Source organism: Coffea arabica, chromosome 5e (assembly GCF_036785885.1).
Source record: "Coffea arabica cultivar ET-39 chromosome 5e, Coffea Arabica ET-39 HiFi, whole genome shotgun sequence".
In the NCBI taxonomy this organism is placed as follows: Eukaryota; Viridiplantae; Streptophyta; class Magnoliopsida; order Gentianales; family Rubiaceae; genus Coffea; species Coffea arabica.
Genome location: NC_092318.1, coordinates 33,247,202 through 33,319,290, shown reverse-complemented (window position 1 = coordinate 33,319,290; position 72,089 = coordinate 33,247,202). Strand labels below are relative to the sequence as shown.

The window sequence follows — 72,089 nt, the reverse complement described above, 5'->3', positions numbered from 1 at the left end:
TTTTCTTTTTATTTTTTCCCCTCCCCCAACATTCATAAAAATATTTCAATAAGGAGAAAATATCTTTCTATATCTGATAACAATTTTGATCTGGTAAAGTTTGAAAATTACTTGATTCTTAGGCAGGCCCTACAACGTGAATTCGAAAAATCATCTGAAAGCGCTCGTGCAAAACATCTAAGGGATTTCATTGCTCAAAGGAAAAGGGGATATTAAGAGAGAAAATGTGTATACATATGCAAAGGAATTTTGTAGAATTGCTTTTAAATTTTTCAAACATTGGCAATAATGAAGCTTTTGTTCAGACAATTATTTGTTTTGTATGATACTCGTGTACATTTCATTCTTTATTGAGCTCATTAAGAGATTTCATGATGAATTTTAAGAAATAAGACCGAATTGAGAGTTTTTTCAACCTCCGGCCTGAAAATTCGCAAGTATATGCTTTCTAAAATCCTTGTGTACACTAGATTGGTGATCCGAGCTATACAATAAGAGTGCTCAAAAATTAAAAGAGGTCACTCAGAAGGCCCATGAGATACCTTTCTCCTTCACTTAACCCCAAAATAAAATCAGTCACATTGATTGATAAATTGCAAATTGGGGCAACTTTTGCTTGAAAATGTCTGCGGTGTGTAATCCGATTCAATCACATCTAAGTGAAAGCAAAAATGTGCATTATTCTTGTTTGTTTTGAAAATTTGGAATGATACTTCGAGCATTCTTTTCTCTACCTATACACATTTTATCATTTGCTCTCCCATTTGAGCCTTTAAAAGAATAATTTCATTTCAAATAAGTGCCTTGATGATCACTACCCTTCATTGGGAAATTTTCAAATATCAAAAAGGGGAATGGATTTTCAAAGAGCATTTCGTTACTTTGGTTGTCGTGAGGTGTAAGAATGATACTTTGGCCATCGTTTCTACAACCTAAACACCATTTATCCATTGCATCCTCATTTGAGCTAAAATTGGTGGTTCTTTTCGAGTGCACATATGGTCGCACCCCACATTGGGGAAGGAGATTGGGAAATTTTGAAAAAAAAAAGAGAAGGAAAAGGGGAAAGGGAACCGCGAATTGGGGAAGTTTGATTCCACTTGGGTTCCAATTTTGGAAAAAAAAAAGAAAAGGAAGAGTTTTGTCCGCGTGGATCGCCTATGCTTCACAAATATGGATGAACAAGGGTCTTCCTCAGTCAGTTAATTCAGATACATGCAAGAAATTTCGCATTAATGAAAGTTTCCTTTCAGAGTTATTGTAAGGAACGGAATAAAAGTCAGGCCCTTTTCTTTTCCAATCAAACATTCTATCCCTAGTTATCCCTTTTGAGCCTTCATAATAAATTATTTCGTTTGGCAATCCCTGAGAATCGCAAACCCCACACTGGGGCAAGTTTGAGTTGAAAAGGAAAAGTTTCAAGAAGGAGAAAGTGATAATGCAACAAAATCAAAAGGAAAAGAGAAAAAAGAACCTCAGTTCAAAAATAAATTGGGGCAAATTTTGTGAAAGTTCAAAAGAATGGCAGAATGCCGAAAAATCAAAAGAAGAAAGAAAATGAAAGAGAAAAAGCCTCAATTGAGCATAAACTGGGGCAAATTCTGATTTAACCCTAAAATAGGGTTGGCGCAACAATGCGATCTCAGATTCTTCAAATCACTTTTGAAATCCGTTTTCAAGCCTTAACTTTTCTAAGCACCCCACCTGACCCCATTACAAAAGCCGAAAGTCCTGACTTCTGTTCTTTGCAATAGCCCTGTCAAGAAAATTTCTGATGCCGGAAAATTTTAACTGTATTTCTGAATTGCTTGGGTATGGGGTTGACGCTACTCACCATGTGAAAATCCGCAAGGTCGGGAAAAGAGAAAAGGCAAAAGCAAAGCAAGAAAAGTAAATGCAAAAAATGCAGAAAATTCGACGCTGAAGTCCCTGGTGAATGATAAGAAAAATGCAAACAAAGTCTGAGATCTTTGAGTTCCAAAGTAGGGGCAATTTTGGAAAAATGCGATCTTCGGTGCAATGTCCTTAAAGTCTTATTTCTTTAACTATCGTTTTCAAGCCACATTACAAGCCCATAAAAGTCCATCGTTGACTTATTCCTTCATGACAACCCAAAGTGAGGATTATGCTCATAAGAAATCCATCGATCACTCATGATCATAAGAGTATAACCAGTTTTCGCATGTTTAGCTATCGTTTCTACCCATTTATGGCAAGCTTAAAGCTTATATGTTGACTCAATTTTCTTAAGAAATAAGGGTGACAAACTATTTGCTTTCACTAAGATGTGATGTTGAATGCATTACAATTTTGGGCACAAGAACCAGACAAATTTTGACCTCTCATTTCCCTCAACCCCCTCAAAAATAAAAAACAAGACCACTGGATTGCTCCTGAAAAATGAGCCAATAAGAAGTGGTGACCCGCTACTCTAAGCACAAATGCTAAAAGTGAGGAAGAAATCTTTTGTGATTTAGCATTATTTTGAGAAATTCATCATGAAATTTTCTGTATGAGTCATGCAAGACGTTCAATTTTCTTCACATTATATAGAAAACACAGTTTCTTACTTTGTTCAAATAAGTGGAGAGGCATCCAAACCAATTTTTGCAATCAAATGGGCCCATACTGGGGTAAAATTTTTATTTGCAAGATTTCGCAAAATAAGCCCACACTGGGGCAAATTTTTTATAGTTCATTTGAGGATTTCGTCAAAGAGTCAGTCAAGACTTTCAAATCAATCACGCTACTCTTTCCATGAGTAGTAGTTGCATTAATTTTTAAAAATAATTCAAGTGCATGTCATACTTTGGCAAGCCCCCTGTGCAGGTATTCATAGTTGAAATCAACGAAAGAGCTTCTGAGTTGTGGAAGGCCGATGCCGAAGAAAGAGAAGAAAGAAGGGAAAAAGGCCCTACACTGGGGCAAATTATTTCGACAAGTCTCTCGCAGTCAGGAAAAATCAAAAAAATCAAAAAATCAAAAAATCAAAAAAATCAAAAAAATCAAAAAAATCAAATCAAGTTCATAACGGCAGGCTCGGGTTTGATCCCACTGTCCGATTGTCAAGACATTTTCATCGCTACTGGAACGTGGGTTAGTCCCGCCAGTAAGCATTTTCATTTACATCGCTATTGGAACGTGGGTCAGTCCCGCCAGTAAGCATTTCATTTTTTACATCGCTACTGGAACGTGGGTCAGTCCCGCCAGTAAACATTTTCATTTACATCGCCATTGGAGCGTGAGGTTAGTCCCGCCAGTGTGCATTTCATTTACATCGCTACTGGAGCGTGGGTTAGTCGCACCAGTAAGCATTTTCATTTACATCGCCACTGGAGCGTGAGGTTAGTCCCGCCAGTGAGCAGTTCATTTTCACAGCCACTGGACCGTGAGGTGAGTCCCGCCAGTGAGCATTTCATTTTGTACCGCCACTAGCCGTTGGGTCAGTCCCACTAGTGCGCTTTTCATTTTACCCTGCCACTAAACATGGGTTAGTCCCACTAGTGTGCATTTTGTTTTCTTCGCCGCTAAACATGGGTCAGTCCCACTAGTGCGCGTTTCATTTTCATTGCCGTTAAACATGGGTCAGTCCCACTAACGTGCATTTCATATTCCATTGCCACTAAACATGGGTTCGTCCCACTAGTGTGCATTTTGTTTTCTTCGCCGCTAAACATGGGTCAGTCCCACTAGCGCGCGTTTCATTTTCATCGCCGTCAAACATGGGTCTATCCCATTTACATTTCTGTCCGGGTCTATCCCGTGGGTCTATCCCATTTACATTTCTGTCTGGGTCTATCCCATTTACTTTTCTGTCCGGGTCTATCCCGTGGGTCTATCCCATTTAATTTCTCGTTCGGGTCAGTTTCATGTTTAAATTCTTGTTCGGGTCAGTCCCATGTTTAATTTCTCGTTCGGGTCAGTCCCATGTTTAATTTCCTGTTCAGGTCAGTCCCATGTTCAATTTCCTGTTCGGGTCAATCCCATGGTAAATTCTCATTCGGGTCAGTCCCATGTTTAATTTCTTGTTCGGGTCAGTCTCATGTTTAAATTCTTGTTCGGGTCAGTCCCATGTTTAAATTCTTGTTCGGGTCAGTCCCATGTTTAATTTCTCGTTCGGGTCAGTCCCATGTTTAATTTCCTGTTCGGGTCAGTCCCATGTTCAATTTCCTGTTCGGGTCAATCCCATGGTAAATTCTCGTTCGGGTCAGTCCCATGTTTAATTTCTCGTTCGGGTCAGTTCCATGTTTAAATTCTCGTTCGGGTCAGTCCCATGTTTAATTTCTCGTTCGGGTCAGTCCCATGTTTAAATTCTCATTCAGGTCAATCCCATGTTTAAATTCTCGTTCGGGTCAGTCCCATGTTTAATTTCTCGTTCGGGTCAGTCCCATGTTTAATTTCCTGTTCGGGTCAGTGCCATGTTCAATTTCCTGTTCGGGTCAGTCCCATGGTAAATTCTCGTTCGGGTCAGTCCCATGGCAAATTCCTGTTCGGGTCAGTCCCATGTTTAAATTCTCGTTCGAGTCAGTCCCATGGTAAATTCTCATTCGGGTCAGTCCCATGTTTAATTTCTTGTTCGGGTCAGTCCCATGTTTAAATTCTCGTTCGGGCCAGTCCCATGTTAAAATTTCTTGTTCGGGTCAGTCCCATGTTTTAATTTCTCGTTCGGGTCAGTCCCAAGTTTAAATTTTCTGTTCGGGTCAGTCCCATGTTTAATGTTCTATTCGGGTCAGTCCCATGTTTAAATTCTGGTTCGGGCCAGTCCCATATTTAAATTCTTGTTCGGGTCAGTCCCGTTTTAAATTTTTGTTTGGATCAGTTCATTTTAAAATTTTGGGGTCAGTCATCATTTCAAAAGCGTCAGTCGTTCGAATAGCTTGCATTCGAACTACGTTTGACCTGATTCCCATAGTGGGATACGTAGGAAACTCTACTTGGGTTCGGTCACATTTTCTGCAATATTATTGCATCATTTTGTCCAATAATTTCAGCCAAGTGTTGGCTTGTTTATTTTGGCTCAGATACAACTAGAAGAGACAGGTAAACAATTTGGTGTCTACGTCTTTCTCTTGAGTTTCTTTGAAACTCTAGACAAAGAGGGGCAAGCTGTAGACACCAAATTTTTGTCAATTTTTAATATTTTCTTGAATTTTTTCTATTTAATCAATTATTTATTTTCTTACATTTTAATGTGTATTTTTCTCATTTTTGTAGATTTGTTTTTGGAAAAGAAAAAAAACAACAACAAAACAAAAGAGAAAAATCAAGAAATCAAAAATCATTTCATCATTTTCCCTACCAAAACAACTATTAACCCATTCCACACTCAATTGCCAGGCACCTTTCTTTTCATTAGCTAAGAAACCATCATTTTGGGCAATCCAACACACAAAACTCCCCACCTTTTACTTCCTCAATCTCCTCTCTCGGCTCTCTCCCAGAGGACACAACAGGGAAGGCAAAAAGAAAATCTCCATCCTTCTCGGCTCTCTCCCTCACAGAGCAACAAAAAAAAAACACACAGAAAAAAAGGGAGGCTCTCGACCCTCTCTCTTGGATGGACCGAAAAGAAAAAGAAAAAAAAGGAGAGAAACACTCCACCATTTTGGCTACAAGTCTCTCTCGGCTCTACCCCAGGGGACTGGACAGACAAGCAAAAACAAGACCAACACTCCAATTTTTTCTCCGGAAAAAAAATCCCTCTCGGCTCACTTGGGCAGAGGAGAGAAACACAAAAAAAAAGAAGCAAGGCACTCTTCCTCTTCCCAACTCCCTCTCGGTTTTTTTTTTCCTTCTTTCTTTGCTCCCAACAGACAAAGTCACAACAAGAAGCACTCTCCTCTCCCCAACATACTCACAGGCATCAGAAAAAATTCAGCCAAGGCAATTCCATTTTCATTGAGGTATTTTTCAGTTTTTTTTTAAGCATATTAGATACATTTTGGTTTTAATTTATCTTGCTTTTGCTGGTTTTTATTGTTGATGTTGTATTGCTGAAATTTGGGAAATAGCATGAACTAGATTGAGGAAAAGGAAATGTTTTTTATGCATGCATGTTAACCGTTTGAAAAAATACCAAAATGAAAAGAAAGAATCTTAGGGGACTGTTTTGATTTATTTTAGTCCTTTTATGTTGTTTTCTTGTCAAAATAAAATTATATTTGTATTTGTAGGAGTTGTAAGGAGGGTTTTGGCATAATTTTTACGATTTTTGGTGAAGATGTGAGGGTTTTAAAAAATAAAAATTGAACTGATTTCTTGGCATTTTGGTCACTTTTGGGTCATTTTCTGTAAAAACTAAGTCCAAAAATGGAATCTACGCGGAAAATCGAGTGAGGGAGTGTATTTTGGGGAAATTCGGTGACCGGTCGCCGGCGACCGCCGCCGCCGGCGGTGGCGCCACCGGCGGTCGCCATGGCCGCCAGCTGAAGCTGCCTCAGCTGGCCGAAGAAGAAGGAAAAAGAAACGGCTGAAGGTGGAGGAAGAAGAAAGAAAGAAAAGAAAAAAAAGAAGAAAAGAAAGGAAAGAAAAGAAGAAAAACAAATGGTTTGGGCTAATGTTTTATTTCGGTTGGGCCAAGAGCTAGTTTTGGGTTGGGTTTTGAAAATGGGTTTTGGTTTATTTTCCTTTGGGTTTCGGTTGGGCTTAGGTAGTTTTTGGCCCAGAAATATATAAATGATGGCCTAAGGGCCTGTTTCCTTAAGAAGATCTGCTAGCGAATTTGCACTTTAGCCCCTGATCTTTGGAGTAGTTTCACTGCGGCCCAGAACATTTTAAATTTCTTTCATGTAGGTCCTTAAATTAATTGCACTTTGGTCCCTGAATTTTATCTTTCATTTAATTTTAACCCCTGCACTTTGGAAAATATAATTTTTGTCCCCCAAAAGTTTTCAATTTTTGCAATTCAGTCCTTGGCAAATTTTGGCTCTCTTTATTATGATTGTTTCTTTTCTTCAATAACTAATTATGTTACTTTTGAACATATTCAACTTGTAATTTTTAGATGTTTTAAATTTCTTTATGTTTGACATATTAGTGTGAGTTTAGTACTTTTATTATTATTGTTTTTTTCAATTAAATTGGTGCCATGATTCTTTTGTTCATTGTGAGTATAAATAGGACAATTTGACTCAATTTAGTCATCACTTCAAACGGGAGGTACCCCTATTTTTATTATTTCAATGTCAATTACGTGCTCTTATGTGCTCCTATGTGTTTATATTTTTATATACTTTATTTATTTGATTTAAATATTCATTCAAATTTTCTTATATATGCTTTAGTTAATTTTTACAATGATTCAAGAGGCATTTAAATACCTCAAAAATATAACAGATAGGATAATTAGATTTGTTTTATTATATTTTTCCCTTCTAGATTGTAGTTAGGCGCTCCCCGATGTAATAGATAGGTTGCGTGTTTATGTGGTTTATGTGTTATGTGTTTTATCCGCTTTTCTTAGGATTTTGGCATCTAGATATTATGTTTACGTGTTATGTGCTACGTGCTCTTATGTGTTTATTTGTTTTAATTTATGTTTTATTTGTTTCACTATGAATTGTTAATGCATGACGTCACCACACTAGTCCAACGCTAGTTGTGGTTTCTCCCTCCGCTTACTTGCTAGTCCAACGCTAGTAAGGACTTTTAGAAATGGGCTAGTCTAACGCTAGACCCTTTAGGTCATCTTGCGCTAGATTCATCTTTGTATGCTATTCACTACATTTTTATGCATATTTTCATTTTTAGGATCTTTTCTCATTTGCATGATATTCCCTATTATATTATCCCCTACCCGCTATAGGTGCTAATCATGTCATTTAGAATTGCATCTCATTTAAGCTAGTTCATTTGCTTGTTCATGTTAGGATAATTATTTTTCAAACATGGGAAATGGGTGATTATAACTTTCTAGTTTAAGTACCCTATTAATCCATGTATAAGAAAATTATGTCACGAGTTTTGCCTCCCGTACCCTTTGTGTTGCATTCTCCTTTTCTTTGATCACTTATATATATGTATATAATTTAATTTCTTTTCTTTTATTTTAATTTCATCATTTGCATATTCGTGACACTTTCAAGGAATCATTTTGGGCTTCGCAATTAATGCGATTGGTTCAATTAAACCCCTTGAATGAACATTTTGTCCCTTTCGATATATTTAGATTTGCATCCATATAGGAAACATCCAAATATGATAAAATTAAGGGTTAGATTAGGAAAATTTTGACTAAACCTCGCAACTAGCTTAGACTAGGTTGAAAGGGTGCCTTAGGTTTGAGTCAATTGAACATTTGCCTTCCCTTTCTTCAACCGTGACTCCCAAACCCATTTTCTCTTGTTTTCAAAGACCTGGAGTTGTCAAAAAGGGTTTTATTTTATTTTACTTTATTTTTGGGTGACTTGGTACACCAAAACTCCATACCAAGTGGCGACTCCTATTTTTTCTTAAAAACCCTTTTAGACTAAATTTTGGACCCAAATTGTCGCATTCTTTTAAGTCCCATTCTAGGTCCTTTTTCATTTATTATTAATAAATCACATCTTTCTTTATAAACACTTTCTTTTTTTATCGCGAAAAATGGGGCGCGACAGGTATATAAGGATTGGGTTTGGGTTCAAGTTGTAGTCTTGTATAGGGTTTTCCTTTCATAATAAAGAACAGTTTTCTCTCTGTGTACGTAGGCTCAATGATAGAGTCGAACCATGTTAAATCTTGTGTGTCATTTATCTCTTACACTTGTGATTTGTTTGTTATTAAATTGTTGTTTATTTGATATTTCAATAGTTATATATTTACTGCTTGGATCCGAACACGTTAAAATCCAGAACTTCAAACACCTTTATTATTTGGTTTTCCCCTCATAAAAGTTGCCAGACTTTTCCATAAAACAAGTTTCAAGTTTGAATCTTTCATCAAATTAAATATAACTACAGCTTACGCCATTTTTAGAACCTTACTTTACTCAATAATTTGACAAGTTATTATTGACTTTCATTTTTTGTTCAAGTAGTCAAATTTTTATGAGGATAAAATTAAGAAAAAAAAGATGATAAAGAGTAATATAGAAGCAAACCTTTTTTCCTTTTAAGGCCTTTGGTCAAATTATGCTTCCAAAAAATAATAATAATATAAAGCACATAATTGAAAAAAAATCAAGGGATTTCTATTAATGCTGAAGGAAACACTGAATGTGGGTGGATAGGAGATTATTGGAAAAAACATTATTTAGAATAAAACTATATCATTTTTTGTAATGTGATAATGCAGCTAGTTGTCGTCTTTGTGACTTGTGCTCAACTAAAAATGGTGGGAAATCTAATTGCTAGAAAAGTCCTCCATTTCTTGGAAAAAATTTAGTGGACACAAAGTTAGGAATTGTAGGATTAGATAATATAGATTTTGGGGGTCTGGGTCAGGAAATATAGGCTCTGTTTGGATTAACTGTTTTTAGGGGTATTTTTCAAAAACTTTACTGTAACCGTGTAATGAAAAACTTTTACTGCAAATGTTTTGGATTGTTTTTAGAAGTATTTTTAAAATATATTTTGGGATATTTTTATAATTTAAAACTTTTTTGGGGTACTTTTTTAAATTTTACACCGCCCACTACCACCCCCATCATCCTCCCCTCTCTTTCCTCCTCCTCTCTCTTTCCTCTCCCTTCTCCCCCCTCCCCTCCTTTCCCCCAACCCCAAACCCCTCTCCCACACATGGGTGGTGGTTGCGACTCTAGCCATCACTCTAGCCGCGACCTTCTGGTCGCTACGAGAAAGGTTGCGACCAGAAGCCATGAGTTACAACATCTGGCCATGACCCTCTGGTCGCAATTATATTTGGTTGCGACCAAGAAGGTTGCGGTCAGTGGAGGGGGGAATTGAAGGGAGGGGAAAGGGAAGGGAGAAGGAAAGAAGGGAACAAAGGAAAAGGAGAGAGAGGAGGAGGACGAGAAGGAGAGAGGGAGCAAAGATAGGGGGAGAGAGAAGGAGGGAGGGTCGTGGGTATGGGTGGTGGCGGTAAAGTGGTAGCGGTGGTGGAGAGTGATGTGTGGTAGTATTTTTTTTTGTATATTTGGAGTTGTTTTTGATATATTATATTGATGTGATATTTTTGGAGTTGTTTTTGTTTGTATATTATTGTAACATTATATATGAAAAACTTATTTTTTAAAAATTGAGAAATCCAAATAGAATTGTTTTAATTACCTGTGTTACAAGTTTGTGGCTCAGATTATCTAGGATAAGTATTTTCCCAATGCGCGTTCATTGGTCTCCATGAACAACATATTTTGCTTCTACCATTTATGTCATTGCTTTCCAACATGAGTACGATGATGTAAAAGATATTGTATATCGTTGTGAATATTTAAAGCGGATGATTATCTGAACTGGAATATGATTTTGGGAGGTGACAAGTGACAACTTTCTATTCTTCATTAAATTTTGGGGGACAAACAAAATATTAGTAGTATTTATATAATGTGAAAATGACCTGTTTCATCCTTCACATTTTGCAAAAATATTCTTTTCGTCCCTCACTTTTAAAATGAAGCAAATTTGTCCCTAACATTTAAAAATTAAAGCGATTACATCACTGAACCTAATTTTCAATCTGAATCAAATCATCCAATAACCCAGTAATAAATTTCGGAGATAGAATTGATAGATCACTCTGTCAACTTCATCATATTCACATGACATTTATTAAACCCAAAAAAATAAAAATTATAACATAAAAGGTCATTCTTTGCGTTGGAATAGTAGGGTTTTCTTTTAAGTAAATCTTTTCATGCACCGTTAGTATATCCGCTTGCAAGTCTAGATGTGTATCATAAATACAAAATTTGGTGTTTAAATTTAAATTGAAATGATATGGCAGGTACATAAAACCATAATTTGTATATAATGACAATGTAAGAAAGATTAATCTTTCTTTTTTATGTTATAATTTTTTCTTTTTTCTTTTTGAGTTTCATTAAATTCCACATGAATATCAAGTTGAATTAACCAAGTGACCTACCAATTACACCCCTAAAATTTGTAATTAGGTTGATAGGTGGTTTCATTCAGATTGAAATTTGGGTTTAGGGATGTAAGAACTTCAATTTTTAAATGTCAAGAACGAAATTGTTTCGTTTTAAAAGTGAGGGACGAAAAGAATATTTTTGTGAAATATGAGAAATGAAACCAATCATTTTCCCTTATATAACTCATAGCTATAACTTATATTCCACAAAAATAGCAGAATAGTTAAATTTTTGGTGACTTCTTGTTTTCCCCTAGTGAAACTATCATCATCATTATAAAAGTATCATGAGTTTTGATACCTTTTGAGTGTATAAGCATTCTTGTGATCTTACTTTCTGTTATCTCAATTATGCACTTATTCATTGATGACTAAAGTTTCATATTAATGCTCTTATAAATATATGATGATTAAAATTCATTATACCATATCATATTAATTTAGAAGAAAATAAAAGTTAATGAGAAGACAAAAGGTTAATTGATGATTAAATTCAACATACTAGATCATGTTGACTAAGAGGAAAAAATCTCCTCAAAGTCAAGTGAAATCTTGTCTTGTTGTTCATTATACTTAAAATATCCTTTTGAACTATAATTATATTCATTGATTGTACTTGATTGTGGCAACAGTTACAAAAGTCTCCTTTGTAAAATTCATATTATCGTGCCAATTGAACCAAAAAAATTCCTCAATCTAAATTTTTCGCCTACCATTTGGTTTAATGATCAATAAAACGTAGCAATTGCAAAAAGAAAAAAAGAAAAAGCAATCTTTACTTGGAGTTATGGTGATAATCAATTCAATTAAATTTTCAATCTAAATTCGCCCGTTGATTTCTTTATTACTTCCAATTCATCCACCTATTTCCACTATTCTACAACTCCTCATGCAATTGTTACTGAAATAAGAAAACATTTGCAATAAATCAAGATTGCACTTAATCATTGATAGATCCAGTCACGCCCATAAAATGGCATAAATCAAGATTTAGTGAAGATTAAAGCTACAAAAAAAAGCTTTTTGAATTGCATGCAAGAAGGCTCCCTTGTGAAGGAGATATTGTTAGATTGGAATTGGAAGTTGGTTTTGTTGGTGAAGCAAAGGAAGCTTCTTTAAAAAAAAAAAAGCAAAGGAAGATTTGGATTCGAAATTGGACGTAGAAAATACTAGAGAATCTTAAAGTATATTTTTGCCTCCAAATCCTAAACTTTCTGTGGAAATATATGAGTTTAGGTTTGAGAGATTCTTGAGTTCTTACATTGAATTTAGAGGCCACTGACTTCCAATTGATTCCTTTGAAAGCCGGAAGAAGGGGCTATAAATGAGCAAGTTCTGTAAATCTTTTGCTTAAATTTGATTTTGTGCACTGGTTTTTTATTTTTAGATAACGGCACATCTAGTCTAGTCTAACCTACTCCTACTCCTACTTGAGGGGGCCCAACTGAGTCGAGAGAATCTGATGGGGACTGAACCATCATCAGACCAAACGGGTGCACCACACACTCGTATAGATTTAGAACAAGCCTCATATAGAGGCATATGGATGGGAAACAAAGTTTGAACCCTTGACTTTTCACCCCACAATTAATGTGGTGACCAACTCCTCTAGAGGGAGTTGGTTATATAAAATTTTTATAGAAGAAGAAATATAAAATTTCCTCTTCTTGCTCTTCTAACTCTAGTAAAGCCCTATATAGTAACCTAGCTTACATATAACCACTTTCCCTCTTTAGAGTTTTTGTAATCGTAGATTGTACAATAAATAATTAATTTCCTTTTTTCTCTGTAATCAACATTTTAAATTACTCTCAGTTACTTGATTTTACTTGTCATAGAGTCTTAGTTGATATTATGTTAACAAATAAAAATTTTACAAAAACAATTAGTATCCTAAGATGTTCTATCTTGGAAAAATATATTAACGTGTTTTGCATGTGAGGTATTACTAGTAACTATATGTAAGTGCTATAACTATACTTATGTAAAGATTAATATTTATTTTATTACTAGTGACTATATGTAAGTGCTATAACTATACTTATGTAGAGATTAAAATTTTGTTAAAAAATACTGAGGGGAGGCATTTTATGTTTCATGTTTTGGGATGAATCAATTCACAAAATTTTAGATATGAGAGTTGTGCAAATAATGGTTCTTCTTCAACTACTGCTGCTTGATACCTGCGAGCACTGCACTTGTTGGATGCTTTGTTTATTTGTTGCAAATCTGCATTTCTAGGAGTTTTCTTGCCCTGCCTTTTGAATGATAAATTTAGTGCCCTCACGCTTGGTAGCTAGATTATACAGTATCTGTATCTCTGAGTCTTATCGACTATTCTATTCTGCAGAATTGCGTTGAATCAAAAATCATATCCGTAAGTACAGAATTTGGAATCCAGTAGTTCACTTTTGATACAACCTATCAAACATGTAAATTAAATTGTAAAATTCTATGTGCCATTTTTTGTTTTTGTTTACAAAAAAAGTCCAATTATACAACATGGAACTTGTACACACGATTATACTAACCTCTCTTAGCAAGAATGAAAAGCTTAACCATCAAATAAATGTTCTTTTTAAAGAAACTTGGTGCATTATAAGTTCAGATTGATACACAGAAGGAGCTATTTTGCAAAAATTAAGACTAAACATCTTTTTTTGAGCCCTTGAGTTTATGTGACAATGTTCACCTTTGGTTTCTCTTGCTTGTCGCCACAAGCATTGGTTTGTCATTCCTTTCATTTTCTCCAAAATTAATTATTTATCTTAATTTTCCAATATGTGGTAACTCAATCATTATGAGTTCCTAATTGGTTATCCTAGATTTGCACATGCCAAGTCCAACTAAATCATTTTACTGTAAGAAGTTCTTTGATTTTCGTTGTTTCATTGTTTCCCATATAAGTTGAATTTTTGTCCGGAGAATTATGTAGCTAAAATGGGAAAACACTTCAAGGACAGAAAACTATAGACCATGAGCCCCAAAAAAGGAGGAAAAAAAAGGTGATAACTAGTCCGGGTTACCTTGAAACACTGGAAAACCAAAAAGCTTTTACCACAGAATGAAAGAAGTTACTCAGACTAATGATGAGTGATGCGACTGCCGAGAGCTTGATCCGAACAGAGCAGCAGCTGGCTGAGCAAACTGAGCATGAGTAAACTGGCACCAACGAGGTGAGCGAACTGACCTGTAAAGAGTTGAATAGCGGGGCTAGCTCCCCGTTGTTACTACGACGGTCAAGTCAGTTATGGCTACGAGTAGAATAAGGGTATTGACTACTGTAGATGGCATACCTTGCTTTGTCCAGTTGTGCCACATTTATAGGACTCTTGGTAGTAGTTTCCCTGTAGGATTATGAGCCCTACTAGAGATGGACTCCTCTTTGGATTCTGTTCGCTGGTTCCGAAAGGCTCGGGGGCTCCGGCTCACTCGGCCCACCCAGCTAGGAAGCGGTGGCCTTTCTCGAGCTGGCCTCCGTAAAGGCCTGAGCTAGCTTGTCCGAAATGACGCGTCACATGTCTGAACTGACACGCGGCCTTGGCAAATTGGCTCCTCCACACTAGCCCTCCCCGGAGTCTAGAGCCATCGAATGGTCGCATGAGTCTGGACCAAATTTTGAGAGGCGCGTCAGTTCGGTGTAGGACCCACAGTCTTGTAATCGCCACGTCTGTCCGGGTAACCGCCATATTCATTCATGTAACCATCACTGGTGAAATTGATACCATCCCTCCTATCCTGGAGCAGGAGGATGTGGACGAACTGGTAGGAAGTATGACATTCCTACCTAGTTCGAAACCCGAGCTGCCCAACCTGGGGAGGTTGCTTGTCGACCTCCTCCTGAGTTTGTGGCTATCTACAAGGACCAGCTCATAGCAGGTCTTCCCCTTCCCCTTCCCCAGTTTCTCTTCCAAATTCTTACCTTCTGGGGAATTCGAATAACCCAGCTCATCCCCAACGCTGTTCGCTCAATCCTATGTTTTTTTATCTTGTGCCGAATTCTGAAGATCCCCTACTCCTTAGAGTTATTTAAGTCCTTCTTTCACATGAAGGTTAGTGGTCACGTTCCGGGTTGGTTTTACTTTGCTAGCAGAAGTGGAGCGAAGTACCCAACCCGCAAACTGTTCGCGACGGCCCCCTCCTCAATTCGGGCATGGAAAACCCAGTTCTTCTATGTGATGAACATAGGGTTTTCCCCGTCGACCTGGAGGGAAGAGACCCAGGTCTTCGACCCAGTTCTGTCTCCCCTGCCTGAGCCCGAACTGGACTGTCTGCTCAGTTCGGACAAAAGATTGAACATGAAGGAGTTCAATAATGCCCAACTTTGGGCTGCTGGTTTGATCCGAGCAGACGTGTCTGATCTTACCCCTGACACCAGATCTCTTTCTCCAGATAACCTGACTACCCGTAAATACTTATACCTTAGCGTGTTTTTCTTTTTACCTGACCTAAAGGGTTCTGCTTGTTCCCGAACTAATCATTTCCCTGCTTTTCTTGTAGTGAAAAGATTTTCGCAACTGCTGAGCATATGTGGAGCTGGCAATTCGAGTACTCCCACTCCTGTGCCATTTACTGCTCCAGCCAGCTCAGTTTCTCTTCAGCCTTCCCAGCCGGAAGAGCGAGGGAAAAAGAAACGGAAGAAGTCCATGGCCAAGAAAGCACGAACTGAAACTTCTTCCCCTCCACAAGAGAGAGCCCCTACCCCTGGCCCCTTCCAACTTGGGCACTAAGGAGTCAACACTGCCGAACAGCAGACCACTTCGAAGGCTCCTCCCAACATGTGGTAATATAGGAACACTATTCCTATACAACAGCCGACTGAGGTGACCTCGCATCCCCACCCAATGCACTTCTGTCCGAAGTGGGGGTTGTCGATTAATGACCGAGTTCGGTACCCTGAGTGTGACACCCGAAAGAAGAAAAAATAAAAAAATTCTGGTGAACATTGTCCTTAGCAAATCCGACAGCAAATCCGGCCAGTTCTTGGCCGGATTGCTGGCCGGATTGTTGGTGGATTTAAAAAAAAAAATAGCTTCGCCACTGCCTTGTATCCGGCCTGGAATCCGGCCGGAAATCCGGCCAGATTCTAGCAAGATTGTGACGTGTCGCCTCAGCAGCCAGGTTTGACCGGTTGTTTTTCCTTCATTCTTATCTTGTTTTGGCTGAAGTTGGTCTTCATTTTTGCTCCCTCTTGTCCGGCTCTCTAGAGAGGAAAAACAAGAGAGATTTCTTCATTTTTGCTAGTTTCAATTTTTGCTCAAATTTTGAGTTTTAACCGTTAGTTTTGGAAACTACTCCATACAAGTGTGTACTAAGGAAGAATAAAGGTTTTGGTGGAGTCTTTGGTGAAAGGAAAGTTCTAAGCTATTATCTTTCTTGAGTTTATAAGGTACCTTACTTGAAAAATTCCCTTCTTGTTCTAATAATGGTAAATTAGTGACTTATAGTAGCTAAATATGTGATTTTATGGAAGATTTCATGATTTAAAGTAGAGTTTGATAAATTTCTGATGTATTAGTGAATTTTCTGATTTTATATGATAATGGTTGGTTGGCCATAGAATGATAGCTTGATATGGTGTCAAAAGGAGCCTTTGTGTGTTAATTATGGTTGTTTGTGAAAAATTTCAGATTTGTACGAAAAATTTCAGTTTTAGGGTTTCAAATTTGGGGCTTGCTTATGGTTGGTTATTGAGCTCTTAATTGGTTAAGATTTAAGGGTGTTGTGGCCCTAATTAGATGTGTTTTATAGCTTATGATTTGTATGTGAATATGTGGTTGAATTGAGATGGTATTGGTGTTGTTTATAGGATGGAAAATAAGAAAATTAAGAGAAAATGCTGTCCAATCTTTGAGAGCATTTGATAGTTTTATATTGAGGTTATATGTACTAGTTTCACTTGCCTACGGAAATTCCAGCTTGTGTAGGTCAATATCAATGTTAGGGTTTCGAATTGGGGCTTAATTATGATTGGTTTGGAGCTATCAATTGGCTCATATTGAAAGGGCATTGTAGCCTAATTAGATATGTGGTGTATCTTATGATTCGTATGTGTACTTGTGGTTATATACAAAGGTTGGTTTAGAAGTGTAATTTCAGTCTTACCTTGTTTCTGGACTCAACTTGGACTGCCAATTTCTTTATGTTTTAGACCGAACCAACTTTTGGACAAAACATGAAAGTTGTAGATATATGAGTTACTATCTACCTGCAAAGTTTCAGATCGATTGGAGTACGGTACCATGTGAATTGATCGAAATACCCTTGACTGCCCTTAAAACCTATTTCACGGATAGTTTCCATTTTTTCTCTAAGATTTCGATTTTTGACCATGAATATGTATAATTTGGCTTTAGAGGTCTTCATAAGAAATGTTGGTATATGTCTTAATTTCATAACGCCATAAGATTCGTTTCAATCGGATAAGTGTAGTTTCAATTGTGATTAAATGCCAAAAGGTGATAGGAACTTGATGCTTTTAGAATTCCTTTTGTTTTATATGATATTTGTGATCTAGGGTTTGGACTTGAACAAGACAATGTCTATGATGGATGAGATTCATGAGCCGTGGTTGGTGAGTGATTCCGTAACTACTTTTCGAACTACTTCTTGCATTGCATATTCGATTGCATATCATGAGTGCTTGCATGTGTATCATGAAATGATTTGGCTCCAATGAGTTCTTGGGAAGTCTTGTACTTAGAACCAATGTCTCCACCACTGTTTATTTGGAGCAAATGGCTCTTGATTACTATTTGACTGTTAATTGATCTGTTTGAGAGTTGGAGTTCTAAGTACGATGATTTCACTGGCTCACAAGAGCAATAAACGTACATTTGATCATTGATTCATAATCTCATTTAAATGCATTATCGTGAAGCTTATTTGGTTACTGATTTTATTGGACACTCGCTGAGCTTGTAGCTCACCCCAAAAATATTATTTTTTTCCCCACAGGCCTCGAGGCAAAGGAAGCGCGTGTAATGAGTTATTAGTATGACCGGATGAAATATCTCTTGTATAATTTGAATTCGAACTCGATCCACTTGTGGTATGTGAATTTTGGGAACTTTGGAATATGTAATATTTCAGACTGATATTGTAATTGTAATTATTTGAGAATTGAGGACTTTTGTCTTATTTAGAGAATTGTACCACTACTTGAGATTTGTAATGTATGTAAGTATACGTTCCACACTTGGGAATTAGTATTCGCTTCGCTTGTGATATGTAATTCATGGAGGATTTGATATAATATTTGAGATTTATATTGTATTATATTTGAGGACTGTAGTGAGTGAGTGAGTTCCGGCGAGAACTAGGCAGGCGGTCCGCCGAACTCTTTGGTTCGCCTTAAGGTGAGGCGGGGCTGTCACAATTGGTATCAGAGTTTAGGTTTCAGATCTCTGTAGTGTATCCTAGGCTAAAGTTTAGGATGCCAGACTATGGGACTGGTTTGAAAGTGGTAAGCTTAAGATATGACTGGGTTGCTCCTAAGCATACATCAACCGATTCAGGTACTAGTGTACGGGCTGAGTTGTACAGTTTCTTAGTTTTGGATTGTTGTACTTGAGTCCTCGATACGTTTCCTGCAGAAATGCTTGTGAATTTGGAAGGAACGTGGTCTAGTGTATGATGATGTGAATAGAAATCATAAGTAAAGTTGAGATAAGTTGTAATGGCACAGTTTAGAGTACAGAGGATTTTGTATTGTACTCGAGACTTAACCGAATGAGGAGATTGGAATGATGAATGTTATTTTGGACTTGTCCAATAAGTGCTTGGCTAGGGTTTTGATATATTATGGTGGTGACCGGATTTGTTGAGAAAACTTCTGGTTTTGCATCCTTCATCGAGTCTTCTTATTTGATTAAGGTTTGCACCACCCGATTTGAAAGTGTTGAGATTTGAACTACTTGAACTGCTTAAGACCGACTAAGCTGAGCACTTGAGACTTGAACCTGTTTAGGCGAGTGTGCTCTTACGTACACTTAATGGACCTGACTTGACTGAATATATGGTATCTCTTTTACGCATGAGTAAGTAGTTTGATTCGTATATGACCTATATGTGGACTCGAAGTCTGTGACTACTTGAGAATGTGAATTGCTAGGTATAGGCTAGCCGAGTGAGTTCTTATTCGTACTCGTGCACGATGAACCTGAAGTATTTGGCTCTGCTTTTGAACTTATATGTTTGAACCCTGTTTTGACCCTGCTTTTGAACTTATTCGTACTCGTGTGATTGTAGACCGGCTACTACTTCTTTGTAACGGTTGAACTGAATCTTTCTGGTGAGGCATTGCCTGTTGTGTTTTCAAGCACCGTCATTCTTCTGGCGAAGCATGTCTATTGTGTTATCAAGCACCGCCATTCTTTTGGCGAGGCATACCTGTTGTGTTATCAAGCACCACCGGAGACAAATTCTTGAGACTTTCTGATGAAGTATAGCCGTGTGCTAGCTTGTTGTGTTGTCCAGCACCACCAGGGATAAATTTTCGATCGGAGGCTTCGTTGTGTCCTGAATTTCTTCCAAATATCTAGAACTTTGAGTCCAACTCAGGGTTAGTTGTTTGAATCGAGCCCTTTTGCATGTTCTTTTGGTTCCTTGTTTAGCTATCTGTTGGCCCGTTGCTAAGTGATAAGTGGGATTGGAGTGATTCTTAGTACTTGACTGACTTTCGAGAACTGTTTTGGATCTGGTTAGTACGAGTTGGAATGTCGAGGACGACATTCTTTTAAGGTAGGGAGTTTATGACCCCTGAAAGAAGAAAAATAAAAAAATTCTGGTGAACAGTGTCCTTAGCAAATTCGGGCCAGTTCTTGGCCGGATTGCTGGCCGAATTGTGGGTGGATTTTGAAAAAAAAAATAGCTTCGCCACTACCTTGAATCCGGCCGGATTGTGACGTGTTGCCTCAACAGTCAGGTTTGACCGGCTGTTTTTCCTTCATTCTTATCTTGTTTTGGCTGAAGTTGGTCTTCATTTTTGCTCCCTCTTGCCCGACTCTCTAGAGAGGAAAAACAAGAGAGATTTCTTCATTTTTGCTAACTTCAATTTTTGCTCAAATCTTGAGTTTCAACCGTTAGTTTTGGAAACTACTCCATACAAGTGTGTACTAAGGAAGAATAAAGGCTTTGGTGGAGTCTTTGGTGAAGGGGAAGCTTTAAGCTATTATCTTTCTTGAGTTTATAAGGTACCTTACTTGAAAAATTCCCTTCTTGTTCTAATAATGATAAATTAGTGACTTATAGTAGCTAAATATGTGGTTTTGTGGCAGATTTCATGATTTAAAATAGAGTTTGATAAATTTCTGATTTATTAGTGAATTTTCTGATTTTATATGATAATGGTTGGTTGGCCATAGAATGATAGTTTGATATGGTGTCAAAAGGAGCTTTTGTGTGTTAATTGAGGTTGTTTGCGGAAAATTTCAGATTTGTACGAAAAATTTCAGTTTTAGGGTTTCAAATTTGGGGCTTGCTTATGGTTGGTTATTGAGCTCTTAATTGGTTAAGATTTAAGGGTGTTGTAGCCCTAATTAGATGTGTTTTATAGCTTATGATTTGTATGTGAATATGTGGTTGAATTGAGATGGTATTGGCGTTGTTTATAGGATGGAAAATAAGAAAATTAAGGGAAAATGCTGTCCAATCTTTGAGAACATTTGATAGTTTTATATTGAGGTTATATGTACTAGTTTCACTTGCCTACGGAAATTCCAGCTTGTGTAGGTCAATATCAATGTTAGGGTTTCGAATTGGGGCTTAATTATGATTGGTTTGGAGCTATCAATTGGCTCATATTGAAAGGGCATTGTAGCCTAATTAGATATGTGGTGTATCTTATGATTCGTATGTGTACTTGTGGTTATATACAAAGGTTGGTTTAGAAGTGTAATTTCAGTCTTACCTTGTTTCTGGACTCAACTTGGACTGCCAATTTCTTTATGTTTTAGACCGAACCAACTTTTGGACAAAACATGAAAGTTGTAAATATATGAGTTAGCTATCTACCTACAAAGTTTCAGATCGATTGGAGTACGGTACCATGTGAATTGATCGAAATACCCTTGACTGCCCTTATACCCTGTTTCACGGACAGTTTCCATTTTTTCTCTAAGATTTCGATTTTTGACCATGAATATGTATAATTTGGCTTTAGAGGTCTTCATAAGAAATGTTGGTATATGTCTTAATTTCATAACGCCATAAGATTCGTTTCAATCGGATAAGTGTAGTTTCAATTGTGATTAAATGCCAAAAGGTGATAGGAACTTGATGCTTTTAGAATTCCTTTTGTTTTATATGATATTTGTGATCTAGGGTTTGGACTTGAACAAGGCAATGTCTATGATGGATGAGATTCATGAGCCGTGGTTGGATAAGTGTAGTTTCAATTATTACAGAACTGCCTGTGTATTCCTTTCTCTCTTCTTCTTTCTCTTTTTTTATTTGTTTCCCCTTTGACCTGTTCGATATGTTAACCTTTTGCTTGCTATCCGAACTGTCAGCTGAATGTGGCTGGATCCGAGCTGTTTCTTGGGTGGCAGTTCGGGGCATAGTTCGATAAGCCCAGAGTATGCTAGGCAGGTCATCCATCCATCTAGTTCGGGCAGACTCTATTCTGGTCTTTAAGTCGTGCAAGATAGTTCTGTTGATATTTTTCACCTGGCCATTAGTTTGAGGGTGTCCTACGGAAGTGAAATACTTTTAGATCCCGAGCTCGACACACCAATCTCGAAAAGGATGGTCGGCGAACTGTCGGCCATTGTCCGAGACCAGAACCCGGGGTATGCCAAACCGACAAACTATGTTCTTTTAAAAGAACTTCTGGACCGACCTACTGCTGATGGTGTTAAGTGGTTCAAATTCCACCCACTTAGTCAAGTAGTCGATTGCCACCACCAAATGTTCGTAACCTCCTGGAGCTCGGGGAAATGGACCAAACAGGTCTATTTTCCATTGAAAGAATGGTCATGGGTTCTGAAGGGGAACCATCTCTTGAGTTGGAGTATGTTGAACTGATGCGTGCATCTAGCATGACCTGCACTTCGTCACCAGTTCAGCCGAGTCTCGAAAGATGGTTAACCAATAATACCCAGCCAGCATTCCCTTTTTATCCAGAACCCGCGAGCCAACATGATTTTCGCAAATGTCCTCATGTATTTGAGGCCTCTCCCCTATCCGGGGAGAGTTCTCTATTAGCTAAGTACTGCACGATGGGATGTATCCATGAGTTCGCCACTTGAATAACTGCTGTGTCCAGCTGTTCATACGCTCTCCTTTTGACGACTTCCACCAACACTTTCTTGTTCAAAGTGCCAAAGAAAGTCGAGACTAGTTTAGACAGGGCGTCAGCTCTTTTGTTCTGACTCCGAGGGACTTGTTCAAGAGTGAACTACTTGAACAGACTCCTCAGTTCATGTGTCTTGGATACATATCTCCTTAGCGGCTTTTCTTTGATTTCATAATTCCCCAAAACTCGATTCACTATCAGTTATGAGTCGCTATAAACTCTTAACGATTCTGCTCCCAACTTTCAAGCCACTTCCATCCCCATGATCAAGACTTCATATTCAGACTCGTTATTGCAGGCTCTAAAGTCGAACTTCAAGACGTAAGCCAATTCTTCCCCCGTGGGGCTAATGAGGAGGAGCCCAACTCCGCACCCCTCTTTGCTTGATACTCAGCCGACGTACAACGTCCAGGCCGGGATAATTGGTTCAGACGTTCCATTGACCTGTTCAGCCCCAGTCGGTCCTGCACACGACCCTTCCTTTGTTTGTTCAGCCTCCCGCAGCCCGAAGGAGATACCTTCCGCTATGAAGTCAGCCAGTACCTGGGCTTTGATAGCCGTCCCGGACTGGAAACCAAGATTGTACTCGAACAGTTCTACAGCCCACTTGACCATCCTCCCTGACATGTCAGGTCTGAACAAGATCTGCTTCAAGAGTTGGTCGGTCACCACCACGATGGGGTGAGTCTGGAAGTATAACCTGAGTTTTCGAGCTGCATGAACAAGCGTTAGGACATATTGCTCTACAGCAGAATATCGGGTCTCCGCCTCTTGCAGACCACGACTGACATAGTACACTGGCTTCTGGGCCTTGTCTTCCTTTCGAACTAATACAACGCTAACTGCCTCCTCTCCCACAGTAAATAAATGAACAGAATTTTGCCCTGTTCGAGAGAAGTTAAGGTCGGTAGTTCAGCGATATTAGTCTTCAGTTCGTCGAACGATTTCTGGCACTCAGAGGTCCACTCGAACTAAGAACCTCTTTTTAAAGTTTTGAAGATGGGGGAACCCCGAGCTGCTAATTTCGATAGGAACCTGTTCAAGGTCACCATCTTACCAACTAGCCGCTACACTTCCTTAATGTTTCTGAGAGGAACCATGTCCATGATAGCTTTTATCTTGTCAAGGTTGGCTCTTATTCCTTTTTTGGATATCATGTACCCTAGAAATTTGCCCGACCTGACTCCGAAAGTGCATTTCTTGGGGTACAACCTCATTCGTGACCTATGAAGGATATCAAAAATTTCTCTAAGATCCAAGATGAACTGAACTGCTCCTGAGTTCTGTTCTTAATTAGTATGTCGTCCATGTAGACCTCCATATTCCACCCTATCTGATTAGTGAACAGACTATTCACCAACCTCTAACATGTCGTCCCTGCGTTCTATAGTCCGAAGGGTATGGTGACGTAGTAATACGTACCGTACTCGGTGATGAATGAGGTCTTCTCCGGATCTTTTTCAGCCATAGCTATTTGGTGGTATCCTTTGAAGGCATCCAAAAAATAAAAGATCTCGTATCCCGTAGTTGAATCCATGAGTAGGTCTATCCGGGGTAGAGGGTAGCAATCTTTCGGACAGACTTTATTCAGGTCGGTAAAATTCACACATATTCTCCAGGTTTTGTCGTTCTTTTTGACCAGCAACGGGTTGGCCAGCCAGGTCGGATAGTAGACCTCCTTCACGATCTTGGCCTCCAATAGCTTGTCCACCTCTTTCTTAATGACCTCATTCCGTTCGGGCGCAAAGTTTCTTTTCTTTTTCTTCACAGGTAGGACATACGTGCAGTTTGTGACAATCAGTTCGGGCGAAACTCCGGGCATATCACCCGCACTCCATACGAAGATTTCAGCATATTCTACGATGAGGGATTCTAACACTTTCTTGGTCAATTCACCCAAGCATGAGCCGAACCTGACCGCATGATCTAATCGTCCTTTGCTAATCGAGAGTTCGAGTAGCCCCTCATCCGTATTCAGTCTTTCTTTCTTCTCTGCTGGTTCCCAAGGCTTTTAAGTAGGTCATTTGAGCCACCGGTTTCTCCTTACCCTTGAGAGTTGCGATGTAGCAGGTTCAAGTTACTTCTAGATCTCCTAGAACCTCAGCTACTCCCGCAGGTGTAGGAAATTTCATGCTGAGATGTAGAGTTGAGCAGATAGCTCGGAATACATTCAGGGTAGACCGCCCCAAGATCATGTTATACGATGATGGCTCCTTCACCACCGCAAAATTCACCGGGACAATTCGACACTTCGGCAACGGCCCCACCGTGACCATGAGAGTTATCATTCCCTTAGATTTTACCGATGGTCCTGCAAAACCAATCAAAAGAGTTCGGACTGGGATGAGCTTCTTGTCATCCAGTTGCAACTCTTTGAAAGTCTTGTAATATAATACGTCAATGGCGCTCTCATTATCTATATAAACCTTTTACTTTGTAATTGCACGTTATGACCTCTATCACGATAGTTTCATGGTTATTGGAAGTGAGAGCAACTGCATCATCAGGTCCATAGATGATTTCTTCGTACATTTTCAGCCGCTTACTCGGATTCTCCCCACTAGGGAGTCGGCGGTTGTTCCGCTGAGTTGCATGACTATCATCTCCGACAGGTCCTCCTGCTATGATATTGATTACTCCCGCCAAGTTTTGAACCTCTTGTTCGAGAGTTCGGTCCGTACGATTTCGGGGTCGATCCTGTGAGTAGCTCATACCTTCTCGTTTGTACTCCCTTCGTCTCTGTTCAGTCCGCCATTCCGTATGAACTGCCTCAGGTGTCCTCATTTGATCAGCTCTTCAATATCTTTCTTGAGGTCCTGACAGTTTTCCGTATCATGTCCTACGTCCCGATGGTAAGCGCAGTACAAACTTTTATCCCCCCTGTTCTTATTGCCGGTCAATTTTCTGGGAGATCAAGAGAGACATTCTTGTTCCATCACGGCTAGAACCTGAGCCCTCGGTGCCGTGAGAGGGGTCCATCCCCTCTCTCCTTTGAAGGGCCTGTTCCTTGACAAACGATCAAAGGTATTCTGTCGTGTCTCACCTCCTCGCGCATCCCCTGGGTCTACATTTTTTCTTCTATTTTCGTTCCTGTCTCTCTTACTCACTCTTCAAGCGATTGGCCTCTTCGGCATTAGCTCCAGCATTTTTCGAACTGACTTGGGAGATTTTTCAACGAACTCGGTGTATAATTTCTACACGCGTAATCCATTGACGAAAGCGGCCGTGACAACCTTGCCATCCCGATCTTGGACTTGAAAAGACTCGTTGTTGAACCGCACCATATACTTGCGCAGTGACTCCTCCGGCTTTTACTGAATCGTCATTAGGTGAGTTGTGTTCTTGGAAAAGGCTCGCGACGAGACAAACTAAGCTACGAACAGACGCGCGAGTTGGGCAAAGAACCGAATAGACCGTGGGGGCAACCCTTGGAACCATTGACGTGCCCTTCCGTCCAGGAACATGAGAAAAGTTTTATATTTGAACGCGTCAAGAGCCGTTTATAGGCGCATATGAGTAAAAAATATGAACAAGTGATCCTCCAGATCCGTAGTCGCATCGTAGGACTTCATACTTGGTATTTTGAACTTAACGGGCAAGGGGTAATTCTCGATGTCTGGCACGAAGGGGGAGGTAGAATACTTGTTCCCCTCCGGATCTAACAGCAGGTCCAGTTCATCCTAGACCGGATACTCTTCTTTCCCCGAAGAGTACCCTCCGAGGAATTCCCCGAAAGGATTCATGGTGGTCTGTTCGGGAGTTCCCGCGAGAGGATTCCAAAACTTCTATCTGTTCGTGCCAGGGCTCCTTCTGTGCCCGCCTTTGTCGGCGGTTGGGGCTTCCAGTTCTAGATTCCGACGGCTCCAATCTTCCCACCTTCTTGCCTCTCGGCTCTGGATCTTGGAGATCTCCGGCCCGACCCTTCAAGTAGTTCATGACTGCCTCAAAGGTGGAAAGGTTTTCCGTCACCGCTTGTACCAGCTATTCAGGCGAGATCCGTGAGAGGCCCGCCCCCTCTTCACTAGGAGTTGGCCCCTGATGGGGATTTTGGGGATTGCTCTGCTCGTTCCCCAAGGTTCATCAGCATTCCTCTGAGATCTAGTTCTCGACATGTTTCGCAAGAAAAGAATTACTTTCCTACAGATGGCGCCAATTGATGTGACTACCGAAAGCACGATCCGAACAGAGCAGCAGCGGGCTGAGCAAACTGAGGATGAGCGAACTGGCCCCAACGAGGTGAGTGAATTGACCAGTAAAGAGATGAACAGTTGGGCTAACTCCCCATTGTTACTCCGACGGTCAAGTTAGTTATGGCTACGAGTAGAATAAGGGTATTGTGTGACAACCCCACCTCTCCCCAAGGTGTACCCAAAGATTTGGCAGACTGTCTGCCCAACTCTCGTCAGAACTCAGTCACAATTCATGAAAACTTACAAATAAAACCCTAAAAAAATGATAGTTATTACAACCTTTAACATATACACTCATGGTCCTCCGACATCCATACGACATATAATTACAATCAAAGAATCAGACTTACAAAAATCAAACCAAACAAACTGGTTAGATATCTATGAAGTACACGCTCGAGCAACTAACAATCTTAGAAGAAATCGAGACTTTCCTCAATTCGACCTCTTATGTTCTCATCCCTGTAAGGAAAACAAATGGCGTGGAATGAGTTAAAAATTCAGTGAGATTCCAAGAAAACAGGCAGGTAATATAAAGACAAGACCATACGCCGAATATCAAGAAACAAGTCAAAACTCAAATAGATCATGACCCAGTATAGAGTTAAGCAAGTCGCCAAATAGATCATGTAAAAATATACAGTAAATAACACATTCATGGCAAAGGATATAGGTTGCTCTCAGGAGCAAGTTCCACTGCAGCTTGAACAAGGTTCGTTGACTCTCCGTCAACCACTAATGCATAACGTCCGTAGATCACCGCTTTACACCAGTTTTCGTCCACCGATCAATCCCCTACCGGGCCCAAACGTCTAAGAAGTACCCAAGGTTCGTCGATTTCCTCGACCAAACCCTTACTGGCTCGATTCAACCAACTAACTCTAGGTTGGACTTATAATCCCAAATATTCAGTAATTCAGGATATGGCTGTTATCTAACGCTCACTGAGTAAAGTGTGGAGACGTTAGTTGTCACTTAAAACTCCGTATTCAGAAATAAACAGTGGTGGTAATATTCGAACATACCAATTAGTCGAGAAGATAATACTCCACTCAACAAAACAGGATAGAGCTACTGAGACGGGATAAGAGGCACCTCCCACTCGGATGGAGTGTGGTACATACTACCGCTCAACACTAGTGTCGACGAGATAACTCTCCAATTGACTTAATCAGGATAAAAGTAGTGAGACGGGATGAGAGGCACCTCCCACTCAGATTGAGTGTGGTACATGCTACCGCTCAGCACTTACAAGTCAAGCACAAGCACAAACACAAGTACAGGTCAATCAAGTGCAAACGAGTATAAGATCATTCAAGAAGGGGAGGCCGAGCGCGATAAGAACACACTCGCCTAGCCAGAATCAAGTCACAAGTAATGTCCAGCAATTCACATTCTCAAGTATTCCAAATATTTCAAGTCAATATACAGGTCATATACAAATCAAGTTACTTGTTCATGCGTAAAGGAGATATCAAGTGTTTAGTCAAGTCGGATCAATTGAGTGTACATAAGAGCACACTCGCCTAAACAGGTTCAAGTCACAAATAAATTTAGCATATCATGCTTCAAGCACTTCAAGTATTTCAAGTCCAAATAGTTAAAAATCAGGTGGTTAAGAACCTTGATCAAACAAGAAAACTAGCAAATCTGGCCACAAACCCGGCCAAAAAGTGGCCGAATTCTGGCCACTTTTCAGTTGTAACAAAACGGCTAACACATGTTTTAACAAAATCTCACAAATTTAATCGAGTTACATCAAATGCGATAAAGTACACACTTGCCTATGAGACAAGAAATCAAGTACCTAGCATTGTCTAACAACAATGAGCATGTAACACGTAAGTCGGTGGGATAACCACCCGAATGACCAACAAGTCAAGTGTAAGCAAAGCATTTCATCTCATATCAATTTCACGAAGTGAACTACAAAGGATCGAGTATGACAAAGTACATCCTCATCCCAAAGGTTATCAATTCAAGAGCAATTATTTTAACCAAGTAAGCATATTATTCAAGCAATGGGACATTCCACGTAAATATTTTCATGTACTTGGAATACTCACCAATCAATTGCCACCCTTCACTTTAACCTAGGTTCATTCTCTTGAACTCTCTCGAGTCCTGTGGTCACATATTATATAAAAAGGCTAGTAATACAAAGCCAAAATACATGAAAAATTTAAGGTTTCTAAGACTTCATTTCCTTTCACTTAAACCTCAATTCCACTTATCAATCATACCCAAAATGATTTACCAACTCTAACCTTAAAGTGGGAAATGAAAGTAAAAATGGTTCTAAGAGAATAGAATTTTCTAGTTTTTGCGCAATATTATATGAAAAATCATATCTCAAGGTTCTTGAGTTCAAAATTTATAAACTTTATACCATTGGAAAATAAATTCAAAGGGTTACAATTTCCTAGAAGACACATTTGTAAGATTCAGTCCACAAGTTAGTCAAATTTCAGTCTCAAGTTGCTGCGTCATCCAGTCAAAAGACAGAACAGGTATGGCAAATCAATCAACTTTGGAAAATCATAGATATTCATAGAAATTGAGAAAAGTTATAAAATTTGCACGGTAGAAAGTGCTCTGAATTTAATTTCAACACAACAAACGGAACTCAATTCTAATTTTTCTACACCAAGATATAACAAATTTCCTAAAACTACCCAAGGTTCCCTACGGACAAATTTTCAGCAGCACTTCCTTTATTTTTACCAATTTTTTCAGCCAATTCAAGGCTTCATTCTTGCCACAAAACAGCCTCAACTCAAGCATATACATACCAGGCCAATAACTCACTAAATCAAGCATATATATACGATATAACTATCACCTCCGTTTCCCAAATCCTAGGGCAATGAGTGAAAGTCGTTAACATTCTTGGTTCATTTTCTGACCCAAATGCAATTTCATTAGATGACCAATGAGTGGTTAGATCTACTCAATTCACCTTGCAAGTTAGGTCCAAAATGCAGTAAAAGGTCATAAGAAAACAAGTTTGACAAGTGCAAGAAAGTTGAGCAAAAGAAAAATCTCATTCAAGTTCAAAGTGGTCTTCGCGGGTAAAACAGTCGCGCCGCGCAGTCTCAGGAAAACGGCCATATCTCACTGTAGGAAGGTTGGAATTAGGTGCCGTTAGCGGAGTTGGAAACTAGACTCGAAGATTTTTCCAACGGTACCAAATAAACACTCTGGTTCGTCTCCTATCAGTACCAGTGATTCGGGGAAATTGGCTGATTTTTCGGTTCTGATTATCTCAAAACCCTAACAAAATTTACTCTATTTCCTCTTGCCAACTTCACTTGTTTTGGCTCAAATTCACCCAATTCAATCTTCTAGAATTTATATACAGGAAATCAAATTATCTAGCACCATTGGGGCTTAAAATGTAACATACATAATGCTTAAGTGAACCAAAACAATCTAGCCAACAAAGGAGAACCAAAACAGTCCACTAGTTGCCCAAAACAACCACTTTGCTTGCTTCATTTCCATCTCAACTCACACATAAGCTTAACCAATGTTTAGCCAAGTTTCTTAGGCTTAATTAAAGTGCAAATAAACCACAAAATCAAGGAGAAACCTCCCACTTCAAAGCCGGTCAGCCAAGAGAAACAAAACAGTCCACTAGTTTTCATGCAACACCAACCTTCATCCTATCATTGTTTCTGACTTAAACAACATGTCAAGTGTTATCCCTAACTTCAAAAGGATCCACAACATGTTAACACATCAAGAAAAATCATAAACAAAGCTCAAACATTTCATCAAACACATGGTATGCAAAACAACCAACTCCTACTACCACTTGTTTAGTTCAAGAAAGTTAACCACAAATATCATCCTTTCAACTCCTAGTTTACCATCAAAACTTCAAACACATGATATAACACAAGAAAGTTAGGATTTAAGAGCCATATACATCTCTTATGTGAAGTTTGAATCACCAAAACAAACCATCAAAACCAAAGCTCCAAGCTTGAAACACATACTAGGGTTGAAGGTTGTTCACTCCACTAACTCAAGCTTTTTCTCTTTTGATTTTTTCTCAAGATCAAACTAGGGTTTAAAAGGCATGAAAATGGAGTTTTCTCTCCTTCTCTTGGAAGCTAAGGAGGTTCGGCCACAAGGAGGAAATAAGGGAGCCAAGATGGTTTAAAATTCCTCTAATTCTTTGGTCAAATAAGTTGGATGGTTGGGGTTTTGCCACACGGTCCAATCTTCGCCATTTCTTCCCTTAATCTTTGACTAATGAAGTTTCCACCCTCCAAATGTTTCCAATGTCGTACTAACACCCCTAAACTATCATATAAAGCCCCAACCACAATAAAAAGAATTTTTGGTTATAGAGTAAGTGGTGAAATAAAATAATACCAAGTAAAGGATATGTTTTAATTCAAGTAAAAGGTAATGAAATGCAATACAAGGGAAATGTTATAATGCATGTAGAATGCAATACAAGGACATATTTTAAATGATTTAATGATAGGGCAAGGCAAATGATTTAGGAAAAATTTTGTTTTTAAGTGAGGGTTCTCACATATTGACTACTGTAGATGGCGTACGTTGCTTTGTCCCGTTGTGCCACATTTATAGGACTCTTGGTAGTAGTTTCCTTGTAGGATTATAATCCCTACTAGAGATGGACTCCTCTTTGGATTCTGCCCATTGGTTCCAAAAGGCTCGGGGGCTCCGGCCCAGTTGGCCCACCCAGCTAAGAGGCGGTGGCCTTTCCCGAGCTGGCCTCCGTAAAGGCTCAAGCTAGCTAATCCGAATTGACACATCACCTGTGACTTGAAATTAAGTTTGGGGGCTCCACAGTGAACTTAAAATTTTGTGACTTGAACACTTAAATAAGGCAAGAATTGAGACATATTTTGGTATACTATTGAATTGCAAATACTGAAAATCACGTCGACCAAACTGGTCGTCCCTGCGAGTAAAGAGAGAGACTCAGACGTTGATGACAAAAATTATGAAAACCAGGAGACTAAGCAATACAAAATGATGGACTATTAAATGATTAAGATCGTCTAGCGGGCTAATTAATTAACAAATGGATTAGAAGTCCAGATTCCAGATTAAAGATTGCTCCATCAAATTAGACTAGTCCAAGAGCATAATCGAAATCATAACTGAACTGGTGTTTCCCTTAGAGCTATTGTCAAGTAAAAGAGTAACTTTAGGTGATAATCACTTTTGATATGGATATGTTCTGAAAACCTCCTATGTGGATGTCCAAATAAGAGAAATACTATATCATATTTTTTTGGTTTGTTTAACGGGTAGCTAATGAGTACTCATTAAGATATATTTTTAAGTGTTACATTTTAGGAAATATAAGATCAATTAGGGAAAGTAAATAAATATAAGAGAGGATCGGTAAAATTAAATAAGAAATGTATATAAATGTAAGGGTTGGTAATAATTGTTACTATGTCTATATACATGATATCTTAGGTAAATTTTAGATGTGTTAACTAGTGCCCATTTGGCATCCATTAGAAAAACCCATTTTTTCACAAATTTCAATGATGTATATTATGATTTTGGAAAAGTTGAGTTTAGGAAACTTTACAATTTGATTGAATTTCCTTAGACACATGTGAAAAGTCTTTGTACAGGAAAATTTCAACTTTAATTAATTTTCTTTCTCCATGGCTCTCCCTTCAATCCTCTCAATCTGCTCCAGCTTCTTGTATGAATTCCTGTGGACTCCATTGACAATTTTATTAAAGAATTGTGCAAGTTCTGACATATTTTTTTTACAGAAAAATGAAAATTAATGATAGAAATTTATGCCTATTGATGATGTATAATGAGAATAGAGTATTCCTGATGTGATCCATAGTCCTATTGGGAACGCATTTATACCATGGCATGAAAATTTAATTTATAGTTCAATGCAACCATTCTTCTACCTTAGATTAGTTTATAAAGAAGGAGAAACTAAAGTTTTGTAATTTAAACTTGGGGCACCATGATGCAGAAAAGCATAGTACATAATTTAGCAACTAGTAGGCTTCTCGGAGGACTTTTGAAAAATTTAAGAAAAAAAATATTCTTCCTGATGTGTTCGTCAGCTCTTCTCAATTAGTTGATTGAGGTTGACATTCTATCATACTGATTTTTGTATGAAGTATTTAAGGTGAAATTGGAGCATTAAAAGTTACATTAAAGAAAAGTTAGTATTTATCCATATAAAACATGAGTAAATCTTATATACACCGACGGTGTATACACTATCATGGTTGGATATACGACACATGCAAAATTTGAGTTTCAAATTCAAATTCGAATTATGTGTCATGCATTGAATAGTAAAAGTATATACACTGTCAGAGTATAAAAGATTAATCCATAAAATATTGCCACATCATTATTCCATAAAGAGGGTGATGATCGAACATATTGTTAACTAAGACAAAAAAAAGAGAAAGAAAAGTTTTGTGTGTAATTTTGAAATATTAATTGTGCAATAGAAGCTCACACTGTCGCAAAATTTGTCATCTAATTAACATTTGGGAACATCTAATGCAAGTTTTTGGCCCATAAACCAGTTCTTGGCCAGCAGCTATATTGATCTTGTTCGTTTAAGGTTTCTTCGTGCTCTTTTCACTAATAAATCAATGTTACAATGTGACGATCCCACCTCCTCCTAAGGCGAACTAAAGGGTTCAGCGAGCCACCTGTCCAATTCTCGTCAGGACTCAAACACTCACTTATTAACAAACCTTGGTTACAAGTGTAACTATCTTCAAAGCAAGAGTCACATATTCAAACGACAGTACAAAAACGATCCTTGGACAAATACATGAGATAGTGATCAATACAATCTTAAGATACACTACTAGTTCAACTCACAAGAACAAAATTAAAAGTTGGTACAACTATGCTAAAGCAAAATATTTAGACAAAACTCGGCTCTTCCTAGTCATTCGTCCAGGCACTCGCCCCCTGGAAGGAAAACAAAACTAGAAGGATGAGTTTTCGTTCAATGAGATTCCAAGAAGGTTATGCAAACAATGATTTAATACTCAAGCCACAAAGAATGTAATTCACCATAAGATAGAGCAATTACATTTCAATTAAGCATTAACATATTCATTTAAAAGGATACAGGGCTCTCATGAGCTTATTCAAGTAGCTTGATCAAGATCCAAGATTCCGTTGACACTCCATCAACGTTATTCCATATGCTATCAAGTATTTCACTACTTCACATCATTCTCCAACCACCGTTCAATTCCCTTCTGACCTGCACGTCAAATTCAAGAAGGGTTATGCTCGAGTATACTGGTTCAAATTCAAAAGTTCAAGTGCAAGTTCAAGTTCAAATCTAAGTGATAAGACCCACGGTTCATTGATCTCATCGTTCAAGCCTTTGCCGACTCGACTCGACCAACTAGCCAATGGGGTTTGGGGCCTCGAGCACGCAATGGAGTCGATGGGATAACAACCCAAACGACTATCAAGTCAAATACAAGTAAAGCAATTCATTTAATACAAATATCAGGAATCTAGCCATGAAAGGTCGAGTATGATAAAGTATATCCTCGCCTAGACAATATCAATTCAGGAGCAAGTATCTTAACCAAGCAAGCATGTCATTCAAGAAAGGAAATATTACACATAAACACTTCACAAGCACTTAGAAACTCACCCTGAAACAAAGCTTAAATGTCCGCCTCGGGAGTAACTTCAGCCTCACTTCCAAATCTTAGAATCAAGTAATTAGGGTACAATAAGATCCACTACTCCAAGCCACAACAATCAAAGGACACTAAGTCCAAGTTATGATTTCTAGGCAAATTCAAGGGAATCATCCATGTAGTCGTAAAGCCAATATGCCAGGTAAAGGATAGTGCCAAAGTTCTCATTCGATTTACTAAGTGTAAGCTTAAACTGCCCACAATAATTTTTGGTGGCTAAGCTGGAAATTTATCGCTTGAAACATATAAAAGTAAGGTTTTCACCTCTTAAAACCTTTCATTTTCCACTCAAATTCGTTACTCATACTAGGGTTAATGTCTAATCATGTGTTTAAGGCATTAATAAGACATGTTTGCCACATAAAACCAAGAACAAAGCTATATAAAGTTTGCTTCCTCTACCAAACATACCTAGCAAATCCATAAGGTTTCATCACCAACATAACAATAAATATATAAAGCCAAAATTTCAACGAGAAAACCACCATAATTACATATACATCCAAACCCTAAAACTCAAATATCAAGTTCAAGAATCATCAACTTGGGAAACTTCCAAGATTCACCACAAAATCTTGTCTTTAATCCCACAAACTAACTTATTTTCAACATAAGGTAAAGAAAGAAGGATAATCTAGAATTTTACCTCTTTTGCTTTCCAAACCAAGATGAAACCCAATCCACAATCCACCAAATCTTCTTCCCTTCCAAGCTTAAGCCAAGGTTGATGGAAAAACCAAGATCTCTCCTTCCTTTTCCCACAAAATCTAAGCAAGATTGAAGCTAGATTGGATGAAGTTTTTCTTCCCCTTTTCCTCCCCAAATTTCGGCCCTCTCTCTCTCTCTTTCTCTTTGTTTGATTTTGGAAGACAAGAAATGGAAAATGACAAGAAAGCTTGGTCAAGGAAGTTTTAAAGAGATAAAACTTGGTTCCTATTGTGACACATGTCTAATTCTCTTAGTTTCTTGCTCCAAATATCTCAATTCTCTCTTATTGCTCTAAACTCCTTCTTTTTCCACTATATTCCTCACACATCTCACTAAAAGTTGCTATCACGGTGCTCATTAACTCCCACATGGAACGATGAATAAAAATTATGACAACTACACATCATTATCAAATTGTTAGACAAAAAAATAAATAGACAATCAAATAAGTTGTTAAGTGATTAAAATGCAATGTAGGTAAAACATGTAGAACGTGTAAAATAGCAATTTTTTTTGTGTCCTCACATACAATCAATGTTGTCATCAGCTGTGTTCTCCTCCCTATTCTCCTCATTAACAAGCAGAAGTCCATTGCAATTCCGACTCTAATCAGTAAGTACTGCTACCTGATCTTGCATCTTTCTCACATGGCCTCCAACCAAGAAACATTTCCAATACCTCTTCTGTTGTGCCCTTCATTACAACACAATGAATTCATTCTCTAAATTCTCTACTTCCTCCAGCTAATGTTTAACCTCTGTTTTCCTCTTCTTTCGCCTAGACAGTTCGGCTCTTTCCGCTTCCTCCTTGTCAGATGCTCTGCTGCTCAATGCCTTCAGGTTCCTAGTTAGTAATTGCACATCAGATCCCAACCTGAAGTAGCTTGTCCCTATATTCACCGATAGTTTTGCTGCCCTTGCTGCTGCCATGTCCTCCACCTTCTCTTTGAACTTGCTGAGTAGACATATCATTTCAGCTATAGCCCTCCCAGTGATGTGCAGCATCATATCCATGGCCTTCCAAAACATATTTGTCATCTATCAAGAACAGAGCAAACAAGGAGAGGAGGAAAGTTACCAGTGAACAACGAGAAAGTCTTTGGAAGATACCTGACAAAAGTACTTTTCGCCCTTTTTTCCAATTTAGTAATAGGATACTATTATGTATTTCCTGATTTGCCATTTTCGCACTTTGCATTTTTCAAGGCATAATGGAAATGAAAGCTTACTTTGATTAGAGAAAAAATGTTCACAATCAAACTGGCAACTGGATACAATTAAAACTTCTTAGCTTTGGGATGTCCATTCATCTATGACTTGCCAATAACTTTCATGGGATTGGGCTGTAGTAATATGATTCAAAAAATTATTATTAAAATAACAAAATAAATGTGAGATGGGACATCGATAAAAGTTGTAATTGAAGATGAAGATTCTGAAATCCTACACCTTTTTTTGTGGAATTGTTTTCTTAAATTTGGTGCCTAGAAATTCAAATTCCAGTTCACTTGAACCATGGAGTTTTCACTAAAGGAAATGATTAGGCAAATGTAAACTTATCAAAATAGTTGGTGCAATTTTTTGCATTGTTTTAGTAAATTAATAAAATCAACTTTTAAATTATCTTTTCATTCTTAATTACTCGAGGGAACCACTGTGCTAGATATCTGGGAAATGGAATAGAGGGAAGATTTGGGACTCAAATCAAAATGATATCTCCATTATCAATAATTAATCTTTCTAGTTTCTACCACTAAACCCTATTTAGGCCTTGGGGTAAAACTATTTGTTTTATTATTTTACAGATTCATAAAAGATTCTGAAATCTAGCAATTGATGGGGTTCTTCATAATACTACCTCTATTTAGTCCTTGTTGATTATTTCTCCCTGAAACACTTTATTGCTGCTAGGCCCAGGAACTTCTACACTTTTTTTGGATAAAGGTCTTTACATTTTCCTTAGGTTTTACTGTTTGATGAAACTTGAATGTTGAAAGCCATTTTCCTGTAGAACTTAAGCCTAGTTTGAGAGTTCAGGAGATAAATGTAGAGACGCAGCAAAGACAGTGTGCCTTAGGACACTTGTTAGATCTACATTACACCTAATTTTAACATGTGAATCCACACATTTACATTCATTGTATGGCTTAATGGGGCAATTTACCAAATTAATTACACTTCTACCAAAATTCATACTTGAGGCACTTCTTAACAGGGCACCAGTTAATCAAATCCAATAATTAATTAGAGGAAACAAAAAAACCAATTTTTAGTGCATGACCTCATTGTCTTGTTTGGCAGCATAAGACAAAAGATAAGATGATATTTCACTTATTTGAATTTATAATTTTTCCCTTTAGGATTTCGAGAGTATTCTATATTTCAGATTCACCATCTCACTTTTTATCACAATGTTCATCTAATTATTTTACCGTGTAATTTTATATGCAACACTGTGTACTTTGTGAATAAACTTTATAATATACTCACATGTCACGGGAAAAAAATAGAGACTAAAACAGAAATTGGCATATAAAGTAGGTTAGAAGATCTAAAGTCAGTAAATTGACATCTTTATTGTGACGACTGGAAAATTAGCCCATATTTTCTTAAAATTCCCTCTTATTTTGATTAAATGACTTTATAATATCTTTATTACTCATTTACTCCCTCAATAGTTGTAATAAATAATAGAATTAAGAGTTTTGCCCTTAGTTTTATAGTTAGGGTAAATTAGGGTTTTCACGTATTTTGGTAGTGTGATTAATTGGTGGAGGTATGTATACTAAATGTGGTGGTTAAGAGTGAGTTTTAGGTAAGAGAAAGTGTGTGATTAGAAGTGCTAATATTAAGCTAGTGAACCATAAGTAAAAACACAAGTACGTGAGAGTTAAGGAAAAATCGGGTTGAATCGATGTACACCGTTTGCTACCGATCGAGTACACCACTTGACCAATACTTTCTTACCCTAATCTCCTTGTTTTTATTCCATTTAATTTCCCCTAAATTAACCTTTAAGTCAGCCACCATTTTTGACCACAGAAAAGGAAGAAAAGAAAAAAAAAGAAAAGAAACCATCTTGTGGTGCCAAGTGTCGAAAATCCAAGGAACTTTGACTAAGCTTATTTCTTTCCTTCTTATCTTGCATTTGGCCATTTTTGCTTCATTTCTTGTTAGCTTGGCCAAAATTTTGGAGAGGGAAAAGAGAGGAGAGAAACCTTCCATTTCCAACCTTAAATCAAGCCTTGTTTGAGTGAAATCAACACAACTAAACCGATTAAAATTTCATCTTGGTGCTTGGAAAGCTTGGTATGGTGAAATTTTTGGAAGATCGTGGTTTGTTTTTCACTTGCAAGAAGCTTTTGGAAGGTATAAGGTTTAAACTTCCTTTTCTCTTGTTTAATCTTGCTAAGTTTGGTATAGAAGCTTTTAATCTTGACTTGGTATGGTTGATTTCCTAGTTTTTGATGGTGTAGTGGAATTTTCAGCTAGGGTTTGCCTTTTTCAGTATTGATTAGTGTTGTTTAACTAGTAAATGATGTTGTTAAGCTTGGAAATGGAACTTGTGAAGTGATTATGGGCTTGAGTGTGACTTTATAGAGTTAAAAGTTGAATTTCCAGTATTTGGTAGTGAATTTCAGTTCTGCCCTGTTTTTGGAATCAACTTGGGCTGCACATTTCTCCCTGTTTTAGACTGAATCAGCTTTTGGACAAAACATGAAAGTTATAGAGATTTGATTTAAATTTATACCTGCAAAATTTCAACTCAATCAGAGCATTGTATCTTGTGAAATGACTAAAATACCCCTGACTGCCCAAATGTCCTATTTAACCGACAGCTTTCTGTTTTCTCTAAGATTTCAATTTTTGACCATGAAAATGCATGATTTGGCTTTGGAGGTCTTCATAATAAATGTAGGCCTATGTCTTAGCTTCGAAAATCCATAGAATTTGACTCAATCCAATAAGTGTAGCTTCAGTTGTGATCAAAACACCAAAGAATGGCAAAACTACCATCTTCATTGTTTCTCGTTGCCTTTCTTTTGTTTTCCATTTCCTTGGTCCGACTTACCATGTACTTCTTAAGTGTTCTAAACCTAATTTCTAACATTCTAAACAAGTATTCAAAACATGGTTTTTAGTTGCACATATTGGTTTGAATTTAACCGTTTTTTATCATTTTCTTTTACAAATTATGCGTGCAACTTGCCTATATGATTTACTATACTTTTCATGTCTTTTTCCTTTGATATAGAAATATAAGTTATGCAGCTTGCACTTGTGTATGATTGGCTCTTTGTGGACAATATTTGACTGCAGATTTCGAGAGTGACCAAGGTGCCGGGCCTAAACTGAATTTTGATAAAACGTGACTTGTTTAGGTTGAGTGTTTCTTGCATATGTGTGTGCTTTAAATGACTATATGGAATGCTGTGAATGTTGTTTGAATGTTAAATGCTTTCCAATGATTGCTAAATGAATTTTCGATGGAAAAATGTGTACTTTATTGCATTTGACCCAAACAAAAATGAATTTTTAATGATTGAATACTACTTGCGCATGAATGTAAGCCTTTTGGCTGAACTGGACCCTTGCCCTTCGTTGCCAGTCGACTCGAGCCAGAAATGGACTCGGTTGAGCGACTGGTAATCCTGGGATAATGTTTGGTATACTCGAGTATGACCACGAAGGTTGGTGGAGAACTGGCCAGTGAATTGGCTAGTGGCGGGAAATAAAATGAATGAATTGAAATATTGAAGTTATAAGAGAAGAAATGAATGATTGAAGGAAGGAGAATGTCTGGCTGAATGAATGAATGATGGAACGAAGGGCTCTACGTGAGCATGTATCCTTTTAATGAGTGTGTTTTCATTATTTTTATATTGTGAATGTGTTCTCGATTGATTATTATTAAATGAATAATGTCCTTGTTTTAATTGTTTGGTTATGTGTACGGGAACCTCATTGAGTTTTAGCTCACCCCTCTATTCCGTTACATTTGTTTTCCTTACAGGGTTTGAGAGCAAGGACAAATGATTAGAGGAAGATTAAACTTTTGACTAAAACTTTTGTTGTGTAATAGTGATAGTATTAGTAGTTGGTTGGATCCTGGACTTTTTGTACTTAACCTTGAGGATTGTATATCTGTGTTAAGGATTGTATATATGTTAAGTTTGATTGGCACATCTTTACTTGCTCTTAAAGCGATAAGTGAGTGAGTCCCGACAGGAGTTGGGCAGGCGGTCCGTCGAACCCCTTTTGGTTCGTCTTAGAGGGAGGTGGGGTCGTCACATTTATCTCATTATTTTATTGTGTAATTTATTATTAGCCCACAATCTTTCCAAATTACCTCAATTTTCTAAGCTTCGAATTGAAGAAAGGCATGCCTCCTTCAAAGTTCCATGCGAGCAATAACAAAAGCCATTTAGCGGGAGGTCTAGTAATGTCGTCCCCCCAAAGGCGTATCCTTACAAACATAAGAACCTAGAACTCAGGATCACGCCTTTAGTACTTGGGTTTTCTTATTGGAGTAGTAGCAATCGGAGAAGAAACAGAAACAAGTAGCAATCGGAGAATAACAACCCAAAAAAAAATAAAAGGGAGAAAAACAACATGCTCTTAAAAAGAATAATAAATAACAACATACTTACAACCCACAAGCCCAAAAAGTAGGCCAAGGGCTGATGAGTTCTCATGAAATTTCCTCTATTCAGTCCTTGCCGATTATTACTCCCGAGTTTAGTGCAGCCAGGCCCATGAACTTACTACTCTACTCCTATACTATGGGAGAGGGGGAGCCAAATGGGATTTGTATATAGGTTGGAGAAAGAACCTCCAACCCAGACAAGTGCACTACTACACTTTCTGATTTTTTTGATATTGCACTAGGTGAGGTTAAACTATCAACCTAGTATGTGAGAGATCCAAGAGATTCTCCCTGACCATTAAACCAAAGCCTACTGGTTGGAATCTATTGTTTGATGAAATTTGAAAGTTGAAAGCCACTTTCCTCTAGAGTTCAGAAGAGAAATGTAGATATGTAAATAATAACATATTTTTTTAAGGGGTGTCTAAGGGCACTTGTTTGATCTACATTACATCTAACTTAACATGTGCATGCACACACTCACATTTATTATACCTATGAATCTCTTGAATCATTTTGCTCTCATGCCCAATTACTTAGAATTAAAAATAAAAGTCTCATTTTTTTTTTTATAAATGTAATGATTGGCCTATCTTCTCTTCTTTGTTCATATTCATAAAGTATTTAAACTAATGCCAACCAAGATATTGACACGATTCTTTCTGATAAAAATATATAATTGTTAGCAAAGTTGTTACTTTTTCTTCTTTTCTTCATATCCAAAATTTTATTATTTATACATAACACATAGGTCATCAATTCAACATTGGATAAAGGGGCAAAATGCTCATTTTTCATTTTCACAGCAAGCATTGAGTGTTATCTATTGATAAAAATTTATTTAAACTATCCCTATACTAACATGGTGGTAGAAAGAGTACCATGCTACATCTAAACTTCAAACAGTTTGCTTTAACCATGTTAATGGTCCTATATTATTGGTTGGTAGAGAATCAAAGGAGTTTTGCCAACGAATCACGAAATGCTATAATTCTAAAAGTAAATTATCCAGATGGCCACTAACCTTTGGGAATCATTGAGTTTTCATCATTGAACTATTAAAAGTTTGATTTTGGCAACTGAATTATCTAAAGTTTGGATTTCGACTCATTCCGTTAAATTTAATCATTAGTTATGCCTTTTTCTTTTGTCTTGTGAATCGTGCGAACACTCAGATCTGGCATAATTAATGGTCAAATCTAACGAAATGGTTTGGAACCTAAACTTTAGATAGTTCAATAGTCAAAATCAGATTTTTAATAGTTCTGTAGCCAAAACTCAACGATTGTAAAAGTTTAGTGGCCATCCAGATAATTTGCTCTAATTTCTACATAAAATTTCTTAATTTATTCTAAGTAATTCGTGAGCGCTATACCAAATTAATTACATTTTTTTGACACTTGAGGCAACTTTTAACGGTTGCACCCCTTAGTCAAACCTAATAATTAATTAAAGAAAAAAAAACAATTTTAGTGCATGACCTCTTTGTCTTGTTTGGTAATATAAGACGAAAAAATATGATGTCGTTTTACCTATTTGTATTCATAATTTTTCCCTTTAAAATTTAGAGAGTAGTTTGGACTCTATATTCACCATCTCATTTTCAGTCACAAAGTTCATCTAACTATTTTGTCGTGTTATTTTACATGCAACAATTTGTACTTTGTGAATAAGCCATGTATTATATTCACATGTGACAAGAAAAAAAATACAGATTAAAACAGAATTTGAGAAAGTAGGATAAAGGATTTAGAGTCAATAAATTGGCATCTTTATCTCACTGTTTTATTTTGTAATTTATTATTAGCTCACAGTCATTCCAAATTACCTCAACTTTCTGAGCTCCCTATTGAAAGAAAGGCATGCGTCCTCCAAAGTCCCAATCTAGCTATAAGACCAAGCCATTTGGCGAGAGGCTTAGTAATGCTGCCCCACCAAAGGCGTATCCTTACAACATAAGAACCTAGAGCTTAAGACCATGCCTTAAGTAGTTGGGTTTTCCCAGAAATCTATCAAGTTTCAAGTTTGCATTTTTCACTTAATTAAGTATGGTTCCAATTTGTCCCATTTTGACACCGTCATTTTATTTGATAAGTTGGGTTTCTGTGATTTTTATATCTACTGGTAGACAAATTATTGTTGACTTTTTTTTTAAAATCAAATCATGAAATCTTTAAGAGTTGACATGGAAAACTAAAACACAAGCAACCATTTGATTTTATGCATCCTAAACATGAAGATAATGTTAGGAGTCGTTTGGTTCGAGTTCTACAATCACTATCACTATCGGTATTATAAGGTGGTCAATGATAATGAGTTTTAATGAAAACTCATAGTGTGTTTGTTAATGTGGAATGGGTTTTAGTGTTTTACAATTTATTATTTTTCTTTTTCGTTATTTATTTTTTCTTTTTTTTCATTTGTTGAAACTAACACAAACAGTGGCATTTTGTTTCTTATTTTTACATTTAAGAAGAATAAGATGGGTACTTAAGATGGCACATTGTTTTCTTATTTTTATATTTAAGAAGAATAATATGATTAACTAAGATGATTCCCTAATGAGAGGTGGTTAATCAGAAAACTCATAGAACAGACCAATCATTCCCAATGATTTATTCTCATTGGCTCCAAGCAAATATCATGTATGGGTATAAATGAATTCGAAACCTATAGCAGGGGATAAACCCATTTAATAAACACCCCGTGAAAGAAAAAAAATGAAAGAATTTTGTTTAATCTACGGGTTTGTTTTGCATTTCCTGCTTTATCTTAGGGTTCAAATTCCTCTGATGCCTTAAACACCGGAGGCGGCTGTGGCTTCCTAGTCCATTCCAGCAATGGACAAATCCTGGTTAATCAGCACGTGAGTATCATGTGACCATAATTCGTAGTAAAGTGATCAGTGACTGATCACACATGCGTCTAGGCTTCTAGCTGTCACTTGCAACCTTTTGAGACTTGGGCGTAGTTGCAAAGGGTGGGAAATCTAGCAGGGTTGAGGTACAAGAAACTGATTGAGAAAACACGAGAGTCCATGCGATGGAGTATATAGATAACGTGGGAATAGATAGAAAAATGAGAGGTAGACAATCTTTTGCTTTGTTTTTATCACATAGAGTGAAGTGTGTTAGATAAAATATCATTCTTGTAGTCTGAAAAGTACTCTATTTTTTGATAAATTTTAATGCGACACAAAGTTAGGAGATTTGGTAAACTAGAATATATAGATTTTGGGGTGGTTGGGGCAGAGATAATCATTGTTTTACTTACATTTTTTTTCAAAAATATTGGATAAATTACATATAACCGGATGTGATTTCATAGATTGCCACATGATCTATCTAATATTTCAAAATATTCATTTTACCCCCTTATGATTTTATGTAAAGTAGAAACTTGACGGAAAATAACCTATTTAACATTGTTAGCTGAAACACCAATAGTGTCTTTATTTAAATGTTAAATCAATCGATGGTTTAACCACTTTTGTATAAAAGTATAGCGAGATTAGGTGGACAAATACAAAATCATAGGAGAAGTAAAGTAGATATTTATACAAATCATAAGGAGATTACATGAATATTATGATTTTATTACATGCGCTTTTAGAGCGCGTTTGGTATAAATTCCGTAACTAATTATTTATTCAATCCATTTTTCACTTTACATAAAATTACGGGGGGTTACGTGACTATTTTAAAACTATAGAAGAGTTATCTGGCATTACGTAAAACTACATGGGGGTAATAAGTAATTTAGCTTAAAAAAGTAAGATTTTATACATCAGTGTAGAGATACTAGCACTATAAATTTAAGTCACGTATGTAAAAAAGAACATGTAAAGCACAAGTACTATATGAATAACTCACAATGTCAAAATTATTCAGAAAAAATCGCACAATCTCCAAATTCACTAGTGAGGCCAAGGCCGCCCGGGAGCTATAATTATATATAGGTAGAGTGGTCGAGCCGAGAGCTCCATGCGTTCATATAGAGATAAACACAAATAGACGCTCAGCGAAAACATTTTCTCTGGTTATATTTCGGAATCCATTCAATTTACAGAAGTGAAGTAATGAAAGAAGTTGTGCCGGAATTGATTCTTCTTCATCTGCTCTTGCTTAATATCTGTGAGTACTGCTCATGTTGAATGCCTTCCTATTTGTTTATAGTTGCAAGTTTGCATTTCTTGTAGCTAAATTTAGCACTATCAATATCTCTTGATCGTATGGACTGTATCATTTCGCTAAACCACTTTGATGTGAGTTTAAAAAGAAATTACCTTATTTTAATATGCTACTGAGATGATGCATCTGTTAAAATAGTCTTTGAGATTTGAAAAGAAACAAAAAAGGGTCATTGAGATTTGGAATTCTGCAGTACCTGTTTTCTCTAGAAGGAATGCAAGCTATAATCAATCAATGAACTATGAAATGAATCTATTAGCAAGAGGATTGATGAGATGAAAAGTTTCAGAATGCATTGAATTATTATTGTAACATGTACAGTATTAGTGGAATCATTAATTTTACAAAGTTACGTGCACTTTAGATCTTTATCAATTGTTATAGCTTATCTTGTTATTTTAGAAACATACACCTGACTTGTAGCAAAGAGTTAGAATCCAAATTCATGCACTACAACATTGAATGACTCCCTTAATCAATTTCCAATCCTAAAGCCTGATTGATGTGAAATCTTCCAAAGGATGAAATTTTAAACCACTGCTCAAGTTTTTACTACAATTTAAGAGTTAAGACTTGTACTGCTAGTTCAATACATATCATAATCCAACACTTGGCAGTTGAAGTTGCAATTCAATTACTTTGCCATCAAGTTTCTCAAGATACAGTAAGCTTACATCATGGCCAGTTGATGGCTACTACTAAAGTTTGAATAGGAACGTCTAATCAGTGTGTGTTATAGAGTTTCTTATTGTGAAATGGGGATAGAGTGCCACATGCACATGGTTCAAATTTTCTTTCCTTTATGGAAGAATGGGTGTACATACCTCTAAATTCTGACGAATTCATATATCTATGTGTGCTGCAGATGTGCCTTTGTCTATGATCGGTTCAAATGAATCCATAGGCAGTTCTGATGCAGTACTAAAAAGGCATTTCATTTCTTCTTTATATGTCTCTCCAAGTACAGATCTTCAGCCTCTTGCAACACCACATGCACCTTCACCACTGATGCCTTTCACATATAACGGCTTGCCAAATTTTTCTGGTACATTTCACTTTTTCTTTGCATGGTTCATACTGTTCTGTGCTTCAATTTAGGATTTTAATTCTTGACTGTATTAGTCATGCATTTTATCTCTTACTAAAAACAAAAATAGTTAATACGAAATATGGTGAACTCCAGTTCTCTGTTAATAAGGCCATTGTTTTGACCAAGATAGCCTACCAGTTCAGGATTTTGAGTTCAATATATCCCTACCGTGTTAGAAACCAGAAACAAAATTATGTGTAAGAATAGTTGTCTTTCACGGAGGTGAAGCTTTACCACTTATTAGCAATATCTTAGGCTTGTACATTTTTACATAAAACATTAAAGTTCTGTAATTGAGTTGCATCTGAACTGGTTGTATCAAGTCTTCCGATTGATGAAGAATTTGATGTAAAAAGATGGAAGGGCAGAAGAATGGCTGTGTTTTGATGACATTTATTCATCCAAAAAAAAATTCTACATCTTGAAGTTGCTTTAATCTTCATGTTCACCTACATAAGAGGTTCTTATTAATTGCAGATTGATTGTGTGTTGATTTAGCAGGATGTTGTATGTTGAACTTTTTTTCAGCTGAAAGTATATCAAGTGTGATAGCAACGGATTGCTGGTCTTCCCTAGCACCATATCTTGCAAATGTGGTTTGTTGTCCTTAATATGAGGCCAGCCTTGTAGTTCTCCTTGGACAGTCAAGCAACCATACTGGAATGCTTGCATTAAATGAAACACATACCAGTCACTGCATTTCAGATGTTGAAAAGATCCTGGAAAGTCAAGGTGCCAATGAGAACCTTGACATGATATGCTCAATAGGTCCAAGCAATCTCGCTGCAGCTTCGTGTCCTACTGTAGATGTTCATAAGGTTGACAGCGTTCTGGCTTCATTAAGACTTTTAGATTCGTGTGATAATATTGATACCAAAAATGAGTGCTGCAATAGAATTTGCCAGAATTCCATATCAGCCGCAGCCAAAAACTTGTTTTCAGCAATTACAACATGAAAAAGTTGAGCAGCATTTCCATCCTACCTGATGAATCAGCTATTATAAGGGACTATGAATATCGTGCTCTGGTGGCTTGCCAATAAGCTTAATCCTTCTTCTGCAAACAGAGTACATAGTGGTCTTCCTCGCTGTCACTTAAACAAGGTTTTCTTCTGCAAACAGAATACATTGAGGACTTTCTTGCTGTCACTTAAACAAGGTTAACTAGGAGAAACAATAAGAAATGCACCTTGCATCTTTTTTATTTGCATGATAAACTTTGATAATTCACCTAAAGATAAGAGTATCTTATTTTCATCCTACTCTATGATTAGCCTGCCCACTGGTACTTTCGGATATCACTGAAATTTCTAAAGAATGTGGAGATCAAGTGAATAATAGGACATCTTGCTGCAGTGCCATGGAGAGTTATATGTCTCACTTGCAAGAGCAAAGCTTTATTACTAACCTGCAAGCAGTAAACTGTGCTTCCTTGCAGTGTGTTAAAATATCCAGCAATGTATACAGTCTCTACTATATAAAGCTGAAGGACTTTTCACCTCAAGGTCAGTATTCCCTAATATCTCTTCATATATTTGACTTTCCGAACATTACTTATGGGAACTTTTTCCATCCATAAATTTGTGGATCATCATGGTGTGCCATCTGCTGAGAATTGATTTTTTTCACCAATAGACTCAAAAGGTAGTAGTTTGAACAGATAGTCCAATGTCATAAAATATATCTCTCTCTATGTCGTGATCTATTTCCTTGTAAGCTATCAAACTTTTTCTTTACAAAAATTAATTTAACAATGAATGTCAATTTGGTCTTGCCATTGATTAGTTTCCCACTTATATTCTCCAGAATCTGGTTGCCTCATTCCTAGCTTGCCTTGGGATGTAACATTTAATGAAAGTTCAGGAATTTGATTCCTTTGTGATCTCAATGAAAATGTTGCAGCTCCTTGGCCTTCTGGTCCTATTGTTTCTGCTTCTTCTTCCGGCAATAAAACCAGCACAAGTACGCATGCAATTTCTTTTCTTTGTTTGTTAAGTAATGCAATAATGTCCTCTGCAGCTCATGACAGTCATCTTAGACTTCGGCTACCTATTTGAGAAATTATCATCTTCTTTTCTTCTTTTATTCCCCTTGTCTTTTGATTGTTCCCTTGTATCTTTTGTCAAATTTAACTTCCACTATTGCAGGTAGTATACTACCAAAAATACCCACTGCAGCATCTGCTCAAATAGGTACGAGTACTAATTGATGTTCTATTAACAAACGCAAGTCATTTTTTCAGTTAAGTTCACTAAATAGATGAATACATTCTTTAGCAGATAATATCCTGTTTTCCACATCATTCGGCACTGAAAGATGATTCATTGAACCCTCTTAAAAGAAAAAAAAAAAAAAAAATGACCTGACATTGTGAGCTTTGTTTAATCATTTCAATTAGAAGCATAGTTTCAGGTGAATCACTTGATATGGTTACATTATCTGAAACCACAATCCTTCCTTTACCACATTGCAAAGCTACTGATCATATTTCCCACCCTAGACCAATTTCTTTTTGTCCTTTGCTCCTTTATTGGTTGCATAAAACTGAGTTCTTTGCAGTGTGAAGACTCTGAACTAGGCTCAAACTGAAATCAACCAACTATGAGCTGGAAAATAACTAGTTCCGATTGTTCCTTGATTAAATGTTACTAACCTCGAATCTTGCCTCTTCATACATTGCAGGACTGTGGATTAGCAAGTTGATGCTTGCTTTACTGGCCACCTCAAACATTCTCTGATTTTTCGAAACAAAAGTTAATACCATATCAGATGACATATACATGTGCATGGCTCTTGCAAGAGAAAACTCCTGATACATTTGTTTCTGAAAAAGATAAAAAATCATTCCATACAAGTTTGATATGTTCATAGATAATTGCTGCCAAAGAAGCAGACATAAAAGGCTCAAGTCACACAGAAAAGTTGATGTGCAAGCTTCTTCTATTCATTTATTCTAAATGTAGATACTTAACTCCGTAAGGGATTTGAATGTTATTCCGATCCTTCTCTAACATGCATATACAATCCTAACCCCAATCAAAAGGATTTAACTAAAGAATTATCAGTGGAACTAGATATATAATTGCTTGAAATGGAAATCTAGAAAAAGCGCAAACATAGAAAGGTTTAAATTGATAGAGTGAAATCTCTTTCTTGAAGTACAATATGACCAAAAATTTTGGCATAATGCCCCAAAACAGTTTTGTTGGTAATCAAGGAATAGTCACAAAAAACTGTATCGCTGCTCCAGTTACAACCAAGCACAGAAAAAACATCATCTAGGTAGGAATAAAAAGCCAAACATGACGAAGAGCAGCAACTGTAATACAGTTAAAGAATCCTCCGCACACTTATCGCGTTCGGGTCGGGTTGGGGCACCGGGCCCGGACTGCAGGGGATTAGTCGAGCCCGTAAAGATTAACCTGGACACCTCTGTGTCGACAAAAAAAAAATAATAATAATAATACAGCTAAAGAAGAAGCACGTCTTGAAAGGAAATTTGGTACTGGTGGACAGGGCTTCAATTAACACTTATTTTTGCAACATCACCTCTCTTGCAGGCTGCAGCAGCAAGTTTGTGGCTACCGAGTAACCTGAGAAATATTGACAAACAACGCTTGATCAGTGTAGTCAGAAACACAAAGCTAATTCATCCATGATACTAATTCAATGTACAATAATGTAAATTACTTTGCAGTTCTACTTCCTTTCCAACTTATTGTAGCTCTCAATATGAAATTTAGAATTTAAACAGTTGCCAACATATACATCTATAGCTTTATCTGGAAAGCCTCTTCAAAAAAGGGGAAAATCAAGACAACCTTCAAAACCAAGAAATGAAAAAAGAAAAGAACATAGAGATCAGCTCATTCACAGAATAAATTAATAAAGACACTAAACTCAGAAATGAACAAGAAGAAAGAAAGAAAGAGAAAATAAAATATTTAAATTTAAAAAATTGTGAAAAATTAGAAAAAGTATTAAAAAGCTGTACACTAGATTATATCAATGATTATAAGAAAAGGGTGCAGTTAGCAATTCCTCTCCATCGGAAAGGTAGTCGGCAGAGGAAAACTTGAGCCTCTCTAGAAAAAGGGAAAGACAGAGATCATTCCACAGCATAAAATGAAAAAAGAAATTTATAATGACATTGAACTCAAAAATAAATAAGAAGAAAGAGAGAGAGAGAGAGAGAAAATAAAGTACTTAAATCCATTTTCCCATACAAAACGTCAAAACAAAAAAAATGAAAAAGAAAAAGAACACTATATGTAGTAAATCACGTAAATTAATTGAAGAAATAGTTCTGCACCGCAACATTGAAATAGCTAATATTGATTCCTACGCAATAGAAAACCTACGCTACTGGAGAAGTAGATCATATTTTGGGAAATTTCAAAGAAAGGGGATACTTGGTAAGACAAGGTTAGAGGGAGGGGAGGAATCACGTACATAAGAACCAATCCGGATTTTGATCAAATAGGTGGCCTTCAACACCCAGTTCGAACTTCATCACCTTGCTCTAAAAAGTGGGTCAATGGCATTTTTTGGGTAGGAATTGTCCCACTCTAACGATTCCCACCATTCTTTATCTCCCCTGATCATCCCAAGTTTGCTAGGAGGACATGGTGGTCCGTCAATGGAGGAAAGAAACGAAGGAAGCCTCTTTACCTTTGGACAATCGAATACTTCAATCTGTAGAAGAGAGGTGAGGAAGAAGAGAGGCTTGCATATAATGTTTTCCCCTACCTTTCCTAGCGATTGCCTTAGTATTTAAACACAAAATACAGCCTAGAGGATGTGTTCTGTTACAACAGATATACCTATCGGAGACTAATTCTAAGCAGAACTAACTACCAGAAATCTAGGAGACAGAGCATCGGTTATGTTATCTTTTCATCCCCCCGCAAGATGGACGGTGGTGGAGTGAGTCCAATCTTGTTCAAAACCATGGTGAATTGTTGGCGAGACAGGGGCTTGGTGAGGACATCGGCAAGCTGATCAGAAGCTGAGACATAAGAGACTCTGAGGAGACCGTTTTGTACTTGTTCACGAATGAAATGATAGTCTAAGGCAACATGCTTCATACGCGAGTGAAAAACTGGATTGGCACAGAGGTTTGTGGCTCCAACATTGTCACAATAAATCACCGGTTGATGGGGAATAGAAATGCCAAGTTCAGTGAGGAGAGAACAAATCCATCGGAGTTCAGCGGCCGTGGCAGCAACTGATCGATACTCAGCTTCGGTTGAAGAGCGGGCAACAGTTCTTTGTTTCTTGGAGCTCCAAGATACAGGATTATGGCCGAGATAAACAATGTAAGCACTGGTGGAAGTAAAATCATCCTTGTTGCCGGCCCAGTCAGCATCGGAGAAAGCATGAAGAGTAAGAGATGACTTACGACGAAGTGTTATGCCATGATCTAACGTGCCACAGAGATAGCGAAGTAAGCGTTTGACAGCCGTCCAATGTTCATTCGTTGGTTGATGCATGAATTGAGAAAGTTTATTGACGGTGTAAGTGATGTCTGGACGGGTCAAGGAGAGGTACTGAAGACTTCCAACAATGGTGCGATACTCTGTAGGATTAGATAAGGGAGTACCAGCATGCAAGGTAAGAGGCGGACTTGTTGCTAGAGGTGTAGTGGCTGGTTTTGCCTCAGTCATCCGAGTTTTTTGAAGAAGATCAACAATATACCTTCGTTGACTAAGAAACAGACCATCGTCATGGGGAAGCGTTTCAACACCCAGGAAGTAGTGTAAGTCCCCAAGATCCTTTAAGGAGAAGCGCATAGAGAGTTGCTGAAGAAACTGATGTACAGCTTGAGCTGTGTTTCCAGTAACAATGATATCATCAACGTAAACAAGAAGATAAAGAATAACTCCTTGAGTGTTGAATATGAATAGAGAGGTATCTGCCGTGGAGTTATGAAAGCCTGAAGTGAGCAGAAATTGGCGTAATTCATGATACCAGGCGCGTGGAGCCTGTTTGAGGCCGTAGATGGCCTTGCGAAGCCTGCAGACATGGTGAGGATGATCACGGTCAATGAAGCCTGGAGGTTGAGACATAAACACCACTTCTGAAAGTGTGCCTTGAAGAAAGGCATTGTTGACATCCAGTTGGCGAAGTGACCAGCCTTGACTTATCGCAAGGCTAAGAACCAGACGCACAGTGGTTGGTTTGATGACAGGACTGAAGGTCTCGGTGAAATCAACCCCTGGGCGTTGATGAAAACCTTTGGCCACCAGACGCGCTTTGTACCTGTCAACAGAGCCATCAGGTAAGTACTTGATGCGAAAAATCCATTTACACCCTACCAAATTTTGGGTAGGATGAGATGGAACAAGTTCCCACGTGCCATTACGAAGAAGAGCATCAAATTCTGTGGACATGGCTTGCCGCCATTGAGGATCTTTCAATGCTTGATTGACGGTGGTGGGCACAAGGGTGGGATGGTGGAGTTCAGCATTGAGGTTGAGTTTTTGAATGGGTTTGTGAATGTTGTGTTTGGACCGAGTAATTATGCCTTGAGGAGATGAGGGCGTCGGGTTGGTGGTTGTGGATATAGTTGCAGCTGGAGTAGGAGGGGAGGAGATGGGTGGTAATCCAGAACTGGATGCGGGTTGCGACGATAAAGGTTGTCCTTGGGGTTGAGAGGTTGTTGGGACGGAGGGGGACACAGAAGGAATGACAGGTAAAGTCATAGAACACCATTCGGATGTGGTGGAGGAGGTGACCCGAGGGAGGGTAAGATTAGAGTTGGCAAAGGGAAACACAGACTCAACAAAACGGACATGACGAGAGGTGTACAATCGGTTGGAGGATATATCAAGACAGAGATAAGCACTTTGAGTAGAGGAACATCCAACCAAGAGACAAGGAGTTGATTTGGGTTCAAGTTTGTGAGAGGTGTAAGGACGGAGCCAGGGATAGCAGAGGCAGCCAAAACTTCGAAGTTTATTGTAGTTAGGGACAGTGCCAAAAAGTTTAAGGAATGGAGACTCATTGTTGAGAGTAGGTGTCGAGAGACGATTTATAAGATATACGGCTGTGGAAAAGGCAAAGGACCAATAGGCCAGAGGCATAGATGCGTGAGAAAGGAGAGAAAGTCCAGTTTCAACAATATGACGATGGCGACGTTCAGAATAGCCATTGTGTTCAGGAGTATGAGGAGGAGAGGTGAGATGAGAGATGCCATTGATTGTTAGGAAGGAAGAGAGGGCCTGATATTCGCCACCATTATCAGAGTAAAGCGTTTTGATTTCACAGTTGAAGAATTTTTCAACCAAGGCCTTGAAGGAAATGAAAACATTACGAGCATCAGATTTGCGTTTCAGCGGATACAGCCACATATATTTTGTGAAATGATCAACAAAGAGAATATAGTATTTAAAGTTGTCAATGGAGTACACAGGTGAAGTCCAAACATCCGTGAAGACAATTTCAAGTGGAGAAGAAGTGAACAAGGTAGACACAGAGAAAGGTAATTTGTGACTCTTATTACAATGACAAGAATTGCAATGAGAGTTGAGAGAGGAAGAATTTGAGACATCCAGATTGAATGATGAGACCATGTGTTTGAGTGTCGGTAGTGATGGGTGACCAAGTCGGTGATGCCAGGCAGGGTATGTGGTCTTTGTTGTGGAGAAAGCAAGCAATGGTGATGAAGCCGAGGAGATGGGCCACTCATAGACACCATTTTTAGTTTGGCCTTGGAAGAGCATGGCTTTCGATTGAAGGTCCTTCACAAAGAAAGATGATGGTAAGAATTCAATAGAGGCATTATTTGATTTGCAGAACTGAGAAATGGAAATTAAATTACGTTTCATGGTTGGAGCACAAAGGACATTAGAAAGAGTGAAAGAGTGAGAAGAAGTAGGCAGAGAAGTTGAACCCGTGTGTGTGATAGGAATGCCAGAGCCATCTCCAATCATGATTTCATCTGGACCAGTATAGGGGTTGTGAAAGGAGAGGTTTTGAAGGTCAGTTGTAATGTGATGCGTAGCACCACTGTCCAATAGCCAAGGATCATGTGATGGGGAGTTTGAGGTAGCAACATGAGCTTGAGCTTGCCAAGGAGGGGGTGCACGAAGTGGCGGTGAACTGACAGCGCGTGATGGTGGTGAAGCATGAGGAAATTGTTGGCGGAAGAGAGTGCACTGAGGGACCACATGACCTTGACCACGGCACCACTGGCATTTGCCCAGAAATGGACGCATTGGTCGGTTGTAGTGGCTGGGAGCGGACTGCAAGGTTGGAGGACGAGCAGGCCATGGTGGGTGATTGCCCGGTGACCGCTGATTTGAGCGTTGTGTGTGTGTGAGGTGGGCAGAGGCTGGAAAACCTGGTGAGGAATTGCGCAAGGACAGCTCTTTGTTGATGAGTTTTTCATGGAGTTCATCAAAGGTGATGACCGTGTCGCGGCTGTTGACTGCATCAATGACAGATTGGAATGTGTCATCAAGGCCGTCCAAGACTTTCTCAATTAAGTCTTCATGATCAAGTGGTTTTCCAAGGGTGGCAAGTTCATCAGCTTTGGTCTTGATGGCTTGCATGTAATCGGTAACAGATTGTGATCCTTTGGAGATGTTCTTCAGGTTGTCCTTGATTTGTTTGATATGTCCACGAGAGGGACGAGCATAGGTGTTGGCGAGGGCTTTCCAAGCATCATGAGATGTTTTTGACTGAGCAATGAGCGGAACAAGGTTGGGTGACATCGTGCCCACCAGCGCGCCAAACAAAAGCTTGTCTTGTCTCAGCCATGTCTGATATGCCGGATTGGGGGAAGCTGCATTGTTGGCAGTGATGGTGGCAGGAGGAGACGGCTGCGAACCGTCAATGAATTTGTGCAGGTCATAACCTATGAGGATGGCTTCGATCTGAGTTTTCCAAGAGAGATAATTTGTGGAGGTAAGTTTGATGGAGTTGTGGATGGTGATCAAGGTTAGAGGACTGTTTGGGTCATGAGTATTTGGGAGAACAACCTGAGTATTTCCAGTTGCCATGGATGTTGCAGATCAGAACCTAATCTCGTATGAGATAGGCTCTGATACCATGTAGAAGAGAGGTGAGGAAGAAGAGAGGCTTGCATATAATGTTTTCCCCTACCTTTCCTAGCGATTGCCTTAGTATTTAAACACAAAATACAGCCTAGAGGATGTGTTCTGTTACAACAGATATACCTATCGGAGACTAATTCTAAGCAGAACTAACTACCAGAAATCTAGGAGACAGAGCATCGGTTATGTTATCTTTTCACAATCTCCTTAATGGAATTGCATATCATGGCTGCCTTGCAAATGTTCTTCAGTTGCGGCAGCCTATTCAGAGTCAATCTCCTTAATTTTGGAAGGATGACAGTGGCGGTGGCTTCACTTGAAGCCAATTGGATGCCTTCTCCTCCTTCTTGCCCTACTCCATAGCCATCTGCTGCTATCTCCTCCAATCCTTCACAGTCTTTAACGTTTAAATTTCCAAGATTTTGAAGGGTCTGCAACAACTGCACTGTGAATAGCTGCTTCATGTTGTGACATTCATGAATCCACATTATTTTGAGGGAAGAAAAGGTGCCAACAGGAAGCAAATATGGTCCTGATCCTCCGTAAAAAAGACCAACCAGGTTTGGTAACCTGGAGAGCCCTAGCCGTTCGAGATGACAGAGTGGACTAAGAGACGAGACTTCCAACTGATCATGTGGAGAAGCAGGGGACAATTGCCAGAGGAACTCTATTCCAACTGAATCAACAATATACAATGCAAATAAGTGGCTTAAATTTATAAAATTCCTAAAAGCATCTGACAAGCACCTAATGCCCATGCCCTCACAATCCTGGATTCTCAGACTTTTCATATCATCTGGCAGATAGTTCGATCCTCTACCAAGCTTGCACTGATGGAAATACAGTTGTTTCTGGTAATACATATAACCCCGACTCTTAGTTAAGATGTCATTGATATAAACATTATAGTATTTTGGCCACCGAGTAATTTTGTAGAAGTCCGTAAAAGACAAACATCCTATGAAACCTTCTAATTGGTTCAGCACTTCCGGATCATTAACTTGTACCTTACCAAAGGGTGGCAATATTAGCAGTTGAAGACGGTGGAATTGGGAAAATGTCCCTTTTGGTAATATCTTTAAACTTAAAGTCCGACACTCGTCCAAATTAAGCCTTTCGAGATTGACCAGTGACTCCCAACCTTGAGGTAAATCCTGAATCTTAGTTTTGGAAAGATTCAATTCCCTCAATTGCTTGAGTTTTCCCAGTGGTGGCACAGACATGAGGTCTGCACAATGTCCCAAAATCAAAGCAGTGAGATTCACCATGTCTGAAACACAATTAGGCAACTCTGTTATACCTTTGCACCCTTGTAGATTCAGAACTTTAAGTGCACACATGTGCTGAAAGAACGAATCTGGGATTTCTTTTAGGAAAACCCGAGAAAGAAGCAAGGTGGAGAGCTTAGGACAATTTGGTGACCAGGCTGGTGGAATTTCTATTCCTTTGAAATTTTTTGAACAGAAGGAAACTGCACGGAGATCTTGTGTCCACTCTTCTTGTTCCAGTATTACTTTTGAACGTCTCCATCCTAAGCTTTTCACCAAGAATCGGGGTACATCATCTCTGCTGCTCTCTGGTGTGGAGTTTCCATTTGTGATCCTTAATGCCATATCTCTGACCAAATCATGCATCTTTACACAGTCATCCCCTTTGGAATCTTTTGTTTCTTCCAGCAAGCAAACTCTTATCAGTTTGTTTAATATCGTTTGACCTTCATCAAATGCTTTTGACCTTGAGTCCCGTTTTGACATCAGCTCTGCCCAAATTAACAGGTCTATTAGTTTCTCCCTTTTTATATCACTATCTTCTGGATAAAGACAGCAATACAAGAAGCAATTCTTTTCACATTTATTCAGGCGATTGAAACTCCATTCCAGGATGCGAAACACCTTTTTTTCCATCTTGTCGTGCCCTATTGAACATGCTTTCAAGTCTTCCAATGCATTTCTCCATTCATAGATGTCTCTCAAACCTCTCATGCTCCCAGCCACTGTGACAATACCAAGAGGCAAACCATCACACCTTTCCATGATGGACTTGGCAATATCTTTCAAACCTCCATCAAGCGAGGTCTCGCTGCCAAGTGTACGCTCGAACAAACCCCAAGCTTCCTCCGTGTCCAAGGTTTTCAACTCAAAATTGCTATGGCATTGCATCCGGTTGCACACTTCTTTTGAGCGTGTAGTCAAAATCAATCTGCAATTTCTTGCATCAAGAGGAATCCCTAACCTGTCTAAACCAAAGTCTTCCCAAACATCATCCAATATGAGCACTACCATTTCCTCCATTTTCTCGAATGCGTCACGCAACCTACGTGCCCTTGCTCCTTCATCATCCACGTTTGACAGATCAAGCCTTAGGCGTTTAGCAATGTCACCTTGCAGCTTTTCGATGCTAAAATCTTGAGAGACAGAAATCCAATAAACCTTGAATTGAGTATTCTCAAGGAGATGATTATGGATGTGTTCCGCCAAAGTAGTCTTACCCACACCTCCCATCCCCCATATCCCAATCCTTAAGATCTCATTGGTGTCCAACCATGCCGGGATTGTTTCCAGACCTTTGCAAAACATTTTCCCAAATAATTCTGTTGTCACTCGTGGCTCACCTCTGCTCTCAGAAGCCTCAAGGCAAAGCTCAGCAAAATGATCACTATCACTTTGCACCATCAGTTGCTCTACAATCTCGTCCATTTTCTCCACTCCATCCCCACTGCTAAATGCATTTTTTAGAAGATTACCCTGTTCTACCCTCGTTTTCAATGCAACGAATTCATTCTCTATTTTTGCTACCTCCTCAAACCAATTCTCAACCTCCCTTTTCCTTTTCTTAGTACCTGATCTTTCTGCAACTTTCACTTTCGACTCGAAGTCAATTTTCCTGTTGCTTAATCTTTGCAACTTCGTTTCGAGCGACCTTAGATTATCACGCAAATGGTAACACTTCCTTCCTCTGTCGAATGCCAAATTCCCAAGTGCCTCCATTGTTAATTTTCCAGTTAGCTCAATTACCTATCGATTGACAAGAAAATCTCTAAAAATTCCAGTTATCTACCAATAACGTTGTTCAATAAAGGCAGCATAATAATCGTGACGTTCTTTGGGAAAATTTTGAAACAGGGCATTTCCAAACTTAGTTTGACAAATTTGAACCCGGTTAGTAAACTAAACAGTTAGTCGATTAATGTTGGATTCTACATAATGGTATCCTCAGCTTTCAATCAACGTTTCAATGATGCAAAGGAACTAATAGTAGTATTATTAGAATTTTCTCTTTGCATTTATTTATCAAATACAAGTCCTATCATATCATAACTTTTTTGCGCTGAATGAAATGTTCATAAAGTATACATGATGTTATTAAGCAGAAACATTCCAGTATACAGTAGTAATTTTATATTATTTTTTAGGTACAAGTGGTTCTTCTCACTAACATAATTTTTCTTTTTCTTATTTGAGGCAAATGGTATGTTAATTATTTTTAAAAAAATTTTTGATAAATAAATTTTAGGTCAATTGGTGTGTATGTTGAATTACTCACCACTCATTGCGTCTCATTTGACAAATAGCAAGAGTCCAAATGACAAAATAGTCCAATTAAAGGTCTCATAGAATTCAAGAATATATCAAACTTGGTCTGCACGTTGCTTAATAAAGTTCATAACACAATAGGTAAGTAGGAAAAGAAAAATCTTCCTCAGTCAATCAATATTGGATAAAAAAAAAAAAAAGTCCCCTGTGGTAAATCTAATATATTGAAAAGCCCCCCCCAATGATTTCAAAACGTACAAGACGACATCTCATGCTTTGAACCAAATTGTAAAGGTGACGGAATCCATTAAACTTAATAGAAATGACTTAGTAGAATTTTTAAAAAAAATTATACCTAATTTTTAACAAATATACCAATTCTACCCTTTAACCCTCAATTTTTTTTCTCTAGAGAATAAAATAAATGATTTTATTGAGTTGTCTTTTGCTTAATTATATTAGAGCATTTTTGTCATTTCATCTATTTCCATTAAGTTTAACGGATTCGTCACCTTTACAATTTAATTCAAAGTATGAGATCTCGTATTGTATGTTTTGAAATCATGAGGGGTTGTTCTGTATATTAGATTTACCATGGGAGCTTTTTTGTTTTTTACCCATCAATATTTATGCAACTATAAGCTCATCTATGATTCTTCCCATTGGCAAAAGTACAATATTTACTACAATATGTGGAGAAATATCAATGTGATATGAAGAACCATGTAAATTGCATGAAAACCCACTTCATTAGTGTTTCAAATAGATTACTAAGGTAGTTTTTTTTTTCTTTTCTATCGATTTTTAAATTTTGAGTGCATCAAATCAAAAAATTTAAATGAAATAGATAACAGGAGTTGTACCCTAATAAAGTGTCAGGATAATTATGTCTCAAATACATTATTTTTAAAATGGAGAAAGAGGATGAAGAATAAGAAAAAAGCGTCTCAAAACTTGAAAGGAAGGATGCTAATAAACATGGAGCGCTCTAATACCTTCCCATTATAGGGAAGAATAGCACATAAACACGTAGTCGTCCAATTAGGTGGACTTAATTAAGCATGTTAATAAATGAATCCGGATCCGGTTCTAGACTCGACAAGGTCTGATGAATTTGAATATCAATTTACTCTTAAAAACCCATCGTGTACGTAGATCCAATTTTGATGGTTTTGAGATCCCGATTTGGGTGAGTGTGTGTGTTTCTTTCAGTCGCTGGAAAAAAGAGATCCCGATTTGGATCAACTCATTCTGCCCAAGAATCAGCCCTATTACAGCCCTTTGTTTAGATCCAGGAAACCCATAAGGTCCTATTACTAGCCAATTTCATATTACTCTTCGAATTTGCAAACGTATAATTAATTTAGGTACATCAAATATTATTAAAGAAAAGCAGTTTTGATTTTCAAGCTTTTGACCACTATCTGATTAATATGCCAAACGAATTTTTGCTAATTGACTATTCTATTTTTCCTATTAATATTAATCTATTTTATTTTGCCCTTGAAGACATTTTTAAACTCAAAAATTTTCTTGCTCTTTTTAGGGAACTCTATATCTGAATTAATCAGGGAGAAGGGGATCTTCATGATAGTTGATTATAAAGTATAACATCATGGTAAGCTCTGGAATTTAGCAAGCTAGTAGTCCAAACATTTATCTTCTCTAAAGAATTGATAACAAAACTTTTGCACCTATAATAATGTCCAAATTTCTTGCCAAAAAAATGTCAATTATATAAAAAGCTTGAAGAGAGCACTCTATATATTGAAAGGGCAAAAAAAAGTGATGAAGATTTTTGGACCTCAAAAATCTAAATATACAACTACAAAAATTTACAAAATCAAGGTTGAGTGTGATATCATTGTACCTTAAAATAAGAATAAGTTATCTTCAAGAAGTTGAGAACTACAAAACTCTGCCAAAAGATAAAAGTTTGTATTATATTTTGATCATTGCACCATTGATTTTGTGGTGTAAATTTATCCCACTTGATGCAGCTAACTATTTTTTTTTTAGTGCATGATTCATCTGTTAAAAAAATTTCATCAAGAAAATGCATGTTCTTTGTTTGTCCCAAAACAAAAAAGAAAAGAAGAACTATGCACGAAAACCTACTTCATTAGTCTTTGGGTTAGATACCTTGTGTAATTTTTTATTTCATAAATTTTAATTTTGAGTACATCAAATTAAAGATCTAAACGAAATATGTAATAGGAGCTGTACCCTAAAAAATGTCAGGATAAAAATGACTCAAACACTTTTTTTTCCTCCAAAAAAGAAGAAGAAGAAAATGTCTCAAAACATCCTACCTAGAAAAAAAATATGTCAACAATTTTTCCTTTTTTTTTTTTTTTGCTTTTTTGAAAAAATTTGAAAGGAAGGATGCTACAGTACTACAATAGACTACTCTCCTCATTTCATACGTACATAAAACTCATAACGTGCTCTAAAACATTTAATTTGGTAGAAAGAAGTAGTCCAATTATTCTGATTCAACTATGCATTTTAGTAAATGAAATTGATATGCAACTTTTTTTTATAACAAAAAAATTGATATGCATCTGATGTAAGAAAACTTTTATAAAAATTCAAGATTTTATGTAAAAGCTTATAAACTATAAGATTAAGGCCAAGATCCGTATATGTTTCCACACTCAATAGGATCAATTTACTCCTATAGATCTATCCTGTGTCCGGATCTAGTTTTGTTAGTATTAGTTAGGTCCATGTTTGGATCATCTCATTATATCCTCTGCTACAAATTCTTGCCAAGAACTGTCGATTATGTAAAAAGTTTGAACAAAGCACTTCGTATGTTGAAAGAAGAACAAGTGACCAAGATGTTTAGGCCTCACAAATCTAACTATACCATGATGAAATGAGAAACAACTACAAAAATTTACAGTTTCAAGATCAAGGGTGATATTATTGTACCTTGAAATCAAGACAAGTTATCATGAAGACTTGAAAAAGTTAAGAACCTCTAGACTCTGCCAAAAAATAAAATGTTGTATTTTATTCGGTCTTGCTTTCGCGACTATAATTGTTGAGTTTTGATGAATGAATTATAATTGAATCAAAATGTTGGTGCCAAGCAAAGCTATTATGTTAAAGTGGCGTTGTCCCACATCACCTTTTGTATAAGGGAATATTTCCCTTAGTTGCCTATAAATATAATGGGTCTATGATGGGATTAAGTGCACCAAACCAAGAGAGTTTTAGTGGGCTATTTGTGCCTTTGAGTCATTAAATCTTTTGTTTAGTAAAATATTTTTGGGTTCTCTTGTGTTTTAAGTATTAGATGCTTTAGAGTCTAGGAACACTTTCCTAAGTCATCTTTTCTACTCTCTTTTTCCTAGTAAAATATTGCTCCTCCTCCACCCATGGACGTAAGTCAATTTGATCGAACCATGTAAATTCATGTGTTTCTGATTTATTTAATTTTACTTTGTTATTTGTTCTTTTGGGGTTGGGAAAATTCCTTTCGTTAATTTTCTGGAACCAATCCTAACAAACTGGTATCAGAGTTTCTTCGAAGGCATTGGATTTTGTGGCAATAATGACAATAACAAAGACTGTTGTCGAGAAATTCGACAGGAATGTCAACTTCGGGATGTGACAGCTCAAGATAGAGGACATTTTGGTTCAAGACGGAGTTGATTTAGCGATACATGGAATTGAGACAAAGTCAGAGGATATGACAGATGCAAATTTTGCTGAAATGGATAAGAAGACAAGGTCCAATATTATTTTAAATCTCTCTGACGAAGTTAAGCGGGAGATAGCCACTGAGATTTCGACAAAGGTCATGTGGGACAAGTTTAAGGCCTTGTATATGAAGAAAACAGTTGAAATTCGGCTTTATTTAAAGCAAAATCTGTATATGCTTCGCATGACTGAAGGTACATCTATACTCTCACATCTTGATAAATTTGATTCCATTATTATAAATTTGGAGAATATAGATTCGAAATTGATGATGAGGATTAGGTCCTATTACTTTTGTATTCCCTTCCCCTATCTTTTAAATATTTTTCACGATACTATGATTTATAGAAAAGAAACAATATCGTATCAAAAAATTAAATCTGCATTAAAATTTAAATAGTAGATAAACAGGAATATTACTAAGAAATTAAATGGAGGTCAGGCGGAAGGCCTGGTTGTTAGGGGCGGAACCGAGAAAAAAGAATTTAAAAGTAATAGATCTAAATTTAGATCTAAATCCAAACATAGAAATTTGAAGTGCAATTATTGTCATAAAATGGGACACATTAAAGCAAATTATTTTAAATTGAAAAATAGATTGAAGTAAAAGAGGAAATCTAATGAGAAAAATATTGAGACTACCAAAACTGGTGTTGCAGCTGATGAGAATGAAGGAAATATTTTCTTTGTGACTAATGACAGGACAAGGTATAAAAATAAATGGATTTTAGATTTGGGGTGCTCTTATCACATTTGTCCCAATAGGGATTTATTTTTCACTTATGAATTTTATAATGGTGGAATTGTTTTGTTGGGCAATAATGCCGCTTGCAATGTTGTTGGTAAGGGTCCAGTCCGAATTAAAATGCATGATACTATTGTGAGGATGCTCACCAATGTTAGACATCTTTCTGATTTGAAAAAAATCTCATTACTTTGGACACTCTAGAGGTTCTTGAGTGCAAATACACAGCTGAAAATAGCATTATTGAAGTTTCTAAAGGTGCTCTCGTTGTAATGAAAGCTTACAGGGTGGGTAGTTTATATATTTTGCAGGGATCTACTGTTACAGGCTTGACTGCAGTTTCATCATCATCATCTTTATCTGATTCTGATATCGCCAAATTATGGCATATGCGTTTGGGACATATGAGCGAGAAAAGCTTGGACATACTAAGCAAAAGGGAACTTCTTTGTGGTCAGAGTACTAGGTCATTGGAGTTCTGTGAACAATGTGTCTTTGGGAAGCAAAAAAGAGTTAGCTTCAGTTCTCCAACAATCCATAAGACGAAAGCCTCATTCAGATTTATGGGGTTCATCTCGTGTTTCGTCTAAGGGTAGTGCCAGGTATATGTTGACTTTCATTAATGATTATTCAAGAAAAGTTTGGATTTATTTTGTTAAACATAAGAATGATGTTTACCTCACTTTCAAGCAATGAAAAGTTTTGATTAAGAAACAGACAGATAAACAGATCAAACGGTTTAGAACAGATAATAACATGAAATTTTGTAAAAGAGAATTTGATAAATTTTGCAAGAATGAAGAAATTGTTCGGCATTACTATCAGGATGACGCCTCAGCAAAATGTATGGCCGAACATATGAATAGAAAACTCTTGGAGAGAGCGAGATCATGATCTCTAATGCAGAGTGGACAAAGGACTTTTGAGTAGAGGCGATCTCTATTCAGATTGACACTTTTGTTAGTTTTGAAAATCTGACTATGCCAAGATCTTGATAGGAGAAGATTCTTTTCAGATTACGTATTTTGTATTGGCGGTTGTGCAGTTAGTTGAAAAGTTACTTTACAATCTGTTGTAACTTTATCTACTATGGAGGTAGAATATATGACCATGATCAAGGCAATCAAAGAAACTTTGTGGTTGAAGAGTTTGTTTGGCGAACTTAGTCTGCATCAAGGTGTTACTACTATTTACTGTGATAGTCAAAGTGCCATTGATTTGACTAAAGACTAGATGTGTCATGAGAGAACGAAATATATTGATGTGAAATTTCATTTCATTCGAGATACTATTGCTGAGAGAAAACTACTTGTTCAGAAAATCAATAGTAAGGAGAATCCTGCTGACATGTTTACGAAACCTCTTTCAGTTTACAAGTTCAAGTAATGTTTGAATTTGATTAATATTCGTTGTTAGTGATTTAGGCCCATTGGGGCTGTGTGAAGAAGGTGGAGCAGTTTTGCTATTGTCCTTACATGGAGAAGTTGAAGAGAAATTTTATATGAAGCAATCTCAGGGATTTGAAATTGAAGGAAAAGAATACCATGTTGGGTCATGGATTGAAGCAATCTCCAAGACAGTGGTATAAGAGATTTGATACTTTTATGTTGGGTTATGGTTATTCAAGAAGCATGTATGATAGTTGTGTTTATTTCCGGAAGTTAGATGATGGTTCTTTCATTTTTTTGCTGCTTTATGTTAATGACATACTCATTGCTGCCAAGAATTCGTCAGAAATTCACACTTTGAAATTGCAATTAAGTAGTGAATTTGAAATGAAACATTTGGGAGTGGCTAAGAAAATTCTTGATATGGAGATCAAAAGAAATTGAGGAGTTGGAAAGTTATTCTTGACAAAATTATCTTGAGAAGGGATTGGAGAAATTTGGCATGAAAGATACTAAACCTATGACTACTCTTCTTGCTAGTCATTTTTCAACTATCTGTTGCTCAGTCACCACAGTCAGTTGAAAAGGAAGAGTATATGGTACGGGTTCCATATTCTAGTGCAGTCAGCAGCATTATGTATGCAATGATTTGTACTCGTCCAGATATTGCACAAGCAGTCAGTGTGATTAGCAGATATATGTCTTGTCCTGACATTGACAGGCTATAAAGTAGATTTTTTAGATACTTGCAAGGGACTTCAAACTGTTGTTTGGAGTTTGGGAGAAATAATGACACTTTTGTTGGTTTGGTAGACTTTGACTATGCCGAAGATTTTGATAGGAGAATATCACTTTCAAATTACGTATTCTGTATTGGCGGTTGTGCAGTAAGTTGGAAAGTTACTTTACAATCTGTTGTAACTTTATCTACTACGGAGGCAAAATATATGACCATGACCGAGGCAATCAAAGAAACTTTGTTGTTGAAGAGTTTGTTTGGCGAATTTAGTCTGCATTAAGGTGTTACTACTATTTACTGTGATAATCAAAGTGCCATTCATTTGACTAAAGACCATATATATCATGAAAGGACGAAATACATTGATGTGAAATTTCATTTCATTCGAGATACTATTGCTGAGAGAAACTACTTGTTCAGAAAATCAATACTAAGGAGAATTCTGCTGATATGTTCATGAAACCTCTTTCAGTTTACAAGTTCAAGCAATGTTTGAATTCGGTTAATATTCGTTATTGGTGATTTAGGCCCATTGGAGCTTATGTGAAACAGGTGAAGCAGCTTTACTATTGTTGATATTGGGGACACGCCAAGGTGTAGATTTGTTAAAGTGGTGTTGTCCCACATCGTCTTTTGTATAAGGGAACATTTTCCTTAGTTGCGTATAAATATAGTGGGCCTGTGATGGGATTAAGTGTACCAAATCAAGAGATCTTTAGTGGGTTATTTGTACCTTTGGGTCATTAAACTTTTTGTTTAATAAAATATTTTTGGACTCTCTTGTGTTTTAAGTATTAGGTGTTTTAGGGTTTAGGAACACTTTCCTAAGGCATCTTTTGTACTCTCTTCTTCATAGTAAAATATTTCTCCTCCTCCGCTCGTGGATGTAGATCAATTTGACCGAATCACGTAAATTCTTGTGTTCCTGTTTTATTTATTTTTATTTTGTTATTTGTCCTTTTGGAGTTGCCAAAATCCCTGTCGTCAATTCTGTGGGATCAAACCTAACATATTATAACATGGTGAAATAAGAGAAGAACTCCAACAGTTACTAAATTCCGATGGATATGATCTCATTATACCTGAAACTGATTAGAAAACTTGAGGAAGCTGAAAAGTGAAAACCTTGAGACTCTGCCAAGAATGTGTCATGATTGTTGAGTGTTACGGGAAGGATGGTGAAAGTTGAACTAACAGCAGAGCAGACCACCAATGGCCTTACGGGTTCATGATAACGGGCCCTCGTGAAGGAAGTTCCGGGGAGTGTCCAAAGAAAGCTAGTGGAATTGTATTTGATCAAATACCTCGATTATCAACCAATTTGTCTTTGGCTACCTTGCAAAACATGAGATGCAACTCTGGCTACAAGTTAGGAATCCAAACGATTACACTTACAGATGTATCCAAAGAATTGCACATATTTTTAAATCCAAAAAGTATATTGCAACTCTCTAGAGAGTTGCATCTACTTTTAAATTCAAGAAAAAAATCTATTGAATACTATACACTCTCTTCAAAGAATGTCTATTACGATTACTAAATGCCAGGATAGAGATAACTTTGACTTAAATACCATTGATTCCCCACAGTATGTATATGTGTATTTATCCCTTTGCTTATACCATAAAATTGACACCAAAACTTCGATTTTGACTTAGATTCAACAAGATCTAATTGTAGGGATCCCACAAAAAATGATGATTGGAAAGATTGAATTAGTACATTCACAAACATATTTGAGAGACTAAGCTAATTACACGCATAAGAATATGCTTGGGCTAATATATAAATATAAATAAATAAATACACACACATGTATATATATATATATATATATATATATATATATATATATATATATATCATTATGGCCTATATCATTATGGCCTAGATCCAGCCCATATACAGCCTCTGTTCACCTTTTATCTTCTCCAAAAGTTAATAAGAATTTGCAACTATGATAAAATTCAATTTTCTTGCCCAAAAATGCCAACGATGTGAAAAGCATGAAGAGAGCAATCCATGTTGAAACAAAAGGAAGTAATCTGTGATTTTTATGCCTCCTAAAGCTATATACAACATAAACGCAGTGAGAAAAAACTTCAATATTACAAAATTAAGATGGAGTATGATATCCTTTTACCTTGCAATCTTGGACAACCAAAATTTTCGGGCCAAGTTATCTTCAAGACGCTGAGACCCTGCCAATACACGAAAGTGTGTATTATGTTCTCGTTAGTTTTCACAATTAAGAAGCAGCTCCAAAAATATTGAATTAAGACTCCAACAATTGAACTAAGATTTTTGTTCCAAGTAAAGCAATTATGTACTTGATGAAATAAGAAACAACTCTGACAATTACAAAATTGTGATGGTATGATCTCATTGTACCTGAAATTTTTACAAGCAAGCTTGAGGAGGCTGAAAATCTTGAGACTGCCAAAGGTATGTACTTTTCTTCTTTTTTTCTGTTTTTCTTTTGATTTTCTACGAGCATGATTGTTGAGTATTGAGGAATCAATGATAAAAGTTGAACTAATAGGAGACCATGAGTGATTTAAAGAGTTGAGCATTACAATATCTAAGTCAAGGTCTTCCTTCCCAGTTCATATGCAAAAAGTCAAATTATTAATATTTTTGCTGCAATGTTGGTATAATTAATTGTTTTTATAGATTTTTTTTTTTGGGTATGCTTTCAGAGCACAGGATTTGGACGATTTTTGCTAGTGTTGGTATGGCTAATTTTTTATATGGACTGTTGTTTTTGCTATACTGTTATAACGCAAGATTTAGGTTGCCTAAATTAATTAAGCCAATTATTTCCCTTTAATTTTATGGGAAATTTTGGAAAAAAAGGAATGAGAAGAGTGAAAATTCATAAATAGGTGGTAAGTTTTAGGAAATTTATAAATGGGGTAAGGGCTATTATTCACATATTATTAAAAAAAAAATTTCTTGCAAGCTAAATTACAAATTAACCCTTATGTGTATATAAGGGCACTTGTATGTGCGCGTACATCATATGTGCATATTTGAATGTATATTTATATTTATCTGAAAAATACATGTTTATTCAGTAGGATGCATGCACATCGCTTTGAGGCTAATTTAGTCATTTAACAATAAAAAATTATTAGTTGCTTTAATTCATGAGTAATAACCCATGTCCCAGTTACAAATTTTGTAAAATTTACAACCTACTTAGATATTTGTTAATATTCCTATTCTTTTTTTTTTTAATTTTCCCAAATTATTTTGACGACATCATACTATTCTGCTCGATCATGCCATGCCATATTGCCATTTTGATGACTTAATGATAGCTTCTTAAGGAAGCAGGGGACACTTCCAGGAAGTGCTGCGGCAGAGACTTTGAAGACTAAAGGGAAGAATTTCTGACACTAGAAAAAGGGGAAGTAAACGGTATAGTCCATTATATAGCAGCCTGCAGAATTTCTGAGAAGGAGCTGTTGAAGTGCATAGTTGTTTCACAGTTTGTTTTCCGTAGGGTCTGAGTAATTATAAAGTACAAAAAGAATTGTACAAAAAGAATTTCACTTACTTTTAAACCTAAATAATGTGCAGTAGTATACCTTCGAAAGTTTAGATAGACTGTTTATTGAATGGTGCACACTCTCTTCAAAGAGTGTCAATTACGTATACTAAATGGTAGGAACTTAAATGCCATCGGTTTCTATAGTATGTAAATGTGTATTTATCCTTTTGCTTATGCAATATGATTTCTTAAAAATTATTTCCAAGCTATGAGAAATTTTAAGATGCTGTGCTCCAATTATAAGAAACATTACACGACTACTTAATTCAGCTGCATATTGATTCAGCAGTCAGCACTAATGTTAAGTAATGAAGTGGTAGCATCTTTTAATTGTATACTATATTTTGTTTGGAAGCTATATGAATAGAGATTATTGTTCATGTTATATAATTCACAAACAAATTGATTGGTAGAAAAATCAATCACAGTGATCACAACTTAATAAAAACTTTAAAGCATAAGCATGAGGCATGAGTATGCAATGCTCTCGCCATTGTTTTTTCATTTTCAAATAAAATTTTGAAAGGGTTTTTCTTGGATTTTGCATGTGGACAAAATTTGAAAAATGAGTAAAATGCAATTTTGATATCTAAATTTTGACCCTTGAGTGATCCTAGTACCCAAATCACGTGCTGTCACATATCCAGCAACGAAATTGTAAAAAAGGTTTCATGTTTATATTTAATCGAAGGATTTTCAAATTGTCACTTCAAGCTCTTCATGTGAAACTATATTTCACAAACTTTTTTTTTATAACTTCATGATTTCATGGTTAAATCCATAAAGATTTGATTGAAATGAGGGTCTCAAAGTTTTTTTCCCTTTTGTTTTGGATTTGAGAGTATGGAGAGGAGAGGGGAGTTATGAGCGTGTATGATTAGCTTGATTTAGAATAAGTTATTTTATTTTTAGCTGAGTGATCCACACTCTATTATTCCTTAAACTGGGCACCATGTTAGCATTTTTTTTTTTTTTGAAAATTATTTTAAAAAATTTTGTTGCCTGACACAACATAGCAAATGATTTTTTTTAAAAAAACAATAACCAATTTCATTCCTAAACTTTTTGGCCATGTCAATTTAGTTCATGTATAATTTTTTTTGGCCAATTTAATCCCTATACTTATTTAGCAGTTTCAACTGAGGAACGCTACGGCAGCGCCATCATGTAAATTCAATCAAGTCACTAATTGAACAACTAAGCAGGAGTATTTCAAGTAATTTACTGTTGGAGTTATTAACAAAAGAAGTAAAATCCTTGAAGTACCCAATTCTAAACCTTGGGTTCTTGACTAACAAAAAGTCTCGAAGAGGCTGTCCAAACTCCTCTCCCATAAGCAGAGAATTTAGCGCAAAATCCAGCTCCATTTCCTGAGCTAGTTCAGCCAATGACAACTCCTCATCCATCATTAAATCCAGATCAGGCACCTTTTGCTCAACAACTTCGGTTCCCTCAGCAACATTTTTCACCTTTTCTTCAACTCCTATCTCTATGGGATCTGAGAAGTGAGGCCATCCAACCAACCACGTTTATATATACACACACACACACACACCCCCTCCCACATTCATTCACCGATCAACATCCATTCCAACGGAGAGGCAGAGACCTGGTCCTCAAGACAAAAAAAATTTCCTTCCTTGTCGAACCCACCAAAACAACAATGGAAAGAAAAACATAATAATAGCTCCACGGACTGGACTTCCATCTTTTCTTCCCAACTTTCTTGAACTTTCTCATTTTTCCTTCCACTACTCTTTACTTACATCTACAACCGACATCTAAGACGTCGCCGTCCTCGTCTCACCGTTGCAAACATGGATGCTAGGATCGGAGCACGGGACACGTGTAAGCCACTCAACAACGATGTCGGCAGTCTCCCCACCAATGGCGCGGTCACCATCCACCAATCTCCCCATCCCTTTCAACTCAGCCGATTCCACTCTCGGACGCCACCTCGCTCGCCGTCTAGTCCAGGTCGGTGTCAATGACGTCTTCTCCATTCCTGGCGAGGTTAACCTCACACTCCTCGACCACATCTTGGCTGAACCGGGCCTCAATCTCGTAGGCTGCTGCAATGAACTCAACGCCGGCTACGTGGCTGATGGCTACGCCAGGTCCCATGGAGTCGGGTCGCTACAAAAGACCCGAATCTTCCTCACGGGTTTAGAGTTCGGTGCTGAGATTTATGTCGGCAAGATTCCAATCGAGTTTTGAGAATATTGGGGCTTTATTGAAGAAGCTCCACTGAATTTCAGTTTCCTTTGTTGTTCTGTTACTGACAATCACCACTCAAAAATCCCTTTCCTCTGCAAACCAGCAGAGCTCTTCTCTTCTTTTCCCAACTGTTTCGATCCAAAAGGACTTGTTCTGGAGTTGAGTGTTTTGGGGACTTCACATAAAAAGCGATTTTTATCACTTTTTTTTTGTTCTTCAGAGGGCCTCATGCCTGATATACATCCCAACAGTGAACTACCTGAAATACCCTTTTTTTTGGTTACTCAATTAGTAACATGATTAAATTTGTATGGTGGCGCCGCTGCGGCATTTTTTAATTGGAATTGCTAAATAAGTATAGGAATTAAATTGACTAAAAAAATTATACATGAATTAAATTGACACTACAAAAAAATTTAGAGATAAAATTGGTCATTTTTCCTTTTTTTTAAGTTGAAACTTGAAAAATTCAATCAAAGATACTAAATGTGCTTAAATATTATAACATAAGGTACAAAATTTATTTTCATCCAAAATTTGGTCACCAAAATTGCTCAAGGGTCAAGATTTGATTACCGAAACTATGGCCCTGTTTGGAATTTGAGTTTTTGGGAAATTTGTCTAAAATTTTATTTTAGTGTATCGTAAAAATTTTTGAAAAAATTTTTTAAGATGAAAATTTTTTTTTCCTTTTTTTTTCTTTTTTTTTCTCTTTTTTTTTCTTTTTCTTTCTTTCCTTTTTCTCTTCTTTCCCCCCTCCCCCTTCCGTCCCCCGTCACCTCTGCCTCCAACATTGAAGAAGCAGCAGACAAGGTCCAAAATTTTTTTTTCTAAGAAGGCTGTGCGGATTTTGTACCCTGCAAATTTTGAACACTTCACTGTCATAAGGTGTGCCTGAAGACGTCATCATCTACCCTCTTTTTACGTCATCTTCCTCTGCCTTGGTTCTGGTTGTCTTCCTTTTTCTCCTCTACTGCAAAGTGTATGCTGCAACAATGAAGCTTTACTGCAAAACGGAATAGTCGGGAAGGATCAGCTTTCTCTTTTAAAAGCTTTCTGCATCTCGTTATACAAAGCCTATTGGCAGGGACCATCACTTACTGAATTTTGTCCATTACTGTAGAGGCACCTTTATTCCTATTACCTCGACTTCAAAATAATCAGCTCATCATCTCCTTTTCATTTCCCCCAAATGCTTTTCGTTTTTTTTATGTTTTTGAACATGTCCCTCTTTTGTTCTTTGCGCCTACATTTTTGCTTCATGATCTAAAGC

At 37.3% G+C, this 72,089-nt stretch overlaps 2 protein-coding genes and 1 long non-coding RNA gene across 6 annotated transcripts; 1 reads left to right on the top strand and 2 right to left on the bottom strand.

The window, feature by feature from the left end:
• Positions 1-33,311: 33,311 nt before the first annotated feature.
• Positions 33,312-35,125, bottom strand: LOC140006252 (uncharacterized). Of its 2 annotated transcripts, XR_011813889.1 has the most exons (3): positions 34,882-35,125; positions 33,605-33,781; positions 33,312-33,480 (listed from the first exon to the last, which is right to left on the bottom strand). It is a non-coding gene; the product is annotated as an uncharacterized lncRNA (long non-coding RNA). The 2 variants fall into 2 exon arrangements; XR_011813888.1 differs by having other exon boundaries at positions 33,312-33,781.
• A 9,341-nt stretch (positions 35,126-44,466) lies between these two features.
• LOC113743367 (uncharacterized GPI-anchored protein At1g61900-like) lies at positions 44,467-48,868 on the top strand. The gene is made up of 6 exons (XM_072048473.1): positions 44,467-44,722; positions 45,645-45,824; positions 46,398-47,373; positions 47,675-47,830; positions 48,016-48,060; positions 48,551-48,868. The coding sequence occupies exons 1-3, from the start codon at positions 44,668-44,670 to the stop codon at positions 46,478-46,480; spliced, it is 318 nt and encodes a 105-aa protein (XP_071904574.1). The 5' UTR covers positions 44,467-44,667; the 3' UTR covers positions 46,481-47,373; positions 47,675-47,830; positions 48,016-48,060; positions 48,551-48,868.
• Positions 48,869-54,936: 6,068 nt separating this feature from the next.
• Positions 54,937-67,592, bottom strand: LOC113687736 (probable disease resistance protein At4g27220). 3 transcript variants are annotated; one of them, XM_027205275.2, is made up of 4 exons: positions 67,435-67,592; positions 67,187-67,244; positions 66,126-66,378; positions 54,937-57,941 (listed from the first exon to the last, which is right to left on the bottom strand). In XM_027205275.2, the coding sequence occupies exon 4, from the start codon at positions 57,912-57,914 to the stop codon at positions 55,116-55,118; it is 2,799 nt and encodes a 932-aa protein (XP_027061076.1). In that variant the 5' UTR covers positions 57,915-57,941; positions 66,126-66,378; positions 67,187-67,244; positions 67,435-67,592; the 3' UTR covers positions 54,937-55,115. The 3 variants fall into 3 exon arrangements, with proteins under 3 accessions (XP_027061076.1, XP_027061077.1, XP_071904573.1); XM_027205276.2 differs by having other exon boundaries at positions 66,126-66,374; XM_072048472.1 differs by lacking the exons at positions 67,187-67,244; positions 67,435-67,592 and having other exon boundaries at positions 66,126-66,791.
• Positions 67,593-72,089: the final 4,497 nt, after the last annotated feature.

Excerpts from the sequence above, each read along its gene's own strand:
- LOC113743367 (XM_072048473.1), top strand. The coding sequence starts at position 44,668 with ATGAAAGAAGTTGTGCCGGAATTGATTCTTCTTCATCTGCTCTTGCTT. Across the intron at positions 44,723-45,644 it reads TCTGCTCTTGCTTAATATCT|ATGTGCCTTTGTCTATGATC; the intron begins GTGAGTACTGCT and ends TGTGTGCTGCAG. Across the intron at positions 45,825-46,397 it reads CGGCTTGCCAAATTTTTCTG|CTGAAAGTATATCAAGTGTG; the intron begins GTACATTTCACT and ends ACTTTTTTTCAG.
- LOC113687736 (XM_027205275.2), bottom strand. The coding sequence starts at position 57,914 with ATGGAGGCACTTGGGAATTTGGCATTCGACAGAGGAAGGAAGTGTTAC.